The following is a 72,089-nucleotide window of genomic DNA, read 5'->3' on the forward strand; positions in this document are numbered from 1 at the left end:
AGGGGTTTGGAACAGCCTGAAGACAATCTCAGGACAAAAACCAACCCCCCAGGCTGCAAGAGACTTGGGGTGGGTGAATGACCTAAATAAATATTTTAATAGGTTTGATCAAACACCCACCCCTCCCATAGCATCGTCCCCCCTGCTGCATTCTCCTTCATCTTCAGGGACTGCCTGTCCTTCATCTCAGGACTTCACACCTCTCAGCTTCACACCTCCCAACTCATCACACCCACCCCCGGCTTCTGTGGACTCCAACATACACACCCCTCCCCCAAAATCCACTCTTTCTATCTCAGCACTTCAAGTGAGGAATGAGCTTCGCAAGATCAAGGTGCAGAAGGCTGCAGGTCCAGATGGCGTCAGCTCCAGGCTCCTGAGATGCTGCGCAGATGAACTGTGTGACATCCTAGGTTACCTGTTAAACCTGAGCCTGTCACTGGGGAAAGTACCACAGCTGTGGAAGACCTCCTGTGTGGTACCGGTACCAAAGACCTCCCATCCCAAGGACCTCAGCAGCTACCGACCGGTAGCCCTGACATCTCATCTGATGAAGACCCTCGAGAGGTTGGTTCTAAACCATCTGCGCCCTCTGGTGAGGTCTTCATTGGATCCGCTGCAGTTTGCTTACCAGCCTGGCATTGGGGTGGAGGACGCCATCATCTACCTCCTGCACCGAGCTCTGACTCACCTGGAGAAGCCTGGAAGCACTGTGAGGATCATGTTCTTTGATTTCTCCAGTGCTTTCAACACCATCCAGCCACGACTTCTGAGAGACAAGCTGGAGCTATCGGGAGTGGACCACCACATGTCCCAGTGGACTACCTCACAGAACGTCCACAGTATGTGAGGTCACAGGGCTGTGTCTCTGACACGCTGGTCTGCAGTACGGGGGCCCCACAGGGAACTGTGCTGGCACTGTTCCTCTTCACCCTCTACACTGCAGACTTCTCCATCAACTCCCCACGCTGCCACCTACAGAAGTTCTCTGACGACTCTGCCATAGTCGGCCTCATCACAGGTGAGGACGACTCAGAGTACAGACGGTGGACTCCGGACTTTGTTGACTGGTGTCAGCAGAACCACCTGCTGATCAACGCCGGGAAAACGAAGGAGTTGGTGGTGGATTTCCGGAGACGCAGACCCACCACACTGACACCGGTGAACATCCAGGGAGTGGACATTGAGATAGTGGACTCTTAGAGGTACCTGGGTGTTCACCTGAATAATAAACTGGACTGGAGCCACAACACTGATGCTCTTTACAGGAAGGGTCAGAGCAGACTCTACCTGCTGAGGCGGCTGAGGTCATTTGGAGTCCAGGGAGCGCTTTTAAAGACCTTCTATGACTCTGTGGTGGCATCTGTCATTTTTTACAGTGTGGTATGTTGGAGCAGCAGTTTATCGGCAGCTGAGAGGAAGAGGTTGGATAAACTCATCAAGAAGGCCAGCTCTGTTCTGGGATGCACCCTGGACCCAGTACAGGTGGTGGGAGACAGAAGGACTCTGGCCAAAATAACATCTCTGATGGACAGAGTCTCCCACCCCATGCATGTAGATGTTGCTGAACTGCAGAGCTCCTTCAGTGACAGACTGCTGCATCCTCGATGCATGAAGGAGCGTTTCCGCAGGTCCTTCCTCCCTGCAGCTGTCAGACTGTACAATCTGAACTGCTCCCAACAAACATAGATGTTTACATCAATGCTGTAACTGCAATAAGTTAATTAACCGATTCGCACTACAACCTGCTTTGCCTCTTACCTGTAATTATTTTTATTTAATTTAATAACTGTACAGTACTCTCTGTTTATAGTAACCATCGTCCTTAATGTAAATATGTAAGAAAAATTGTGTATGTTTCCGTTCCGTGTCCTGTGTACTGTTTGTTTGTATATTTGTCTTTTTGGCTGCTGTTACAACCAAATTTCCCCTTGTGGGACAATTAAAGGATTATTCTATTCTATTCTATTCTCTTCTATTCTATTCTATTCTATTCTATTCTATCTCCTTCTGGCCTGCAGGGGGTGACTTTCCCCTGCAGGCTCATCTTCTCCAGAATTGTCCTGATCACACACAACAAATAAGAGACGAGAGAAAATTGTACAACCACCAGATGGCGAAAGAGTCCCACTGCAACTTTAAGCCATGAAGGATGTGTCTTGATGTTTGCTTGTGATAAATCTGCTTTATGTGAGTCTTTTTCAGAAAGTAACAGTAATACAAATGTAAAAGGAGACAGTTTTTATTTCTTTATTTTAGATGTACTCACTCAGGATTAGTTTGAAACCATTGGTTGAGACAGTCTGTAGTTTAAATTTAAATATTCACCTGAATGAAATAAATATGAACTCTTTAGAATACTGGCTTCTGATTGTTTGAAAAAAGAGCTTTTGAACTTCAGATAAGATCAAAGATAAGATAAGGCAACTGCTGCATCACAAACACAGACATTAGAATAAATAATCATTAATAAATATTTAAAAAACAAAAAAGAAGAAAAGTTAAACCTGCAAAATTCAAGCACCCAGAAATTGCCCTCTGTACTGTGATGTATTTATTATATGTTTGGGAAGAGGTGCGGTTATTGTTCATCAGCTTTGACGTGATGTTCATTATATGTCTTTAATCAGTAAAGCCTCGCTTTGCTAGAAATAAAAAAAATAATAAAATTGTAAACATGCAGCTGTATGTTAGAAGTCAAAGGGTCCTTAAGTCTTCTGTAAATTGACGGGGATCAAATGAAGGACACAAGTATCTGTTCTTACTCTAATAAATGCTGCTTTAATATCCAACAGACTATTTTCCACTCACACACCACTCAGCATCCGTGGTTCCACGGTAGAGACTGTTACCAGCATCAAGTTCCTGGGAGTTCACATTTCAGACAACCTCACCTGGACCACCAACACCACCCCCATCACCAAAAAAGGCCCATCAGCGCCTCCACTTCCTGAGACGCCTGAAGCGGGCCATCCTCATTCCTCTCATCCTCACCACGTTCTACAGGGAAACTGTTCTGACCAGCTGCATCTCTGTGTGGTTTGGCAACTGCAGTATTGGTGATCTCAGCAAACTACAATGCATTGTAGTTTGCTCATCAGTAAGGCCTCCAGGATCGTCCTGGAGCCCTCTCACCCCTCACATATACTCTTTTCTCTCCTTCCATCCTGCAGACGCTACTGCAGCATCAGGGCCCGATCAGCTGCTACACTGGTCACTTTAAACTCAAACTGTCACGGTTCTGGGTCAGTTTGACCCAGTATTTTGAGTTGTTATGTTTTGGTGTGTTTTTGCATTATGGATTGTTTTCTTATTCTCTTGTAGTGCTGGTGGTGATGATGATGATGATGATGATGATGATGATTATTATTAGAGTTTCATGTTTCTGTTGATCCGTGTTTAAGGATTTGTTGTTTCATGTATTGTTTGAGTTCCATGTGTTGTATTCTGTCTGCGTCTTTGTTTTGTGGTTTCTTGTTTCCTGTTTTATTGTGAAGGTCTGTGTCTCATGTGAGTGTGTTCAGTTCTACTGCTCCCCTGTCTCGTTAGTCCAATTTCTCCCAGCTGTGTCTCCCTCCTGTTGCCCATTCCCTGATTACCACCCTGTGTATATTAGCCCTGTGTTTTCCTGTGCTCAGTGTCGCGTCGTACCCTCAGATTATGCCTGTGTGTTTTTGGTCTCTGATTCCGTGTTTACGTCATGTTTTGTTTTCCTGCCAGCAATAAAGTTGTGGTTTTGAGTTGCATTCTGTCTTCGAGTCCTGCATTTGGATCCTCATCTCCGCCTGCCCGCACACAGAGCACTGACACAAACTGTAAATTCTAATTGAAATGTATTCTGATCACCTTAGACTTAAGCTTTTATTTATTTATTTTTCTCCTTTCTGTATCTATTTATTGCCTTTTTTTTTTTTTTGCACTGATCTAACTGGAGCCCCATAGTCTTGTCTCTGTATATGCTGCACTAGATATAGTAAAGATTACAATAGAGTTTGTTTTGATTTGTATATGACTAATACTGTAGTGAAGAAAGTTGAAAGGTCACAGAGCGACTGCTGAATCTTCTGCTCTAAACATGAACTCTGAACTTTGTGATGCTTCAGGAGGAAAACTGCTTCAGTTATTCTCTCAGATTAGTTTCATATTTTCTGCATCAGATTTGAGTGAGATCCTGGAATGAAGACAGAAGAAAAGACTTTGTTCAAAGTTTGATTTATAGTCAAACCTTCCAGTTTATTCACACAATAAAACATCAACACAATATATGAATTCATTCATTAAAATCACAGTTTTTCCTCATTTGTTTGATGATTTTGACAAAAACAAACACAAACACACACACATGGTCTGCCATACTCATAAAGAGAAATGTGGACATTTTTCAATACAAATATTCCAGAAACATTTAGAGGATAGAGAAGTTTACATTTTCATGTGGAGAAATATTTTAGTAAATCAAAATGATGATGAGCAGTGATAGCCTCCATAAACAGTCACAGGAAAGATCTCCTTTAAAAACTCAGAAACATCAAGAGAACAACTAGAAGATGTGGAGGTACCACCCATAATGTTTGACTGACAGCTGATCTCTGTGCAGAAATGATGGAGAGAAAATTAAATGAAACTAAAATACAGATTTAAACCCACAATATGAAAGACTTCAGTCTATTTCACTTTAATCAACTCAGCTGTGGCTTCATAGTAAAGCAACAGTCCAGCATAGAGCGGCTGAGTGAAATTGGTCTGGACTCTGTGGAGGAGAGTCATGGTTTCAGAGACGCTGTAGAAGGACAAAATACCTGCTCTGTGATCCAGGTACACTCCTACTCTGGAGGAACGAGGACCTGAGACACGAGTTTCAATGTTGTTGTACCAAAATGTATAACTGTTGTTGTTACAATCTAATGACCAAGATTTGTCATTATATCCAAATACACATTCATTACCCTCTCCTTTTCTGCTGATATTCTTGTATGCGACTACTACATAAACTTCTCTCCCTCTCCACTCCACCTCCCAGTAACAACGTCCAGTCAGACTCTCTCTACTCAGGACCTGACACCTCTTAGTGAATCTGTCTGGATGATCAGAATAAGACTGTTGTTGATTCATCCGTGTTACTTTTCTGTTCCCCTCTGATAATAACAGCTTTTTGTGTGCTGTGTTAGGATCCAGTGTGATTTCACATGAATATTTTAAGAATCCAGCTCTGGTCTTTGGCTCTGGTGGATCTGACAGTAAAACATCCACTTCAGTGACTGTCAGTGAGATGTTTGTCCATTCCTCTCTCAGAATGTCCTGTAGTTTATCTCTGACCTCTGACACAGCTGCTGTCACATCCTCAAAGTAGCTCAGAGGACGGATATTGATGCTGGATGAGTCTGTAGACTCACTGAGTGCTGACAGTGAGGGGTAGTTGTGTAGAAACTGGATGTGATCCTCTGTGTGTGAGAGCTGCTTCAGCTCAGCATCTTTCCTCTTCAGCTCAGTGATCTCCTGCTCCAGCTTCTCCTGAAGCTCTTTGACTCGACTCACTTCAGTTTCCTGCTGGGATCTGATCTGCTGCTTCACATCAGAGCTTCTTTTCTGGATGAGATGGATCAGCTCAGTGAAGATCTTCTCACTGTGCTCCACTGTTTGATCAGCAGACTGATTGATGGCCTCCACCTCCTGTTGAAGCAGCTTCACATCTTTCTCTCTGTCCTGGATTCTCTGCTGGATGTTTTGTCGACTCACCTCCAGCTCTCTCTGCCTCTCAGTCCTTTCTGCTGCAGCTGAGACTGTGTCGTGGCCTTTATGTTCATCCACAGAGCAGAGATAACAGATACTCTGCTGATCAGTACGACAGAACATCTTCATCACCTCATCATGACGAGAGCAGATGTTCTCCTGGAGCTTCTTGGAGGGCTCCACCAGCTTGTGGGTTTCAAATGCGGAGGACATAAAATGAGGCTGAAGGTGTTTCTCACAGTAAGAGACCAAACACACCAGACAGGACTTGAAGGCTTTCATTTTTCTTCCAGTGCAGACATCACAGGCCACATCTTCAGGTCCAGCATAGCAGTGATCAGCAGGAGCAGCTTGGAGTCCAGTCTTCTTCAGCTCCTCCACTAAATCTGCTAACATGGTGTTTTTCACCAGGACAGGCCTCGCTGTGAAAGTCTGTCTGCACTGAGGGCAGCTGTAGATTTTCTTGTTTTCCTCTTCATCCCAGAAGCTTTTAATACAGTTCCTGCAGTAGCTGTGTCCACAGGGAATAGCCACCGGATCCTTCAGTAGATCCAAACAGACTGAACAGCAGAATTTTGTTTGATCCATTTGATTCGTGTGCTGTGCCGTTTCACCGTCTCTCAGTGACTGTCAGACAGTTTCACTTCCTCTGAACAGAAACAACCTCTGTGCTCTGAAGGGAAACAGATCTCTGCTCTTTTTCTCCTCCTACAGGAAATGAGGCTCACCAGCAACTGCATTTACACCATGTTGTTTAGACCCATCCTGATACAGACACATCTGTGAAGGGAGGCACTAAAGAAATATTCTTACAGAGCGACCAAGAGCCAATCACATGATGCAGGGTGTGTTATGTTTGGTTACAACATGCAGTAACAAGTCTGACGCAGGCAAACTGGTTTAACTGGTTTAAACTGTTAAAATTAGTTTCAACTGGGTCAGCCCAGTTCAACTTTTCTTGAGTTATGACAGTCAACACTCAGTGAGTTCATTTTATATTTCAGAAAGTTCAGCAAAGTTTATGATGCTGTGATGAAAAAAAATAAATCAAACTTTATATTTTGACATTTTCTAATCTTAGTTCATTCTCACACTTACAGAATGATGCATGGGAACAACTGACTCCACTAAATCAAACAGAAAATTGCAGATTGCTGGATCAAAGATGGCGCCGATGTGTATGTCTTGCCGTCTGTTCCTCCAAATTTCTGTTTTAATGTTTTTATTCTGCTATGATGTAGACTCCCTGCTGCTCTATGATCGCCACGTTTTACTTGATCTTTGACTATCTCCCAATACGCCGGTGTGTCGACTGGGAAATGCACACAAAATACCGCCTCCACTCCTGTCGTTGTTTCCTACTCACCTGCTCCGTGTAGCTGTGCCGTCTCTGCGGAAGCGAGGTCGCCGTCGCGGCAAACGGAGTGGGAGATTACTGAAATTGAAGGCCTGTCTGGCGTTTGGTTTTGCTGTCCCTGGCGTTGCCTGTCGCCCCCCTTTTCCCTGGCATCTTCGTAAGCCATCCTATAGGGCTTTGGAGTGTGATGTCACAGGGGTGGGCGAGGAAAGGATTTTGGCCTGATGCGCCATTTTCCGGGTCCAAACAAAGCGCAAGCGACAAAGGAGCGAAAGCACACACAACAGCCATTGTTCATATTTGCTGTGTGGTCGGCTGCAATGCTCGATCGCACAACCGGCACAGGAATAAGCTTAAAAAGGGTTCGTCTTTTTATTCTTTCCCAACCTGGAAGCAACATGAGGGAGCTCATATGGTGGACCTTACTAAACGAAGGCGCCTGGATAGCAGCCATGAGACGAGCTGATATCCAGTTCGCTTCCATCTCCAGATATCACTTAACTTACCGGACATTTTCATTCTGGTAAGTTCTATATATGTTCATATCACTCTTTATAGCTTAATAATATTATCGTTGATGGTTTGTGAACAAACATCGAATGAAATGACTTTGCAGACATACGTGCTATGTAACGATTCGCTAATTCTTTCGCACAACTGTAGGGAAGCCTGCCTATGAAATGGCTGTAATATCTTGCCTGATTATCAACGTGGTAGTTTGCATCAACTTTACAATTATGGGCACATAATATGACAACGAGATTTTAGCAGCTCATTGATAAATGTATAACATCAACTGTAGTAGGGGGTGAACCATGGCTATTACACTTGATGCACTCCAGCTGACTTACCTTGGTTTGAATGACCACGTACTCACAGTTTGGCGGCTTGAAAATAGCCAAATCTTGCACTCAGCCGTTTGTAAATTGGATGTGCGCCTCCAGTGACTTGTAATTACGAACCTGGTTCGCAGTGTAAGCGCTTACTCCACAAACAAGATATGTGAAGGTAGGGGTAGGACAGTGGCGGTAAGTCGTCGGGGTCTTTACTCCACTGCCGTATTTCATATGGGTCCACATTTGCGATGCACTCAATTTTTTTCAAGTATCGCTGCTTCGCCTCTGGACGCAATAGGTCTCTATACCATCCGTTTTCTTTTGAGCTGCTTTTAAGCATGTCTCTTGTCGTCGTCGTTCCAACACAGTGTGTTTGTTTTGATTTATGAACCCAGAAAATGGCGCCGCGCTCCCACAATACATTGCGGTGTGAGGTCAACTCCAAAGCCCTATATAAGACTTATTTGTAACCTACATCAACAATGATGTTATGATAAATTACGTAATAACTACAACAGAAAACTCGGAAACGTGGCTTAAACAATTTCTCTTCCACAACGTAATCCGATAACAACCGATCTCTTTACCCGTCGGCTTCCCGTGGCTGTCGTGCGACCGGCTACTGCAGTTACTAATACACCAGCTTTTTGCCATTTTTTGTGTTTCTTTTTATCGCTGTGTGACTGTTTTCATGTGAAAGCCTGTGTGCGCTAGTACCGCTTGCCACTCGTTCCCAGAATCCTTCGCGGTTTTGCCCCTGAAAGACATTTTCAATCTCTATAGCCTGTTCTCCGCCTGTACTGTGCACAATAATATACAGGGCCCCAAAATACAGTAAGGACTTTATAAAGGAATTTGCTGCATTTCTAACTGAAGTCACGATAAAATATGACTCCTTTCTTATTGTTGGGGATTTTAATATTCATGTGTGCTGTCCAGATAAGCCCATGCTTTAAGACTTTTTGAATCTTACTGATTCTTTTAATTTAGTTCGATGTGTGTCTGCACCCACGCAACAGTGTGGCCACACTCTCGATCTGGTTGTAGCACACTCATTGCCTGTTTTTAATCTGAAAGTCTCTGATCCTGTTTTCTCTGATCATATGTCGGTTCTGTTTGACATCTCTTTATCTAGAAATGAATTCAGGGGGCATGTCCCTGCTAAGACATTTCGTTTGTTAAATTCTTCCACTGCAGCACGGTTCTCCACCTACTGTAATCAGTTCTCCATTCCTGAGACCAGGGGCGATTCTAGGATCAGAGCTTTGGGGGGGGCTGAGCATCCAGAGAGCTGCCCAGCCAGGCAAGATAAACTTTACTCATCACGATGAGACTTCTTCCCTGTCTCTGTCAGTCCCTGCATCCTTAAATGTCTCCAGTTGTCCTGAGTTCCCTCTGAGTGTCTCCTTGGTGCATTTAAACCCCTGTTCCTCCCTGTCCTCATCGTCTGTTGTCTTCATCTCCGTTATTAGTCATCATAATTTTACCATCTCTGTGCAACTCTGTAAATATCTTTATTAAATCATAAGATTCTTAAATTCATCAAGTCTCTCTGTGCCTGGGTCCTTGTCACAAAACATGACATCACTGTTTTGTACAAGAAAAGCAAAACATTTTTTTAAAGTATGTAACAAAACCATCAAATCAGATAAAGGTTATTTAAATGCTGCAAATGAAGAATGGATTGGAATATTAAAAAATATATATATACTAACGGTAATTACTGGGGGAAAATGATGCTCACAGTAAATGAGAAGTAAACTGAGTGCATTTTTTGGACAGAGGTTCACTTTTAATGTGTATGTATAATACAATACAGATATATAAAACTAGACTCCAAAAATAGAGTCATTGAAATGTACAAATGTACAAAATATTGATAAAAAATTACAATCTATACTTTTGTTGTTAAAATGTTACGTCTCAAACAAGTACAGTACTGTATGCTTTTTATATTTTTAGTAGTGTGTCACAGAAACAGCAAATATTGTCTTTGATTCATTGAAAATGGGCTAAAATTGCCCCTTTTTTTAGTTTTTTAGTTTGTTATATGACAGGTCAGAGCCATTTGTTCTGTAAGTAATGGGATCAATGTTTCAATGAATGGGTCTATTCCTGATCTTCTAATGGCAAACCTGCCATCTAGTGGGTTAATGGGGAAGCGCAGAGTGAGGGGATGAGCAGGAGTTTCTCTCCGAGCGCTCGACAGGGAAGGTCCATTTCTCTGTGTCTCTGAGAGTTCCTGCATCTGTTGCTCTTGAAAAGGCATCATCTGTAAGCATCATCATCTGTAAGTGTTATCATCTGTAAGCGTCATCATCTGTAAGCGTCATCATCTGTAAGCGTCAATCCTCTGTAATCGTCATCATCTGTAAGTGTCATCATCTGTAATCGTCATCATCTGTAATCGTCATCATCTGTTAGTGTCATCATCTGTAAGTGTCATCATCTGTAAGCGTCATCATCTGTAAGCGTCATCATCTGTAAGTGTCATGGGCCTGGGTCTGCCACCCAGGGATCATGTGTTGTTTTTGGGTTCGATGTATATTTATTAGTTTCATTTGTCTTCTGGAATGCTTTTGGTTGTTGGTTGGTGTGATCTGCTCCTGGTCCCTCGTTTCCCTGTGTACGAGTTGGAGTGAGTGTGTGTTTGTGTGTGTGCTGTGGTATGTTGGTTTTGCTGCCACACCAGGCCTGGAGAGTTTCCCGTCTTTGAGCCAGCCACACCTGGGATTAATCACTCACCTGATGCCGATGTGCCTAATCAAGGAGCCCTACTTCAGAGAGCAGTGGACACAGCAGTCTGCGTGGGATTGTTATGCTAGGATCACAGTTAGTTCTTCAGCGCTTTGATCGTGGTTTCTGTTATCTCCTGTGGAATGGTTTAAGTTTTTGTTGGATGGTGGATAGGACTGTATTAAATGTGGCATCTCTCATTCCTAGGTCAAATGCAGAAATGTGTGGAGGGAGCAGCACACTGATACATAGGCACCAAGGAGGACAAAACTTCACCACATATCAAGGAGAGGAATCACGGCCTGAGAATTGGGAACACTGTGGATTGTTGGCACAGTTTCATAGTTCAACACACTCCCAACCCAAAAACACCTGCTGACATCAAAAGTCTCCTTGGCATGGCCAATTACTGCTCAAGGTTCATCAAGGACTTCTCATCGATCTCTGAGCCACTGCGCAGGCTCACACATTGGACATGGGGTTGGGACCAAGAAACTGCGTTGCAGGACTGGGTGCCATTCTCTGTCAAAAAGATGAAAAGGGGATGAAGCACATTACTGCATATGCAAGCAGAGCACTGAGTGATGTGGAAAGGAGATACTTGCAAACTGAGAAAGAAGCACTCACCATTGTGTGGAGTTGCGCACATTTCCATTTGTATGTTTATGGACATCCATTCACACTGGTGACCGATCACAAGGCACTCGAAATCATCTGGAATAACCAAAGATCGAAACCACCTTCCAGAATAGAAAGATGGGGACTGAGACTTCAGCAATACAACTTCAGAGTGGAATTAGGGCTGGGCGATATGGCCTAAAATCCATATCACGGTATAATTTGAAGCATGTGCGGTAACGATATATATGGCGATATATTCTTTTCTTCTGTAAAACTTATTTTACACACTATAAGGCACACTTAAAATCCTTTAATTTTCTCAAAAATCGCCAGTGTGCCTTATGTATGAATTCTGGTTGACCTCAAACTGATTTTATGTAGTACACGGCGTGCAGACACGGAGGCTGGACCAGGCGACGCTGAAGGCAAAGACACGGAGGCTGGACCAGGCGATGCTGAAGGCGAAGACACGGAGGCTGGGCCAGGCGAGGCAGAGGCAGAAGCAGAAGCAGAAGCAGAGGCTGCTGCAGGCGAGGATGATGAGGCTTCTGCAGGCGAGGATGATGAGGTTGCTGCAGGCGAGGATGATGAAGTTGCTGCAGGCGAGGATGATGAGGCTGTTGCAGGCGAGGATGATGAAGCTGCTGCAGGAGAGGATGATAAGGCTGCTGCAGGCGAGGATGATGAGGCTGCTGCAGGAGAGGATGATGAAGTTGCTGCAGGCGAGGATGATGAGGCTGTTGCAGGCGAGGATGATGAAGCTGCTGCAGGAGAGGATGATGAGGCTGCTGCAGGCGAGGATGATGAGGGTGCTGCAGGCGAGGATGAAGACTCTGAGGCTGGACCAGACGAGGCGGAAGACTCTGAGGCTGGACCAGACGAGGCGGAAGACTCTGAGGCTGGACCAGACGAGAATGGCGCTGCAGGCGACGATGTGGAAGCCGGAGACGGTGGCGCTGCGGGCAACGGCGTGGAAGCCGGAGACGGTGGCACTGCGGGCAACGGCGTGGAAGCCGGAAACGGTGGCGGCACTGCAGGCTGGACGGATCCCTTGGACCCTCCAGCAGAGGCTATCGCAAAGCCAGCAGGCACGGCGTCCTCTGGCAGACACAAAGGCAATGGGTGCTGTGATGAGCACTGGCTCTGCCCAGACAGCGCTGACACAGTATAGTTCTCTGGGGGCTGCTTAACCTTCAGGGATCCAGAATCAGCTGGGGACTGAAACCTAGCCTCTGGGGAGGCCCTGGAGTGCATAACTGTGCACAAAGCAGCTAAAACACAAGAAACACCCTGGGTGGAAATTAGATTTTTTTCCCTGCATAGAAGAAACGAGTGAGACTGGGGACAAAACGAGTGACGAAGCTAGCGGTGACACTGGAGCCTGAGCTACGGGTAGCGGGGACACTGGAGTCTGAGTTACGGGTAGCGAGGCTGAAGACTGAACTGCAGGAGAAACTGGAGGCACTGGAGACTGAACTGAAAGTGGCTGCTGGGCATCTAACTGAGCTGAAGGTGGCTGCTGGGCAGCTAGCTGAGCCGAAGGCTGCTGAGCAGGTGAATAGCTGTTCGAATTAGTATCTCCCCCACAAAACACAGCCCCGGAATAAACAGTTCCATAGTCCAAAACAGGAAAAGAGTCCTCATTCACCACAGCCGGCAATTCAGAAGTCCCGGCTGTGGGGTGACACGCCGGGGGCGAGATCATCATTTCCTCCCCGCAGACAGCTCCGACGGGCTGGGCAAAACCACATTCGGCAGGGTTGGGCAGCCATAGCTGGACTGGCCATCGGGCATACCGGGCATTTGCCCGGTGGGCCGCTGGCGATTTTTTGTTTTTATGGGCTGATCGATTTTTGTTTTTGTTTTTTTGGAAGGGTATGAATGAAAGGTGTTGGATTGGCCAGTTGGTCATGATTGACTCTGGGCTGGACCAATTACAGCCGAGGAGGTCGGATGCAACCTCCCCCTTGTTTAGCAATTTTATAGGCCATCCATCGGCTTTGTTACCCCGGAAACATGGCTTAAACAATTTCCACGATGTAATCCGATAACAACCGATCTCTTTACCCGTCGGCTTCCCGTGGCTGTCATGCAACAGATGTTGTGCCAAAAAGTGATTGCCCTGCCAAAAACTGATTTCCAATGTTTGCGTGTATTTTTATGTGTAATATCTATGTTGGTAAATAGACTTCGGTGAACAGCGTTTACAAAGGGGCTATATACGGAATTAAAAAATTATCTGTTTTTTCAAGTATCTTTACAACTCTGTGTTATTGTACTTACATTATACCCAATCCGGTCCTTTATCCCCACTTTAAATATTTTTACAGAACTATTGTAATATTTGAGCCATTTCTGCTGTCCAACTACTTCTTACAAAAGACATTTTTAATGTTAATTAGACTTTTTTTTTAACGGCATAAATAAAGGTTATATAAAAGTCACTGCCAAAGACTGATTGCGGCTTCTACCTTGTTACACTAATGTTGTTTGTAGCTCAATATGACTTTATGTCATCCATGAGGGATGCATTTGACATATGTGTCACATATTATAGCCCAACAAGTGACTTATAGCAATTTAAATACGAGCAATCAGTTTTTGGCAAATACCAGAAATCAGTTTTTGGCAGACAATCACTTTTTGGCACAACACCGGCTATTGCAGTTAATAATACAACAGTTTCTTGCCATTTTTTGTGTTTCTTTTTATCGCTGTGTAACTGAGTTCAATTGAAAGCCTGCATGCGCTAGTACCACTTGCCGCAAGTTCCCAGAATCCTTTGCGGTTTTACCCCTGAATGACGTCACATTTTTGGTGGGTCGGTCTCTAGTCAAAATGCCCGGGCTGATTTTTTGTCCCAGTCCAGCCCTGCGGGCAGCGAGGCAGTAGTGGCTGGGAGAAGGTGTGGTGTGTGCTGGAGAAAGGCCTGCATGGTCGGGGGAAGCAATTCCAATAGCAATGGAAAGCCGGAAAAGAGCCGGCGAAGCTCTTCCGGAGGGCCTTCCAACCACAGGCCACATTGTAGGTAATGTCGTCCCGGAGCTCCTCGGACGGGTTTAATGCCGCTGGGTCCATTCTGGCTGGTTCGTACTGTCACGGGTTGCCGGGGCAAGCCGTGTGAGAATGATTTAGGACCCAGAAAGCAGCAGCTCTGGTGCAAGTGAGTTTAATAAACAGCACCCCACCCCCCGGAAGGGCCCAGCTGGGCCACAGGCGGCAGGCCCCGCCTATCGGCCACGAGGAGTGAATCGGTACATACATGTACCACCAACACACCAACATCTGAGGGCATCAGCCACTGGCAGGGAGTGTGGTGAGGGGAGATAGGACTCCATACCTCGGAGAGCCTGAGATGTTCCCAGAGAGGTGGAGTCAAGTCAATCAGTCAAGTCAATCAGCTTTATTTGCCACATGCAGGTTGCCCTGCAGTGGAATGGACCCGCCCCCCGACCTTACACACACAACACAGACATCACATGGGGATACAGGTCAGAGATCGGTAACATTACAGAAAACCACTGAAATGTACACTACAATGGGAAAGTACAAGAGAAAATAAAGAGACCTCTACTCATGCTGGGCTCCTGGGAGGACAGCATGAGAACAGGAAACAAAAAAAAACTCCCCTGCACAGAAAGCACATAAATGTCAACAGTACAACATTATGGAGCACAAGACAAGCAACAGGGTTGGTTTAGGGGTGAGGAGTAATCCAAAGCAAACACAGCAGCCATCCTGCCACTGCGCCGCCATTCCAGCGCGGGCCCAGACCCGCCGTGTTCTCCAGGAGGGAACAAGCATCGAAGGCGTGACCTGGTCTCCAGTCAGCTTGAGTCTAAGACCCAAGCTGACATATAGACACAAACAAACAGGCGCACGCAGGCACAAACGTGCATTCCCACCCTCATATACACAAACAAATACTTGGCACTCACCCGACGTGGAGACAGACACAAACAGACACTGTACACACATTCACACTCCCCAAACATGCTCTATATCCCAGGTCCGGGTACCCCTGTCCCCAGAGGTACCTGTTGCACAACAATCAATCACAATTATTTTGTGTTTCCCCTACGTTCCCGGCTCGTAACCAGCACCCTCTGCCGTCAAGGGCGAGCATTGGTTTATGGTCATTAAGTGACTGATGCAAGCCACAACCTTTTATTTACTCCACACGCATACAAAACTTAAACATAATAATTTTTTTTAAAAATGCATCAAGAAAAAGGCACTTGTAGCGCTCAAGAGGAAAGGGGCAGGTGCTCAAGCCCCCTCCGACCCACCCCTCTGCACATGCCTGGGTCTTATCATATGGTTTATCTGTTTTTAATTACAAAATTGGGGATTCAGTGTTTTCTCATCATAAACCTGTGCATGAGTTTAAAGCTGGCGCTCCACCCAGGCGCTACCGTATGTTACTAGTCAAAATGGAAACACTTGAAGTGTATAATTATATTTTCTGTGGTGTTAATCACTCTGAACGACTTACCTAGAGTTGTCTTTCATTTATATGTCTATTTGAGCCATCTGTATAGTTTTAGGACTAAAGGAATCTGACTGTTTAGTTCCTTGTTATGCAGCGATGCACATGCAGATGACCCTGATTATCGTGTGTCTCAGTTTCCTTCTCTCGGTAGAGTTTCTCTTACAGAGAAGGTTTTTTTTACTTTTTCAAAATAATGATGATCAATACCTTATTTTTTTAAGCATTCATGCTATGGTTCCATTCCTGTGATATGTGTTTATATATCTCTCCACTATAAACAGAGATTTATGAAACACTTGACTGTCATCCCATTGATTACAAACACCCAGCTGCCATTTCAGTTTTAAACGAACGGTTAATCCTAAAGATTCCCATACTTTTGATCATATTCCTAAATGAATAAATGATCTTAAGTTGCCTTTCATTTATATGTCTATTTGATTTGTCTGTATAGTTTTAAACTGACTGTTTAGTTCCTTGTTATGTAGCAATAGAAAAGCACATGCCAATAATCCTGCTTATCAGGTGTCTCAGTCGCTTTCTTTGTCTCGAGTTTCTGTTCGACAAAGACTGAAGTCACTGCAAGAGCATACTTTAGCTGTGGAGCAATTACACAGGTGTTTTTATTTTGTCTGACAGGTTAGACAGGAATGTGTAGATGTAAACAGAATGAGCATGCATAGTTTTGCTTTTGTTCTAGCTGTGTTTTTGGTTAGCCTTTTTCTTAACACCATTAATTCAGTCTATTTTCATGGTACACACTTTCTCTGAAAGTAAAAAAAAAGTATGACATTAAACTGGGACAGAGCATTCATTAAAGAGAAGGTTCAGATTCTTAAAGTCCATCTTAAATAGTCTTTCTCAGTCAGAAACATCTATGGGCAGATGTTATTGTTCAAAAAGCAGCAAGATAGCAGGTTGAAATGTGAGGCCAGTACGTTCTCTCTAATTACTGGCAGGAGTTCAATCTGCTCTCTAAAAAAGAAAATCTGACTGTATAAAATACACACACTACTGCTCTAAAGGTTTAGACTGCTGGCTACTCCATGTTTTCAAGCTTACTATCAAAATATATGGAGTTATAATAAATAAACTTTGTACTTAATATCACAATATTTTGTAATCTTACTTCCTTCTGACACTTTTGGAATAAGACATGGGAACAACTGTCTCCAATAAATCAGACTAATTACCAAGTAACTTATTCATAATGGAGACTCCAATTTAAGAATTTAAAAGATAACATCATCAAAAACAAACAAACAGTCCATTTAAATTACTAACGTTTTTGTAAGTGTGTAAGAAATCTTCTAAAAAATCCTTTTTGACATATAAATGGAAATATAAGTGCAGACATTTTCTTTGCAAAATGATAAATAAAGTCTGTGTGATAAAGGAAGGTCTGTGAAGTGTAAGAGAAACAACAACACACAAATACATCAAAACAAATCTTTAACAAACATTTCGAGCTCACAGAAGTTTACAGTTTCATGTAAACGTCAGTCGTGGCCTTTATGTTCATCCACAGAGCAGAGATAACTGATACTCTGCTGATCAGTACAGCAGAACATCTTCATCACCTCATCATAACAGGACTTGAAAGCTTCAGTTTTTGTTAAGTGAAATTATTATACGTGTTGAAGCCCTTACTCTTAATGTCACAGGGGGAACTTTGGTTGAGACTTTACGGTACAACTTGTTGTGACATCATTACTATGTTTGTTATGGGCTCTCACCACGATGGTGGGGCGCTGTATGTAGATGAAGATGGACTCTGCTCTTTATGTTAAATAAATATGCCCAAAGGCTAAAGAGTAGTGATGGGCAAAGCGAGGCTTCAAAACAATCTGACACCATCTCCACAGCGACACCTGCTGGACAATTTGGTTATCGCCACATCTTGATGATGCTGTTCTGTGAAACAGTGACACAGACGAGCCGTGCACAATTAAAACAAAGCTACTTATTATATCAGACAGTCAATAACTGCGATCAACACATTATTTTGGAGAAATTCTCACAGAACGAAGGAAAGAAAAATGATGAGACTGTTAAAGACAGCAATCTGTGAATGTAGTGATCAGTGTACTTCAGCAAAGATCTCCATCTGTTAACATTCGTGTTGCTCACAAGAAATCTATTTATAAAGTAACACATACAGAGAAAAGACTGCAGTGTTTACTATAATAACCACACAGGTTTACGGCTGTTTTTGGGCTCAAAGTTTGGATGTGTTTGGTTGACTTTTCAGTTTTCTGGGAGTTCGTGTCTGTCATCAGGTTTTTTCTACACCTGTCAAGCAAAGCTAGAAGCTGGCATAGTGTTAGCTTTGATTTTTAATCAACTTAATATTTATATATTTAAATGAAAAGACTAAATGTGTTGTCTTTCTTTATAAAAAGTTAACATTCATAACATTTTCTGACCAGTCGTAACGCTCCATTTCACACACATCTTTAAATCATCCTCTGCTGAGCAGCCTGTGAAGCATGAAGAAACCTTCCTGAACTTTCCACTGCTGTGGATTTTCCATTTTCTAACATGTTTTGCTGTCAGTCTGGAGCTTTGGTTATAATGAACCTGCATTACTTCAGTTGTTTTTGAGTTATTCACAAAGAAGCATCAGTGAGAAAAAAACAGGAAAAAACTCGTGAAAAGAAGAAACAGATCACGTGTAATTAATGAAAGTGTTTTTCTAGCTTTTCTTTTTTACAGTATAAATATATTCTTCACGGTGACACAGTGAGTAACAGATTATAGTGAGGATGACGTCACTTAATACTGAAAATAACATTTTCTGTTGAAAGTAGAAAAAAGATCGAGTCACAGCTGAAATTCCCGCCTGTTTTATTTTCTCACTGTATCACCCTTCAAGGACCTGCAGCTCAGTAACGCGTCCCTCCGACAGCCACACCCATCTCCTCTCTGCTTGGATAGTTAAATTTGTGATTGACATGACATTGACCAATCAGCTGATAGGAAGAAAAATCGGGTCAAAATTCGTACTTGTAAGTTGAAACTTGAGTGCAGAGTTTCACACGTGTTTTTTTTTTTTTGCTTTGTATCTGTAACCAGAACTTAACAAACAGAATTTGTAACTTGTGTAAATATTTTTACACACACAAAGCTTTTTTTTACGTACACACAAATTCTTATCTACAGATGCAAAAATAGCTCATGGACCTGAAACTTTCCTGTCCATAATGCTCTCCAAGGCACATGATCTCACATGTGAGGTAAACCTAAGCAGCTCCTTAGACTACCATGAGCTGGATGACTGAGAACCTGCACAGACATCTGTGAGGTAAACATATTTTTCTGTGAGCATCATTAAGTCAACTCTAGGTTTCATGTGCTGATTCAGGTGCTTTACATTTATTCTGTTTTAGAGCAGGTGGAGAGGGGGAACCAGATGGGAGCAGGTTCCACTTTGGGTGAGGAAGTGGAATAAGTGATTACCTTTTTGTCTCAGCTCGTCATCACAACTAAATTCATGTTCAAATGAAGCTTTTTACTGTGACACTGATATCTGTATTTGTAATTGTACCTGCCTTGCTTTGTCACTCCAGATTTCAGCACAGTTCTCTGCACTTGTTTATATGACAAAGTTTGACAGCAGCAGGGCTTTATGTTTGTGGGTTGTTTAATAATGTGAGGCCTTCCTCAAACCGCTGCCTCAGTTCATGCTGAAGCCATCTGCCATTATCTACTAGAAATGCTGTCAAACCTAAAGTGAGGATGTGGTCCCAGCTCGCATAATTAGAGAGACTAAACCAAAGTGGTCTTCTCTGCTGAATATGGTGCCATGGTAGAAGCAGCAGACAGATGGATGTCTTCACTGACAGTCATGTTTTCCTGTGGCAGTTACTCTTTGATGATATGCTTTACATTACCTTTGTTTTAGGTAAGTGTGTTATCATTAAGAATCATTAAAGATAATTTAAGGTATGGTTGGCATTGTCTCCAAAAATAAGTTTTTTGATGTGATGGCTGTAAGGAGCCATAATCTTTATTAATCTTAATCTTATTGATATATAAACCCTCTAGTTTCAGCAGCATTCTTCAGGTTTTTAAAAGCTTCTCTGTGGCAGTGCTGCCATTTAAAAAGTAATCAGAAAGATTCCTGACTGACCTGCTCTGTTGTGTGTAACCTAAAGGGTCTGATTCAGGTCTGTGGTGTATATTGAGTCAGAAGCTAAACACACTGCAGAAACACCTGAGGGTGGTCTATGAGGAATACATCCCAGGAATCATGGAGATCATGCTGACAGAGCTTGATAATTGAAGATGATGCAGGACGAGCGGTTCAGGAATCAGTTCTCATGATGACGATGTGCAACTGCATCTCACCATTATTCTCTACAGAGTTGGTAACATTTCCCATATTTAACAGAATAGTAACTTTGATTTGCACTTTCTGTTAACAACAGTCGAGGCAACAGAAGATTCACACTGATGGATGAAGCCCATCAGTGTGAATCTTCTCTTCTGCTACAACGTCACCTGCTGTCTTCAATCCTCCATACCCGACAGTAACAGCTGACTGTTGTGTTGAGCTTCTTTGTGAGATCTGTTAAATGTAAAGTTCATAAATCCACTACACTTTTTGTCAATGTTTGTTTTTCTGTTCTCATTCCTGGAGCTACCAAAAAGCAGAGGTGGCAAAAGTGCAGACGTTCTGTATTTAAGTAGAAGTACAGATACTCGTGTTACTCAACTAAGAGTAAAAAAGTTCAGGCTCTGAAATAAAGCTTCTGTGTGAGTTCAATAAGAAAGATCTATGGTCTCACATCTGTCCAGGTGCTGCCGGCTGAATCTAAGCTTTATCACTTCCACTGTCAAGCTGTTTGTGTCATCACTGGTCTGGTCCAATCACATTCTCCCGGCCTTCTCCAGGCCAATCACCATTCATGCTGCGTACTTTAAATCTCACTGTGCATCTGTCATTCTCCTTCATAGACGCCTTTGTGCAAAGCACCTCCTGCCCAGTTCCACCTCTCATCACTCGAGCTTCATTCAAGTCACCTTCATCTGCATCACCAGCATCTAGGCTCTGGGGGGTCCTGCTCTGATCTGTTTCACAGCTGGAGCTCCGTTCTGCAGAGAGACAGACCACCAAACACCTTTGTACATTCTGTTCATCAATAAATCATCTTCATTCTTTCTGACGATCTCTCCTTATTGAAATGTACTTAAAGTAAAAAAGTAAAAAGTTGCTCCTTAAAGGAAAATTCTGCCATCAATTTATATGTAAAGGTAACTGAACCTGGTGCTATATTAATATTATAATAATTCTTAATTCTTATCATTTTTATAACACAAAATGATCTATGACACAATGCACTTTATGATAAAGGCTTTATTCAGCCTAAAACATGGCAGAATGTAAAACATGTGGACAAACTGAGCTGAGGTGCTTTAACCTCCTCTACATCCCTGTTAGCAGGATGAAGGCGCCCTCTTGTGTTGTGCATCACTTTCAGATTTCACTTGTTAACCTGCAGGAAGACAAAACTTCACTGAGCCTTCAGCAGCTTCAAGAATTTAGATATTTTTTATATTTATATTACATTTTATAGCTGACAGATATTACTAAATAGATAGAATTTACTATATAGCTGGATGAACATGAAAAATATGTCTATAATAACAAATGACCATGAGAGCCAGTAGAATTAATTCAACTGGACACATATGGAATATGTTGAGCAAACCTGGAGAAGCCTCAGCTCAACATATTATTGTCATTGCTGTGGATCTTTAGCTGATACACTGACTTGGTGAGTAAATGTTTACTCTTATTCAAACTGATTTTGTGGCTTCTCTTAGTTTAGCACCAGGATTATAATCTTGCTAGCTAGTTAGTGTTAGCCTAGCGTTGCTGCTGCCGCTGGGCTCATGTTACTTAAAAATTAACACCACAGCCTTAAAAACCTTACATAAAACTATGTCTGTGAAATTTTCTGTTGATTGTTTGAAATAAAAAAGTGAGATAAGAGCCCAGACAAAATTCTTCGGGAGGTGTAGCCGTTAGGGGTAGGGTGGGGTGTGGGGGGTATTTTCAATCCATAGCCATAACTAACTAACTAACTAATTATATATATAATGTTTAACCTGAGTAGCAAAAGAGTGCAGGGGGGTTGAAAACAATAAGCCAGGAGTTAGCTGTGCTCCTGGACTCTATCAAGCCTTGACCTCCCGGTCAGCTATTGCGCTGGTGGATAACAGAGCTCTCCGAAAACGTGGAAGCACTTTTGCAAATATGTGTTATTTTTATAAATTAAGTAGATGTTTGAGCATTACACAGCTACATTCTCGCCTGAAAATATCTTAAAAGGTTATTTTGTGACCCAGAAAGGGTAGTCTGGGGAAAAGGAGGAGGGTGGTCATTAGAGCCTGTGCATACTTGTAAACGCAGCAATGGCAGAGGAGCGCGGCTAAAAAACGTATTACTTTTTCTGGGTCACAAAATAAACTTTTAAGATATTTTCAGGCGAGAATGTAGCTGTGTAAAGTTCAAATATCTGCTCGATTTATCAAGACATCACATATTTGCAAAAATGCTCTGACGTTTTCGGAGACGTCCATTTTTTTTTTTCATGCTTTGTGGCAGCTTTTGAACATCTGTGGCATCTATTAATGTCAAATCTAGCCTTTATTTAACAACATAAGCAATCTCTATGTTACAATAATTGCACAGCCATTAAGGATAAAATCAGTTTCTGAAAACTGTTCTGCTTTTTCTCCCTCTGCTTGCTTCTTACTGTCTTTGAGGATCGGGATCAGCACTCCTGTTGTTGGACAGAAAGACATCAACTCAGTGGTAAGTATTTCGGTTTTCCAATATATTAGCAACTGTCAGTGACATTTATATTAATCAGGCTGAACTTTAATCATACTTTGGATCAGCCTGTTTTACTTATCGTTTTATTTGTGCTTTGGTTTGGGGAAGTTGTTTCTTTACTGATCTTTTCCTGTCTTCTGTTATTAGACTTGAGATATGACTGCACTATGCTGTTGCTGGTGACTCCAGTTAATTCTACAAGACATGCTGTGTAAGTAAACAAACAACAACAGTTTGGTCTGCATTTCTTGAAAGATCACATCCCCCAAACTTAGTTTAGAGGGTCTACACTGTATATAGTGAAGTCTGCAAGTTTTCTAACAGCAAAATTTGTTTTGTTCCCAAATCATTTTGCACATCATTAGAATGAAAGTTATTGGCCATGTTTGCATAGCCCTTTTTAAAATGATGCTTTCATGGCATTATTGTGTGTCGGGTGGGGGTCAGGGCTATCCAGACTGACAATTGGGACATTGAATGTCACCTCTCTGGTGGGGAGGGAGCCTGAGATTGTGTAAATTGGAGTCTGTTTCATACCAAATGCAGAAAAAAATGTTTTAAGAAAGCAATTAAGTTCATGTTCCAAAAAATATGATTGTTTGCTCGCAGGACACCAGGAGAGATGAGTCCTCCGTCACAGATGGTGTGGTCAGTGAAGATGGTCGCCTGCAGGTTCAAGCTCATTGCATCTCCAACCCACATCCACTGCCACTGTACTTAAGGGAAGTTAAAGACCTTCTTCTGCACTTACATTTGGATCACCTCGATCCATGACAGTCATTCGGGCAGTAATGCCTGGACTGGAAACAAGCCATCCTTAAAACATTACAACATTCCAGCTCCTGTGTTGGAATGAAAAACAAATGTGTTGTTTAAATCAGAGACTGCACTTGTGACAGAACAATAAATATTTTATTTTGATTATATAAGTAATGTAAGTACAAAACAAACTTGTGGTAGGCCTAAACTTATTTTCAGAATAATTACATCTGAGACTTTGTTTCATTGTAAGATTATAACAGTGATGGCAATATAATTGTTTGTTGTTCAGCAGAACAGTGTCCAGTATGTTGGCTGTTATACTTTGTTGTGTTTGAAAATAAAAGTTGGGCTGATTTTAACATCATTACAAAAAGTGTTGTTAATTATTTTTAATCATATTCAGGTTACCACAAATAGTTTTTTCATTTAGTTGAACTTGAAATGTTTGTCAGTAGGTAAACAATTAAAATTGTACAGTCAGAAATATCAAGTTATTCTTAATACTGCAGACTTGCAATGTGTAAGTTGTCCTAACAGTCATCTTAAGTAAGCTTTACTTAGTTTTTTTGAGGCAACGAGTTTCCTCAATTTTTTTCGAGTTCTGGGAACTAACAAGGCTGTACAGTGTACTCAAAATGAGCCAGGTACAGCGTGTGGTGGTGGTGCACATGCATAGACCATGGTGTGGTGGCAGGTTGAAAGGTTGTGGTGGTGGATGCATGACTTGTCTTAGCAGTAAAAATCCATCTGCAACTGAACTTGTCTCTCAAGAGTGACTTATAATTTACTGTGATGTTCAGAAGCTGGCCTCTCAGATGACTCCATCATATGCAGAATTCTTTTCTTCATCTGTATGTCCACCTCTGCAACATTACGCAAATGTGTTTCAGTTGAAAGTCTTCTTTTAAGTCTGTCCTGTCTGTAGCCCTTGAGTTTTGCCTTGACAAAAGGTAGAATAATGAAAAAGAAATGAACCACAATAAATGTTAAAAATAAATGAGTGGTGGAATGCCAAGATGAATATTTCCTTAAGTGCTGCACTTAAATATTTTAGGTTAAGTGTTGTCTTTTCCTATACTTTTAAGTGTACAACATTGTTGAGGTAGGGATTGAAGAGCAACACAGTTACACTGCAGATTGAGATGAATATAAATGTGTGATTATGATGACTTGGTATAGGTTAAGCTACACAGTAGTTAAAGAAATGAAGGCGAGCTGTATGATTACTAGGTGAAAGCTAAAGGAAACGCGCCTCCCTGTCCCCCAAGCGAGGGGCCGCGGCAAATGAGTTCGTGAGGGATTCGAACTGGCGGCCCTCTGTACCAGAGACTTCCGCCACATGTCATACGCCAAGCGGCCGGCCGAGAGATCTATTGAAAAAAAGGCCATTTATCTTTTCTTCTTCAGCCAGCTTTTTTTCTCATCGTTTTTACAAAGTACACATTAAGCTTCTTCTGCAATATTCTTACACACTAATTACACATGGAAACCTACACTGTACAATGGAATATTGTGTTTCATTTTAAATATTAAATAGGCTCAACTCAATTTTTAACTATTTCTTATTAGAACTACATTTAAATAACTTACCAGTACTTTTTATGCAAAAATGCTGACAAACTCAATTTATTTCACTTGTCTTAACTTAGAAAAACTAACTAAGCTGGAAGTTTTGCTTCACAGGGCGGAAGGATGAAAGATGTGTTTTGAAAATGCCACGTCACTTCCGTCCTCCTCCCTCTCGGATCAGTCCGCATGTTCACGGTGCCAGCATTTGTTATGGAATATGTTGAGCAAACCTGGAGAAGCCTCAGCTCAACATATTATTGTCATTGCTGTGGATCTTTACCTGATACACTGACTTGGTGAGTAAATGTTTACTCTTATTCAAACTGATTTTGTGGCTTCTCTTAGTTTAGCACCAGGATTATAATCTTGCTAGCTAGTTAGTGTTAGCCTAGCGTTGCTGCTCATGTTACTTAAAAATTAACACCACAGCCTTAAAAACCTTACATAAAACTATGTCTGTGAAATTTTCTGTTGATTGTTTGAAATAAAAAAGTGAGATAAGAGCCCAGACAAAATTCTTCGGGAGGTGTAGCCGTTAGGGGTAGGGTGGGGTGTGGGGGGTATTTTCAATCCATAGCCATAACTAACTAACTAATTATATATATAATGTTTAACCTGAGTAGCAAAAGAGTGCAGGGGGGTTGAAAACAATAAGCCAGGAGTTAGCTGTGCTCCTGGACTCTATCAAGCCTTGACCTCCCGGTCAGCTATTGCGCTGGTGGATAACAGAGCTCTCCGAAAACGTGGAAGCACTTTTGCAAATATGTGATATTTTTATAAATTAAGTAGATATTTGAGCATTACACAGCTACATTCTCGCCTGAAAATATCTTAAAAGGTTATTTTGTGACCCAGAAAGGGTAGTCTGGGGAAAAGGAGGAGGGTGGTCATTAGAGCCTGTGCATACTTGTAAACGCAGCAATGGCAGAGGAGCGCGGCTAAAAAACGTATTACTTTTTCTGGGTCACAAAATAAACTTTTAAGATATTTTCAGGCGAGAATGTAGCTGTGTAAAGTTCAAATATCTGCTCGATTTATCAAGACATCACATATTTGCAAAAATGCTCTGACGTTTTTCGGAGACGTCCATTTTTTTTTTCATGCTTTGTGGCAGCTTTTGAACATCTGTGGCATCTATTAATGTCAAATCTAGCCTTTATTTAACAACATAAGCAATCTCTATGTTACAATAATTGCACAGCCATTAAGGATAAAATCAGTTTCTGAAAACTGTTCTGCTTTTTCTCCCTCTGCTTGCTTCTTACTGTCTTTGAGGATCGGGATCAGCACTCCTGTTGTTGGACAGAAAGACATCAACTCAGTGGTAAGTATTTCGGTTTTCCAATATATTAGCAACTGTCAGTGACATTTATATTAATCAGGCTGAACTTTAATCATACTTTAGATCAGCCTGTTTTACTTATCGTTTTATTCGTGCTTTGGTTTGGGGAAGTTGTTTCTTTACTGATCTTTTCCTGTCTTCTGTTATTAGACTTGAGATATGACTGCACTATGCTGTTGCTGGTGACTCCAGTTAATTCTACAAGACATGCGATGTAAGTAAACAAACAACAACAGTTTGGTCTGCATTTCTTGAAAGATCACATCCCCCAAACTTAGTTTAGAGGGTCTACACTGTATATAGTGAAGTCTGCAAGTTTTCTAACAGCAAGATTTGTTTTGTTCCCAAATCATTTTGCACATCATTAGAATGAAAGTTATTGGCCATGTTTGCATAGCCCTTTTTAAAATGATGCTTTCATGGCATTATTGTGTGTCGGGTGGGGGTCAGGGCTATCCAGTGTGAGATCATTATTCTCCTTATATTTTTAGGTTAAAGAACATGACCATTGTTGTAGTATGTTAGACAAATGTTCCAGTATATCTCTGGGGATTAAAAGAATGTGACCATCCTTTGGGTTCTGTTAGACAAGTGGGTGCCACCATTTATCTGCTGTGAATGTTTTACACTGTTTTCTTGTCATGTCAGACTGCTTAAATCATTTTCTGAGAATGTTGTGTGCAAAAGACCTTGTGCCAATAATAGCAGAAACAGACCACATTCTGTGCCCCCACCCTTGTAGGAGGTAGAAAGACAGGGAGCCAAGGTCATAACTTAGGCGCCACGACAGATAAGAGAGTGTGAATGTTTAGGTTTACGACCAGGTGGGGGCCAGTGAAAAGTATAAGAAGCTGTGTAACACGTCACCATTTGGAGACTTGCTGTGACCCTCTCTGCATCTCTCCCCATCCGGATGGTTTTTATGCTCATTGTGTGAAAATTGTATGGAAATAAAGGATTGTTGATTGAGCATTTATACACCGAGTATTGTCCTTCCTTCAGCCCAAAGATTCAAAGAACTGGGAAAATTCAACAACTTGGTACCGGTGACCCGGATCTTTGGTGTGCTGAGGAGGGGCAGATTTGGCCTGTGGTGAGATCGTGGGGCGAGGCGAACAGAGGACGGTCCAAACATAAAAAGGTAAGCACAGCCTGTTGTATTATAAATACCAAATGTGCATATTGGGCTTTCCAAATTAATCTGTTCGCTGAGTTACACGTATTTTCACATTAAATTGTCGGTGTCTGGTTTTCGGCGCAAGATACTAACAACATAAGTTGAGGCTGAATTCAAGTGTTATAGGAATTTTCTAGCAAGATACTAATCATATTCTACGTTGAGACTAGGGTGCAGCCCACTTTTACCCTACATAATTAATTTTGTCTATGACTGGCTTCTGTTGCAAGAAATGTGGAAAAACTTTCAAAAAGCGGCCAAAGTGTAGAATATGAAATAGAGGTGAAATAGAGTCTGGCTTATGGTGCGCTTGCATTTTCAAAGGTGAGCTCAGAGGTTTCTGTGTGTGTTTCTGCTGATGAGACGCGCTTGCTGTGTTTCTATGTGAAATATGAACATGGTGACAGTGACGGTTGATGTGTAAATGGGAGGACATTAGAGCAAAGACACATTTTAGGATCAAAGGTTGATGCCTAGTGGACCTGTGGAAATTGGTTTTGTTCATGGTGTTGGCAACCCCCCTGCCTGTGGACGCGCAGTCAGGTCCAGCGGCGTCTGGTTTGCTGAGGTGGTGACTTGGGGACTGAGGACTCCTGCATAGCTACAGAATAATATTGAAAACGTTTGTGTAATCACGGGTTTACATTTTATTCTGGATTAGAACATAGAACAAGACACATTTTGCGAACAAAGGTTGAGTTCTAAGTATAGTAAGAGAAAAAGGTTAAATAAGGTTAAAAAGGTTGAAAAGGTTGAAAAGGGTTGTATTCCTCGTTTCAGTGGTTGAAATTGTTGTTTGCCTGTCCCCTGACGAGTGTTAAATTAAATAAAGAGGGTATTTGGAGCCACATAGAGATAGACGGGCTGAATTGGGTATATTACTCTGTGGTGTAAAAAAAAAAAAAAAGGAGAGAGAGAAAGATAGGACGGTGTAGTTTGTGTGAAAGCGCCGTTAGAGTCGGCGTCTCGTCTGAAGTACGGGAGTCAATTAAAGTAACGGGATAATTTGTGTCTAAAAGTGTGTTTGTGTTGTGCAGAAATTGTGGCAGGAGGCCAACAGAATAATTTGTGTCTAAAAGTGTGGTTGTGTTGTGCAGAAATTGCGGCAGGAGGTCGTGTCGTGAATTGTTGCAAATTGTGAAGTCATTTTTGGAGGGTTTAAAGGTGTGTAGTGGTGTGAAAATGTTGGGGTCTAAGTCTAACATAGAAAAAGGGGGTGTGCAGGGTGAGTGGAAAACTTTTGAGAAGCAGAGAGAGGAGTTGTTGAGGGCGCTGCAGGTCATGCGACCTGGGAGTGCGCCAGAGAAAAAATTAGAGGTTGCAGCTGTGGCAAAGGAGAGTAAGGAGTTGTGTGATAAAGAAGGAGTGATTGTAAATATAAGACGTCTTTGTAATATAATAGAGAGTTGAGTGTGAAACGAGGCTGTGTGTGACGACAGCGCGCTGCGAGCTAGTTTAGACGGTGTGTGAACATGCAAATGAGGTGGCTGCTGTGAAGCCCACAGAGGACTTCCTGTTTAGCGTGTTATTGAGTTTTATAAGTATGATTTGCAAACAATGATACATGCCTGTAATTAAAACGCTGATTTTGTTGATTATAATATTATAGATACAGTTTTTGAATGACTACGGTGAATGTTTGATGTTTGGCTGGGTTTTGATATAGGAGAGATGGCTTGGTGGCTGCTGGGGGTGAGTGTCGGTGGCCGGAAATCTGCATGCCCATAAAAGGCAACTGCCTGACTGTGTGAACGATGCACAGAGAGAGAGAGAGTAAAATCTAGGCAGATGAACCAAATGGATGTTTTAAGAAAAATAGTAAATGAATGTTTTAGTCTCTTAATACAGGTGGATTTCTCTCAACCTGGAAACCTGAGTACAGCAGCAAAAGGATAGACTAACAAAATTGGGACGACAGACAGGCCAAGCTCTGGCTCAAAATTTTACAGCTTGACCTCTCACTTCGTCCTCACCCTGAAAAGAAGCTTAAAGGACATCTTCTCCTCCAGTTATCGGTTACCATCACTGGAAATTTTCAGGCAAGTTTTTCACTGAATTGTTTTTGGCACCATGTGTCCCTGAATCTCACAAGCAAGCTCTAATTCCTGGCTGAAGACATGGAATGCTGTTATTTAAGGTGGGAAATCAAAATTTGGGAAACAAAATTAAAAACATACACAATTAGAGAAATGCCTTGTTGGAGAAAAAGTTAAAATAACCCACCCACAAACGCACACACACGCAATGAAGAAACAGCTTACATTCATGAACACGTGAAGATTTTCCAGCAAGGTTAAAGCAGCAAAACTTAACATACACATGTTGTTAAATGATAAAGTTTATCCACTAATAACAAATAAACTCTCTGGGTTGCAGGACAACAACTTGACTTCAAAAAGACAGACACTGGTATGATAAACCAGTGATGAAATAATAAATTTAGTGGTTAAAAGAGTCAAATTGTGACATGTTTTCTTCTGATTGATTAATACAAGAGATTACTGAATGAAAGAAAATTCCTTTTTTGAATTATTAAACATGATCTTAAGAATTTTAACGTGTACCTGTGTTGTCCTGTCAACTTGGTGGGTTAGGAGTTGATTATATAGTGAGAAAAAACAAAAAAAGGGGGGGAGAAGGCTGACACAGGGCCTGGCCCCTCTCTGAATAACACAGCCAAAACAACATCATTTTCCTGTTCGTCTGTTTTTGTTTTGTTTTGTTTTTTCTCTTTATGCTTAATTACAGGCTGCTTTGTCGGAAAGCTGAGGCTGACCTGGACTCCTGCTCTCCCCTCTACCATCTTTGCTCTCCCTTCTACCATCATTGATGTGACCCTGACCAAATGCTACAGCAGCTGGACCCACAACAACAGCCTGAGAATGTCAACAGTGCTGCAGGAAAAAGATCTCATGCAGCGGAGACGGAGAACGTTAAATCCAAGGCCCGTTTCACTATACGGGGGAGATTTCCAGACAGCTTCAGCTGACAGAGCTGTGACGAGACGCCTATTAAGCCCGGATGAAAAGTGAGGCCGAGCAAAAGAATGCTGACCTTAACAACTCTGCATCAAAACTGTGCAGGACAGTGACGGACCAACACGGATGATCGGGCAGCAAAAAGGGCGTGCCAGAGACACGAGGAGTAACTGAGGTCAGGAGGCACCTCAGATTGGACAAAAGCAGCAGAAGAACATAAGCTGAAGGCACAGGTGTCGGGGCTCAGCCAGGAGCTGACCTCTGAGAAGAGCCGAACAGCAGAGCTGCAGAAGGCCGTGGAGCAAAGCAAGGAAAACATCAATAAACTTCAATCTGACGTGTACGGAAAAGACTCTGAGGTTTCTGCCCTCAGTGAGAGCTCGAGACATCAGAGCAGAAACTGAGCATGGCTCAGGAGGAGCTGGACAAGGAGAAGATGCAGGACACTGGAGAAAAGGACTGCCTCAATTGGGGCCAGAACCAGTATGGACAGAACTTTGGGCAGCAGCAGCAAGGGATGCAAACGGACTGGAAAGGGGGAGGCAGGACCCCAGAGCACGCTTCAGGCCCTGGTTTACCCAGAACACCAGAACAGGAAAGTGATGAACACAAACACACACATCTACATACACTGACTCAGAATTAAGAGAAACACACATACGAACACATATGCACTCATTGATTGACTGAGAAATGACACACACACGCACATAAATCGAAATGCTGATTCAATTCACTGAGAAGTGATCCACACACACACACACACACACACACACTCACATACACATGCTGATGCAATGAAGAATGCTTTACTAACAAATGCTATGCTGATACGCAAAATGCTGCACACAAACGTCCAAATACAGAATTTGTTACAACAACAAGAAGCCATTGATTGTTAATTGGTTAAATGCATTTCATGTCACCCAGAGGGCATTTGTGTAGATTTAGGGGACAGGGTCTAAAGCAGTTTGGTTATGAAAACAATGTCTGTGAGTGATGTCTGTTTATGGCTCAAGGCCTCGACTGAATTGTTTACTGTGCTTCACACAGCCTGATAAGGAGCAGTGGTACAGAGTGAAAATGATGAATTAACGGTGTGAGCCTTATTTCGGAGAGTCACATGTTTGTGATTGAGATTTAATTGAAGGAGGAACACACTGAAGAAAAAATAATAATAATAAATAAAGAAAAAAAAAAGAAAAGGGGGCCAGCCCTTGGATTTACGTAAGTATCCCAGGTGTATTTAACACAATTGCCTCAGGCTTTAAAGATTTGTACAAAATTCAACAGGAAATCATAGCTTCCCTGTATTTCCTACATTGTTGGCATGCTGGTGAGTGCTGTTGCTCCACAGTAAGAAGGTCCTGGGTGCAAGTCCACAGTCTGGCTAGTTTGCAGTGGTTTCTCTCTGGGTATTCTGGTTTCCTGCCACAGTGAAAAGTCATGAAGCTATTAGAGTTAGGTTAATTGATGATTCTAAATTATCCGTGAATGTAAGTGTAAATGGTTGTTTGTTTCTAGGTGATAGACTGGTGACCTGTTCGGGGTGCACCCTGCCTCGTAACCTATCACTTTAGAGTTATTTCCCAGCCCTCGTGCAATTAGGATAAAGATAGGAGGATGGTAGTTGTTGTAGACCCATTCAATTTTTATGGTAATCAGAATTTAGACTTTGTTGAACCGTAGGCAATATGAAGACAACATGTAGTATTTAAGGGACCAAGTAGAATTTGGATAAAAGTTAGTGAATAGTGTTGAAAAAATGACAGAATTGTGAAGGATTAAAATATTCCAGGAGCTCAACTTACTCCATCTGAACATGTCTTAATCGTGTAATATGAACTCAAAATGCACAGGTTTACTGAATATGAAAAGGTTGTGTTGATTTAACTCAGTTGTTTAAGTTTCTACCAAAGCAAAACATTTGTGTGCAACTAGTGTCCACTATTGAATCAAATAAGTCCAACATGTTTTTGTCAGTGCAAAAAGAAGTTACGGTACCTGTATGCTTACACAATATTGTCCCGGGACGGAGAAAAACTTTCTGGTGAAGTTTTGGTTGATTTTGGGTTTTGCTTAACACTAGGTTGATTTTATCAGTGAGGTTTGGATTGTTTTCTTTCTCTAAGAGAGAGAAAGATGGTTTTATGCTTGGACATGTTTCCAACGGGCCCCAGTATTTGTTATTATATGAGTATTTTATTGGTTACGTTTGTTTTTGCTTTTGTGTGCACTGAAATAAGAACATCTGAGAGGAGTGATCCACCGGTGGTGATATTTTGGTATTTTGTGAGTTCCTGATTTAACAAATCAGCTCTTTAATCCAGGCCTGAGAGATTGAACTTTAAAGCGCTATAAAACACGATTACTAGAAACAGTCGCAAAGTATTTTTCTCCATAATTATAATGGGCTCTGGAGAAATTCACTTATATGGGACATTGATCACATGAGAAGTCCTGAGCCTAAAAGGATTGCAGCGAGTCAATCCAGTCCAAAAAAACAAGGAACTGTTTTTCCTTTAAAATGATGACGTCATCTTGCTGGTGATGGAGCCTCGAATAGGTTGCGTGTGAGACTCCATTATCAGCAATATCTGGTATGAATGTGTGTGAATGTATGCATGTGACTGGACTGTGATGGACTGACGACTAAATGTTTAAACTGACTTGACACTGAGACAAAAACGATACCGACTTTAGGATTAGTACATGTCTACAAACAATTCACCCAGCTTGTAAAAGAAGGGTGGATGTTTTGTCTCGCTTTGTTTTGTTTTTGCAGGAGTAGGAGGACAGAGACTAGGGGGGGAGGCTGTAGCTTCACATGAGTGTGAACTGCAGATTTAACCCTTTGGTTGCTAATTTTGAGTTACTGATGTTTCCATCAAGAAAATTGTGTTTTATTAGCTGTGTTTCGATTAATGCAGCACATTATATTGTTGGGAATGTTAAATGCTAAAGTGAAGAGAAGCTTTGATTTCACTCATGACTGAACATGTTATTATTAACCATAGCGGGCCACTGTAAAAAGTCAATCAATTTTGATAGAAAAAGCAAGAAAAACTCTATTGATACCTACACAGCAAATCCAGCATGTCCAAATTAACACTGTCAGATTTGATTTCAACACTTTTAAAGTGTCTATATGGGTCCACACCAGAGAGTGTTAATTTGACTCTTTTTGGAGAGTTGGTACGTTAACTCTGATTTAGTGTTAAACACCAAATCTCTCTGGAGTTGATAATTTGGCACTTGGTGTTAAGAGTTTATATATTAACTCTCAAAGAGTATTTTAGTTTAGCTACGTAAGAGTTATCTTCTAATTAATTCTAAAAAGCGGGAATTTTACTGTTCTGAACTTCTAGAAATTTCTTTTGGAAATAAACATTTACTAAAAAGACGCAATGGTTTTTGAAAAACATTTATTCTGAACTGTGCACCACAATTTCAAAACATTTTCTGAAAGATGTAACAGTGTACATGTTCTCACTTTCATTAGAATTTCGTTTATCAAAAGGTCTGACATAGGTGAGCTGGTAAATGCAAATAACAGCATTCTCATCACTTATTTCAATAAATACAAAATACAATATGCATGTCCTTCATTCATCACTTTGTGGAACTTCAACGCACTTCTGCTCTCCCCCATATTCCATCTTCACAAGCATATCCTATGTGGAGATTGAATAAAAATTAGTTGACACTAATTAATGGCACAAATCAATTGCAGCACAGTAAAAAAAAAAAGAATCCTTTTTGAGCCATTACTTGTGTAAAGTATTTTCCCAAAAGACAAGGACACAGACAACAGGTAATACTAAACTAAATGTAAAACCTGAACCTTTTTCATTTTTACCTAAACCGTGTGCACAAAACTCTGGAGGAATCTAAATGCTAACGTAGAACTCAGTCGGGACATCTGCTACTGCTGTTTGCTCGTTTTTTATGGGAGATCGTTTTCAGGCTTCAAGTAGCACCATTATATCAACATTTCACATTCTAGACATTGTTTTAAGTGTATTTGACCAAGAAATTTGACTGAAAATTCACATGCAAGCTTTTTTCAAGGCTGTGGTATTTGCCCGCAAACAATGCCTTTCAGCTAGCTAAAACAGAATATTATGCTATCAGCGAGCAACATGGCTAATGCCTTTCACACAGCTTTGTCTCAACTCCAAAGAGCCACAGAAGTAAAAGCTAATAACAATAATTGAAACAATCTTTGAAAACATGACTTACCAAGCATGGCAAACAACTCAAATATGTAGAGCAAAATGTTTTGAAACGGCTTCACTTCAGCTTCGATTGGAGCCGTGCTGGGGGCGGAGTCTGTGAATTTACTCTATTAGTGTCATAGCCCCTGTAGGAGTTCAGAGTTAAGAGGTCAAGAGTTAATGTTTCCATTGTAACACCTCCAGATTTGAAATAGAAACACTGATTTTTAACACTCGATTTTAACTACTATCATTTTACACCTCAGAGTTATATTAAAAGAATGTGACTCTACTTAGAGTGAAATTAACTGTAAGACTACTAACACCAAAACATTTAACACTTTTGAATTTGCTGTGTATGAATAACAGGGGAATGATAGACTTGTCACATTCAAAATAGAGATATGTAATGACAAACCTTGGTCCACGTCATTTAGGTTCTCCATTGAAATAGTCAATAATTTAGAAAAGTAAGATAGAACCGACAGGGGCATGTGGTGCTGCACAAGAACAAGAGCAAAATAAAGAAAAATTATTGTGTTTAGCTTTGATAAATTAAAATTAAAATGTACCATTACACTCAGAGGATCAATATGAAATTCAATATATGCTAATTTTGTATGAAGTACATGACTGATAACTGTTCTGTCCTGAGCTTTTGTTTTTACAGCGCCCACTTGACCACACCAACAGTTTCTCGCCACCAAAACGGGGTACTTGCAAAGAATAGGGAGGAATATCATGAGAAGTGGGAAAGGTAAGCCCCGATGGGGGTGATAATGTAACACACCCAAAGAAAGATTTTAGGTCTGACCAACCGTCTCAGTCGTGGGCAAAGCGATGACAGTCAATAAAATTCTAAAAGATAATTTAGTGACAAAAAATATCAAGAGATAAAAGATAAAACAGTCCAGTGTCCCATTCATGAATCAAATAAAAACACACAGTCCCAAGGTCAGAGCCAGCTATGCCACACGGCCAGTTGCACTCCACATGTTGCCTTTAACAGGGGTAGAAGTTGTCCTTGGAGACCCACTACCCTGCAAGCATATAGCCAGTGATCACTCCAACCTGTGCAACTATGCTGCCTTTAGGCTGTGGCATATAATAGGCCCTGGCCTGCACAGAGAGACAAAATGACACCTTCAGTATAAAATTCATAGCGCAAAACCCATACATCCCAAACATATCAGATTATCACATTACATACATGCACAGAGAGACAAAATGACACAGCAGTGTTTGTAGTGTGGGCTATAAGTAGACCAGTGTATCAGTGCAATCAAGTACACCTGCCTCTAATTAGTCCAACCCGATTCCAGCCATTGGCTAACCAAAAATGTGACACACGCACAAAAAACCACTCGCCAACCGAGTGCAACTTAACACAATAATATGGAGCTGAATTAACACAGGCACACTAGTCTACCATGTTACAATAACACCATTAATTTCACGTATGGTCAAATTCTTAAAACTTGACCCCAAACATGAAAAATTCTTCAAACATTTAGAGACAGAGTGGAGTTCTAGATAAACATAATGCAACAAATCACATAAGGATGGAGCGTTGGAATCAATAAGATGGTGAAAAAACATGCAGGAAAAATGTTGATCATGTTGATTATGTTTATTCTAGTGTGCAGGGATTGGCTAATCTGACCAGGAAATGTTATAAATGGATTGTCGGAACAATCAGCGTTAAAATCACCTTTGACAGTCCAGACTAAGATGGCGTTGGACATCTTCAGGGCGGAAAAGGGTTGGTGTGACCAAGGTGTGGTTTGGCTTGTTGTATGTATATTTCATAATCATACAGCTCTGGATGGACCAGTTACCAGGGCATGGAAGGAGGACAGACTCATTAGATGAGGAGAAGGAATTTTCTGGGATTGGAGATCCTGTGGGTGAGTGGTTGACTAAAAGCATGCATAAAATAAAAGCTATTTTTTGTCATTGATTGGTAATAGATTGATAATTGGCCACATTGACAGTTGTATTGACTTGTTGTGGACGTAGTCTACTTCATGTTTAAGCACTCTAATTAACAGATTGAAAATAGTGACATTAAAGGAAGAATATGCAGCGCCACCCTGTCAAATGCCAGTGCCGGTGGGGCTCAGTGATGAATCAGGTGAGCTTCATGGCTGAATCAAAACATAGATGCCCCTGTTGTGGTCAGTAAGGGATAAAAAGGGTGTGTTTTACTGTTATTTTAGCATCAGCATTATTGTTACATCAGAATCATATAACAAGCATTGCATTGAACATTTATTGAAGCTATTGACTTATTAACATTTGTATTACAGTGATTGTTATAACCCCATGTTAATCTTCTATCTACAGGTGTCAAAAGTAGTCAACAAGTTCATGTTGAAGTGAAGTTCATAATAATACAGGTTTTGTTTGTAGACAATTGTGAAGACGCAGGCTCTGGGCGGAGCCAGGAGTTGAACAGATCTAACATGACAATTAAATTGATTTCATTCCCTAACACAGAATAACAAGACTGGAGCAACGACACTGGATAGGAGAAAGTCTGATACTTTCTAAGATATGAGGTCACTAACCTTTTCTTTTAATTTTCTAGCTTCATTGAATGGACACATGGTAGAATTAGAAATGGCTAATTTGTTTTTTATGTCTTTTATTAGAATGAGTGGTTTTAATCATTTTTATATATATCTTGCAAATGTGCTTATAATGAGTTGGCACTCGGTCTTTTGAAGGTCATAAGCTTCGTTCGGCGATAGTCCGGACTGATAAAGTGTAGGAAATGCCTTGAGTGCAGCAGGCTAAATGCAAACACGCTTACACACACACACACTAAATTAGGATAAGTCCTTGGGACATTCTGAATATTCTAAACCAATTCTGAACCACCAAAAGATCAGTAGACAGCAACATTAGATTGTTAGAGCTGGGAAGAGAGGTGTTTTGGTTTTCTGTCTCTTACAGAGAAAGGAACAGACACCAGACGAGGTCACAGATATACGAGGATCCTTCGCAGCAGAGACAGACACGGTGACTGCGGAAACATCAACTGGGTTCAAGTGTCATGGCATTTTGGGCTCCAGTTAGTCACCTCAAAAGGATGGATCCCATAAACACAGCAATAATCATGAAGGGGTTGACGGAAATCCAGGAACACCAGACCAACGAGGTTCGAGAGGCTGTTGGTCATAAGGAGAACACCTTTCTGTTCCTTTTCCTGGGGAACACAGCTGTGATCCCAGAATACACAGATCATTGTTTGAAATCGGGGCAGAATAATCCCCTGATCTGTGCAACGACTGAAGGGTTGTCTAACCCCTGAGGTTGAAGGAAACAAGAGCCGAGGATCACCCGACTGGAAGACACTGGTGCCTACAGCAATGAAATAAAGGTTAAAAGCTACTCGGACAGAGGTTCTAGTCTGAGTACGTTTGGAGGGTATAAGGTAGCACCGAAATAAAGCTGTGGGAGAACTGGGGAGTGATGGGAGTATCATCTGTACCTACTGTTGTTGTTGTAATAAAAGTTTTTCTTGCATCTGAACTGCGTAAACACAGAGGTCATCTCACATATGGTTCACCCAACAGGGGGACAAAAGGCCTGAGGAGTAAGGAGAAATGAACCCGGCAACACTGGATTGCAGGGTGTAAGTGAGCTCTTTATGTCTAAAGAGCTCATCAGGGGGAATTGTGGGATTATGATATTATTTTATGCCATGTTAGACCCCTAATTAAAGATTGTGAATTATTATGTAGTTTCAGTTTGCATTATGCTCCTGAACTAGAAGAAGGTGATAATTATTACATTTGGTAAACTGATTTGCATTACATTAGACTGTTGATTTATTGTGAATGAATGATATTGTTTTATGATGCATTATACTGCTGAGTTATAAGAAATACTGTTCACAGAAAGTCATCGTCTCATTTGTCTGATTAGAAGAGAACAGAGCATACTGCCCCATTTCATCAGGAGCAGATAAACAGGGAGCCAAGGTCGTAGCTTAGGCGCTGTGTGAGAAAGAATGTTTAGGCTCTGATGATTAGGTGGGGGCCACTAGAGGCTATAAGAGTTTGATCAAGGCTCCACCATTTTGAGATCTGATGCTGTCTGTGTATGGTGTCCATCTCCCACGCGTGTGTTCATTAAATCATCGTTTGACTTGACCCGGCCGGACCAGTGTTGTTATTTTGGTTTTCCTCCTGTATCCATTCCCAATATTTGAATCCGTAACATTAAACATACATAAGTCACTTAGATAACTTCAAAATGTTATTGTTTGGCTTTTTTTTTTAGTATTTTATTTGTTCCTGAGTAAATCGGTTTGGCTGAGAAATAAAGTTATAGTTTTTACACAGCTGAATAAACATCAAGCAGACAGCTGATTATCAGAAGTGTGAGATGCTCGAGAATATACTCCGGTGTCCTGTTATATTTTAGATAGCAAGGAGTTTATTAAACTTCACCGAAACAATCTGCAAATGTCATTAAAATTTAATAAACTATCATCTTGTCTTTATTTTTAGTTAGCACATACCTTAAACACTTAAAGCTGTAAGCTAATGATAGTTATATAAGAGCAGATGCTGCTGGTGCAATAAGCTGTACGTTTTACATCCAATGGATGATGATCTGATTAGTCGACTAATCGCAAAAATAATGGGTGACTAGTCGACTATCAAAATAATCGTTTGTGGCAGCCCTAGTGGCTACAATGTAGCTTGTCACCACCAGTGTGTGTGAATGGGTGGATGACTGAATGTGTAAAGCGCTATACAAATACAGGCCATTTACCATTGATACTGTGTCTATTCCAGGCGGACGCATTGGATGAGTCGACCCTAATTGACACTCCAGTTGCCCTTCTCACAGTGGTTACCGACGGCCAGTCCAGTCCATTTTACTTCCTCAAGCATGGCTGTTGTGGTGAAAGGCGACTAGGTGATGCGTGATATTCCCAGATTTGCAGATGCATTTGCTTTATTGTTTGGCTTGATCTATGCTCTGCATTTAGACGACCCCAGGAAGCTGGTTCACACATTTGCCTTTGTCCAAAATATCTTCATGGGGCTTGATGATGGCAAACCCCTGCCTACATGCTCTTAAAGAATATAAGGCAATGTTGGTTAGGACATGCACTCTGTTACTGAGCACTTTGTTTGAAGCACTTTATTTAAAGCACTTTAAGTTTACTACAGGCTTTGGGTGGATTTAACCATCAGTTTACCTAATTTTCCTATACTTGGCTGCCTTATCTGGTTATTTGGAAGCTGATCGTCTTTGTACCCATTTAAAAAAAAATGTTTTTCATTTCTATTTAAAAAAAAAAGTGATTAGTATTTGACTTTTTGTTTTGCATTTTTGTGTATTTTGAGAAAGTTGCAATTAGGACTGATGTCGTCCTTTGTGATTTTATAAAAAGATAAATGTTCTACACTGAATTTATAATGCTCACTTTATGGTGCCCATGTCCATGTTAGTGGTTTTATAAAAACATTTGTGATGTTTTTAAATTTTCATGAAAAAAATGCTAAATAAACAAAATGTAAAGTAACTGAATTTCTGTAATTTTTTTTTTGTTAGTAGTCTACACTCAAACATTGAAACATAAATATCTTTTAATTATTAATCATATAATTTGAGTTTAGGTTGTAATATAATTGCATTGTGTTGCATCAAAATAATAAACTATAAGAAACACAAAAATATTGAAATTAAAGTATAAAGTCTTTGAGTAAAGCTCAATTAATAAAATATAAAATATAATTTTAAATTTTTAGGTTAACAATAAATACAAATTTTGAGTACCACCATACTTAGAAGAGATGAGTTTGTGTACTTAAATCTTTGAGTTCAGTCAACTAATTCGGGTTTACAGTTTAGACACAGGAGGAACACGCAGTGATCAGCAGGAGCAGCTTGGAGTCCAGTCTTCTTCACACTGAGGAGGGACATATATGCAGGAACAGTTGTCATAACTGTTACAACCACCAGATGGCGAAAGAGTCCCACTGCAACTTTAAGCCATGAAGGATGTGTCTTGATGTTTGCTTGTGATAAATCTGCTTTATGTGAGTCTTTTTCAGAAAGTAACAGTAATATGTCTGATTATATGTCTTTAATCAGTAAAGTCTCGCTTTGCTAGAAATAAATCAATAATAAAATTGTAAACATGCAGCTGTATGTTAGAAGTCAAAGGGTCCTTAAGTCTTCTGTAAACTGACGGGGATCAAATGAAGGACACAAGTATCTGTTCTTACTCTAATAAATGCTGCTTTAATATCCAACAGACTATTTTCCTTCCTCATCAGCAGTAAACAGCTCGACTGCGTCTGTGCATTTGTGTCCTCCATACTTGTTTACACAGACATCTCAGGCTTGATGCCACAATGCAGTGTAGAAACCTGACAACCCTCTGACTCATGTTCAAATGTTCAAGGACATTTCTCAGGATCATGTATGACCCCTTTTTGACATTTGGACTTTCATTAATAATATTTGTGTTTCTGAGTCATTTTTGTGGAGACTTCTGTCCAACGTAGTGTCCAAATGAAGCCTGAAGCTTTTCTTCACCCTCTTGTCAGATGGTCAGCAACAAAACTCTGTTCCAACCAATGTCTGATAAGAGATGAGACACAGCAGCTGAGCAAATGATCATTTCATGCTGAAGACATCCTCAGACACAATTAAATACATACATAAACACAGCCTGGTGCCAATAACACAGCTAATGACACTGCTGTATAACTGGCTTTACTGATTAAAGACCATATCTGAAGGAAATCTTTGAACACAACAGAAAGTGACCTTTTAAACCTGCGACACTGATGCTGCATTCAAGGACCATTAAAAACATCTGAAAGGACTTAAGAACATGAAGAAAATGTGACTTGTTTCTCTGTAATGAAGCTGTTTTAGTGAAGAAAGTTGAAAGGTCACAGAGCGACTGCTGAATCTTCTGCTCTAAACATGAACTCTGAACTTTGTGATGCTTCAGGAGGAAAACTGCTTCAGTTATTCTCTCAGATTAGTTTCATATTTTCTGCATCAGATTTGAGTGAGATCCTGGAATGAAGACAGAAGAAAAGACTTTGTTCAAAGTTTGATTTATAGTCAAACCTTCCAGTTTATTCACACAATAAAACATCAACACAATGTATGAATTCATTCATTAAAATCAGTTTTTCCTCATTTGTTTGATGATTTTGACAAAAACAAACACAAACACACACACATGGTCTGCCATACTCATAAAGAGAAATGTCGACATTTTTCAATACAAATATTCCAGAAACATTTAGAGGATAGAGAAGTTTACATTTTCATGTGGAGAAATATTTTAGTAAATCAAAATGATGATGAGCAGTGATAGCCTCCATAAACAGTCACAGGAAAGATCTCCTTTAAAAACTCAGAAACATCAAGAGAACAACTAGAAGATGTGGAGGTACCACCCATAATGTTTGACTGACAGCTGATCTCTGTGCAGAAATGATGGAGAGAAAATAAAATGAAACTAAAATACAGATTTAAACCCACAATATGAAAGACTTCAGTCTATTTCACTTTAATCAACTCAGCAGAGTCTCCAATAAAGTAAAACCTCAGTCCAGCATAGAGCGGCTGAGTGAATGTGGTCTGGACTCTGTGGAGGAGAGTCATGGTTTCAGAGACGCTGTAGAAGGACAAAATACCTGCTCTGTGATCCAGGTACACTCCTACTCTGGAGGAACGAGGACCTGAGACACGAGTTTCAATGTTGTTGTACCAAAATGTATAAATGTTGTTGAAATAATATAATGACCAAGATTTGTCATTATATCCAAATCCACATTCTTTACTCCCTCCTTTTCTGCTGATATTCTTGTATGCGACTGCTACATCAACTCCGTTCCCTCTCCACTCCACCTCCCAGTAACAACGTCCAGTAAGACTCTCTCTACTCAGGACCTGAAGCCAGTTAGTGAATCTGTCTGGATGATCAGAATAAGACTGTTGTTGTTTCACTGCTGTTACTTTTCTGTTCCCCTCTGATAATAACAGCTCTTTGTTTGCTGTGTTTGGATCCAGTGTGATTTCACGTGAATATTTTAAGAATCCAGCTCTGGTCTTTGGCTCTGCTGGTGGATCTGACAGTAAAACATCCACTTCAGTGACTGTCAGTGAGATGTTTGTCCATCCCTCTCTCAGAATGTCCTGTAGTTTATCTCTGACCTCTGACACAGCTGCTGTCACATCCTCAAAGTAGCTCAGAGGACGGATATTGATGCTGGATGAGTCTGTAGACTCACTGAGTGCTGACAGTGAGGGGTAGTTGTGTAGAAACTGGATGTGATCCTCTGTGTGTGAGAGCTGCTTCAGCTCAGCATCTTTCCTCTTCAGCTCAGTGATCTCCTGCTCCAGCTTCTCCTGAAGCTCTTTGACTCGACTCACTTCAGTTTCCTGCTGGGATCTGATCTGCTGCTTCACATCAGAGCTTCTTTTCTGGATGAGATGGATCAGCTCAGTGAAGATCTTCTCACTGTGCTCCACTGTTTGATCAGCAGACTGATTGATGGCCTCCACCTCCTGTTGAAGCAGCTTCACATCTTTCTCTCTGTCCTGGATTCTCTGCTGGATGTTTTGTCGACTCACCTCCAGCTCTCTCTGCCTCTCAGTCCTTTCTGCTGCAGCTGAGACTGTGTCGTGGCCTTTATGTTCATCCACAGGGCAGAGATAACAGATACTCTGCTGATCAGTACGGCAGAACATCTTCATCACCTCATCATGACGAGAGCAGATGTTCTCCTGGAGCTTCTTGGAGGGCTCCACCAGCTTGTGTTTGTCAAATGCAGGACATTCATAATGAATCTTAACATGTTTCTCACAGTAAGAGACCAAACACACCAGACAGGACTTGAAGGCTTTCATTTTTCTCCCAGTGCAGACATCACAGGCCACATCTTCAGGTCCAGCATAGCAGTGATCAGCAGGAGCAGCTTGGAGTCCAGTCTTCTTCAGCTCCTCCACTAAATCTGCTAACATGGTGTTTTTCTCCAGGACAGGCCTCGCTGTGAAAGTCTGTCTGCACTGAGGGCAGCTGTAGATTTCCTTCTTTTCCTCTTCATCCCAGAAGCTTTTAATACAGTTCATGCAGTAGCTGTGTCCACAGGGAATAGTCACCGGATCCTTCAGTAGATCCAAACAGACTGAACAGCAGAATTTTGTTTGATCCATTTGATTCATGTGCTGTGCCGTTTCACCGTCTCTCAGTGACTGTCAGACAGTTTCACTTCCTCTGAACAGAAACAACCTCTGTGCTCTGAAGGGAAACAGATCTCTGCTCTTTTTCACCTCCTACAGGAAATGAGGCTCACCAGCAACTGCATTTACACCATGTTGTTTAGACCCATCCTGATACAGACACATCTGTGAAGGGAGGCACTAAAGAAATATTCTTACAGAGCAACCAAGAGCCAATCACATGATGCAGGGTGTGGTATGTTTGGTTACAACATGTAGTAACAAGTCTGACCCAGTAAAAGTTTAATAGTTTAACTTTACTTGGTGCTTTGAAATGTGACAGTCAACACTCAGTGAGTTCATTTTATATTTTAGAAAGTTCAGCAAAGTTTAGGATGCTGTGATGAATAAAAATAAATCACACTTTATATTTTGACATTTTCTAATCTTAGTTCATTCTCACACTTACAGAATGATGCATGGGAACAACTGACTCCACTAAATCAAACCTATGTTCAAATGAAATTACTGTAAAGACAGGCAGCAAGCTTGATTTCTTGATTTTTTTTTTAAATAGTAAAATATATGTAAAACTATTTAAAAAACAAATACAGATAGTGTTCTAATTCTACATTCTTTAGTAATTTTTCCTGTGTACCACCATGGATTTCGAAACAATACATTAATATGTGCTTTAAATGCAGACACTCAAATATAACTCAACATTCACACTGAAGATACACAGTAGACATAAGAATCAGTTTTCATGCCCTTTGTTTATTCTTTCATTTAAAATCTTTGTGGTAAAGATCATCATAATTACACATTAACTTTCATGTACAGCTTAAATGTTTCACTACACTGTTGGCAGCAAAGATTACACAGCAAAGCCGATTAAACTAGAAGCTAAACGACTGTTCAGTCCAAGGGCGTAGATTTGGCATGGACGGAAGGGACCCACCAATATCCAGCGATTATTGAATTGTCCCCACCAATAATTAGAAAGAAAAACAAACCCGATAGAAAGAAAAAAACGATCTGTCAGCGTCTCATTCACCCAGCGGTGCAGAAAGAGTTAAATTACGTTCTCTACTGGAGTCCTACGTCACGTGACAAATATGGCCAATGTGATTGGAGCTCTGTTTAGTTTTAGCAGCGGCAAGCCTGCGCTGCGAGGAGGAGAGGAGGACGGCAGCAACCAGGAAGAATCTGGATATAAGAAAGTATTTTTCAAAGAAACCTGTAAGTCACTTAAAGTCAAGCTCACTCATAAAATGTAGTGATGGTGAGATGAAGCCTCGTGATGAAATGAAGCTTTCCATCCAACTGGTCGACTCATTGTTCGAAGCATTGTGATGATTCATTTGCTCTACTGCGCCATCAAGTGGACGATTCAAGTGAAACGGGCTCAATGATTATAATGATGTGATGTGTAAACCTCTAAACTGAATAAATAAATTGTTTTTATGGTTATTTATCCCGAATATTGTCTCAGTATGTCTGATACAAAAGAGAAAGTGGAAACTATCAGTACAGAGTTTTTGGGATGATTGTGTAACTGTGTAATCATGCTTATGTACATCTCAATAATGACACAAACTAGTGTGTGGCGCTTCAAGTTGAATGAATAAAGAAATTACTTTTGTTCATGACACCAATAACTAAACTCTAAATATTAGTTATATTTAATATTATACTAATTTTATATTATTTTAATTTAATTAATGTTAGTGTATAATAAATTGGCAGCTTAACACAGGAATGTACATGGAAACAAAAAGGGAGGGAGTTGTGATGTGAATGTGGTTGTGACTTTATAACAGTGCTCATGACACTAGGGAAAAGTTTTCATTTGTTTTTATTCAAAAATAGCAGCTTTTCCACAGTGCTGGGCTTAAGACGGTTCCTCTTTTTTGAGAGGATTTCTCCTGCTTTTGAAAATATCCTCTCACAGGGCACAGATGAAGCAGGGGTTGCAAGAAAAACCACAGCAAGTTTATACAAGTTTGGATAAAGAAATTTGTGTCCAGCCCAGTACTCCAGCGGATTCTCCAGTCTGCCCATATTTGGTTCATGGAGGTATTTCTGTACTTCAGCTGTTGCATCAGCAGTAGCATTTGGGGTCTTTGTCTCCAGAACAGTGGTGTCCAAACGATGCCACAGTTTGCTACCTAAAACAAACAGAATGTAAGTAACTAAATACAATATAATAATCGAAATGTGCTCATATACCTTGAGTCACAGGCTGAGAAGCTTTTGATGATGAGGCTGCTGATGAGAAGGCCACGTGCCGCAAAATAGCAGCACATTCAAAAATAAGTCTCTTCTCAGCATCCATTGCTTTATTTGGGCTAAAGAAGCCTATTTTTTTTTAACCTTGGATCCAGCAATGTTGCCAGTGACATGATGCTCATTGACTGCAATGTGTAGAGCTTCTCCTTTAATTGTCTCCTTAGACACTCAACCATGGTGGAGCTCTCTGGAGTTAGGACAACTCCCATTTCCTCTTCATTTAGTGCGTGGTGCAACATTGTTAGAAGTGGAATTACTTTGGATCCAGACACTCGCTTTTCCTCTGACAGCTCAGTGGTGGCATCATTAAATGGGGAGAGTATTTTAAGACATTCTGCCATAAGGTCATACTGTTCAGAGGATAGTGGGCAAATATCAGTGTGCAGGCCAGCTAACGATGCTCCAATAGGTTCCCTGAGTTCATGAACACGTTGAAGCATTTGGAATGTGCTGTTCCAACGTGTATCCACCTCTTGAATTAACTTCAGTGCAGGCCGGCCCATTTGCTCCTGCAACTCTGTCAGCCTCTCCTAGAAAAACAGCCAACACAAACTGATTAATTCAAGCTGTGTTACTGCAGCAGCACCTCAAAGCAGTAATGAAATAATGGAACAAACCTTAGCAGTTGTACTGCTCTTGAAATATCCCACTATCCTCCTACAGGTAGTCCGGATGTCAGACAGCGTCGTGTGTTGATCAAGAGCTTTTTTGACCATTAGGTTTAATGTATGTGCCACACAATTACTGTGACGCAAACGAAGCTCCTTAGCACAAGCACCCATGTTTGCTGCTCCATCAGTCACATAACATGTAACTTTGTCTGTAATGCCCCACTCTGACATGAGTGCTGCTGTTACTTGTGACAAATTGACAGCAGTATGTGCTTGAGGGAAGTGCTGAACACCTAACACTACAGAATGCAATGCAGTGTTAGAGTCAATGAAATGGCAGGTGACGGCTAGGTAAGCCTCTGTGTTAATGGAGGTCCACATATCAGATGTCAAACTAACTGCAGAAACCTTGGCCACAGTCAGTTTTTCTTTTTGTTTGGACTCTTTGTAGCTTTGGTCCACCATAGCTTTCAAAGCCTAAACAAAAGAAGGTACAGTACTTAATATGTAAATAAAGGCAAAATGGAAACATGCTTCATATTTTAAGATACACACCTGCCTTGTGGGGAGAACATAGTTAGGGTTCAAAACGTTAACAAGCTTCCTAAACCCACTGTCCTCCACAATAGTGAAGGGCTGGGAATCCTCTATCACCATGTTGACCAAGGCCTCATCCACATCATTCCTCTCCCCTGATACAACAAAAAAACATTAAGAAATTACATATTTCAGTAAATAGAACCCAAATGTTAATGAATTACATGGGGAATATAAATGTATCAAATGACTGTATCCTTAAAACCTACAAAAACTCACCTGAGCTTGGTCCACCTTGGTTAGTCTCCTTGTTCTCATGCAGGGCTCTGTAATGCCTCAGCATAGATGAGGTGTTGTTGCTGTATCCAAGTTCTTTAGAGCACAGCAAACACTTCACCTTTTAATAAACAAAAAGACAGAAATCTGATTATAGGATCTGTGGTGTGGTTTATTTATATTATGGTACTTATCATTTCTTTATTACAGTGTGTATACCTTATTAGGAGAGATGACATCAAAATGTTGCCAGACAGGGGAAATTTTCTTTTCCTTGCTGGTTCCATCGAGGGAAGAAATGCTCAAGTAACTATGTAACACGTACGTAATCCAATTCCACAACACAATGTGATGGGGGAATCAGCTGTGTTTTGCTGCCCATTTTATTTCGAATTTGGCGCGAACCGGTGAACCAGTTCCCGAATCAGTCACGTGGTACGGACTGCCCGCGAGGCCTCGAACGTCACTGCATACGCAATCAAAGCAAGCCTCGATACGCGCTTCAGAAAAACGCCCCCGAGATTACCCGACGCACGATTCGGAGCTTCGACACAATAACGTTACAGGCTATGCTAGGCTTTGGCCCACATCAGTCTAAAATTGTATGTAACCATGAATAACGTGTTTTGTAAACTAACTGCACAGCAGGCAGCACTATCAGTTCTCTCAGTCTCAGAGCAGCATTTCTAATTTTGATTGAAACTGTCAGAGAAAACGGAGCCTCGAGCGAGCCAGGATATTAGTTTACAGAGGCTGTTAAAATTATATGTCTAACGTTAAAATGTTGGTGACACAATAATTTTATCCTAATGGTACTGACATATTCATAGCGTTAATTTTTGAGACAAAATATCATGAGGTAGTCAGGATTTTGCAAATATTCCACCTTGTAGTGCAGTTTGCACAAATTGTTGTAAAAATGCACTCACACTACAAACATTACTGACGAGTCAAGATCTGCACAAACTGACAGAAACACTGAAGCAGCTCCACATTTTATTCTTATTGTCATGTATGTCCTATTTGTCAGGTGATAGAAAGTAATGGTGACACAAGATCACAGGTGAAATTGGATGATGACTTGATGGTTCATGACTGTATTTGAAGCACATGTGTGACTGCATGTATGTTGAATGTCTCACTGTTATTGATCAGGTGACAGAGGCAGCTCTGCCATGTTGTAGCTCAGACAGAGGTGAAGAGGTGAGGTCACAGGTGACTGACTGATGATTTGGTGCTATAGATTAACTAGTATTTATTATCATGACAGTTGTTAGGCTGCTGATGTAAATTGATTCATTAGTGTATATTTGACAAAGAGTCTGAATTGACATGTCTCACTTTTTATATGGCACGAATCCATGTGTTATTTTATCAGGTGGCAATATGTCCTAGTGCAGTCAGAGGGGAAGAGCCAAAGGTGAGGCACATCAAGCACAGAATAATAATTTTAATCTGAGGATAAAACTCATGTACTGAGGCTGAAAGAAGCTTCAGTGCTCTCAGAAGACTAAAAAGATGGCTAAGGTCAACAATGACTCAAATGAGATTAAACAATGCTGCTGTGTGTCCACCAGGAGATACTGGACAGTATAGATGTAAAACAAATATGCCAGCAGTTTATCTCAGTTAACGAGAGGAGCAGGCATGTGTTTGGCTCCTTCACATAGTGGACATTGAGTTGTTGTGTGGGACACCAGTAGTCCATGTCTGTTGCTGTAACAGTAGTTCATGTTTAGAATAAAACATCCCAGCTCACTGATTTGATCGGGGCAATAGTGCCTAAAATGTTGCATAATTTTGCTGAGAGATCTTTTACTTTGTGGTAATCTTAGACGAGTAGTTTTATGGACAAAACCCACCAGATCATTCAGTGTTCCCTTAGTGCTAATGTATCAGAGATGTTGGTGTAATATAACTGAACTAATGTTGTTAATTTCTTAAAGTCATATTCTTTTATTGTCATGACTGTATTTGAAGCTATTTTTATTTTTGTATGATACCTGATTTATATGGAATATGACTGAAGTAAACTAAAGTCTAAAATACTTAGTCAGTCATTTGTTTAATAGTAATTTAACATTATCTAATTCACATATAAAACTATGAATTGTAATTTTAAGTGGTTTAAAAGCATGTAGAATAGGATATGTAGGCAAGTATATTTCTCCCTTTTTTTTTTAAAATCAAGAAGCAAAGACAAAAAGGACAAAAAAAAAAAAAAAGAAACAAGGCAGGGTTCGATGGTTGAATCATCCGTCCCCACCAATGCCAAAACCAAATCTACGCCCTTGGTTCAGTCCTCTTTTGGAAGCAGTCTTTAAATGGGGACAAGCATTAACTTTTGTCATAAACTGTATAACCACCAGATGGCGATATTAGTTTGTAAGTAATAAAACGGCATCAAAACAAACCTCTAGTCCGACCTGAGACACAGCTCCTGATCGAATGATTATTTCATGGTGAGGAGATCCTCAGACAAAATGAACTTAAATACAGATTAATAACAGTTTGCTAAAGATGGAAACTCACTGCAAGGACAGAGAACTGCGTTTTTTTCACTTTGACATTTTTGTTTTCACATTGAACTTGAACATTTTTCTGTTATTTTGCAAATTCTCCTATTTTATATATTTCAGTAGAAAACTCAGGAGAAATTATTTGGTAAGTTGAACATTTTTTGGCAATAAAACTGTTTCTGAGGGCAAAGCCAAATATTCATCCAGTTTCACCACCTGAGAAACATTCCCCACAGCAAACAGGTTTCACAAATTCTCATTTCTCAAAAATCTCCCAAAAGTCTTTACACGTCTCTTCTGTTAATCAGTGTCTAAAAGTGAATCGACACTTTTAAGGTGTATTGCTACTTTCAAGTGTCAGTGAAATATTTAATCTATTTTTACATGTTTTTGTTTTATGAAAGTATGTTTTGTGACCTTCAGTAACTCCATATTGTGGGCAAAACCTCCACCAACAGCAGGGAACAGTTTCAATAATTTAACACTGTCTTGGTCATGATGTGCTGTGCAGCAGACAGAGGCATAAACCCAATATGCTTTCAAGAGCTCGATTTTCAAGTCTTTGGTGACTGCCTGAAAGTCAGTAACAGCCCCCTCTTTAAAAGCCTGTCTCTTTTTCCTTAAACAGGATTTGATGCATTTGGTGACCCATGGCTTATTGTTAGGGTACATGATTATACCCCTCACGCTTAAGGGGTATAATCATGTCTTTACAAAAAACTGCATATGAGCTAACATCCACCAAAGCATCAAGACTGAATAAAAACTTCCCAATCAGTAAATTTAAAACATTCCTGCAAGGTAAGCGTTCAAAGCAACATATCAGCCCGATATCACACAGAACTGTCACATGACATCAAACACAAGCTGTCAGCTCTGCAGAGTGGGCAATCATAATGAAGCAGTTCATTATAAGCTGCAGACTCAAGCTGCTCTTCATATATTTGTCCACCAGATGTCACCAAAGAGGACTGTGATGAAAGCTTCGAGTAACAACACACACATGTAAAGGAAGCACTCAAAACGTGCGGCTATCCTAAATGGACGTTCTTAAAGTCAGCAAAGAGGCACAGAAAAGAAGATCAGACACCAGCGAGGGAGGATAAGAAGGACAGACGCAACAACATTGTCATCCCCTATGTAGCCGGTGTATCAGAGAAACTCAGGAGGGTTTTCTCCAAGCATGACATCCCGGTGTACTTCAGACCCAGCAACACACTCAGACAAAAACTGGTTCACCCGAAAGACAAAACGCCAAAACACAGACTTAACAATGTGGTGTATGCTGTACAGTGCAGCGAGGAATGCCCAGACCTCTACATTGGAGAGACCAAACAGCCACTTCACAAGCGCATGGCACAACACAGAAGAGCCACCTCCACAGGACAAGACTCAGCTGTCCATCTGCATCTTAAGGATAAAGGACACTCTTTCGAGGATGCCAATGTTCACATTTTGGACAGAGAGGACAGATGGTTTGAAAGAGGAGTGAAAGAAGCCATCTATGTCCACTGTGAGCGACCATCTTTGAACAGAGGCGGTGGTTTACGACACCAACTCTCTGCCATCTATAATCCAGTTTTGAGATCCCTTCCCAGACGCCTTAACGCCCACTCACACCCTGGGCCATCTGACCTCAGGAATTCGCATGATAAGGTGGGGCCAGGTTTCACAACGAACTCACCCGAAACTCTGGCTGATTGGGACCCACACCCAGTTCCACACCTTGGCTCAGGCGATTAGAGGATCATCAGGGGGTCCTTTTGTCCCTCTGTGGGGGGATACTCCCACCAGGTTTATATCTGGGACTCTCCACCATTTGACCTTAGAACTGAAGAAGCCTCTCAGATGAGAGGTGAAACGTCTTCAAGTAACTTAAAGAAGTCCAGACGCTTTTCTTTGCAAGCTCCTTTGAAAGCTTCGAGTAATGAACCGTTTTTCATTACAAGCTTGGCCAACTGACTACAATCTACAATAAACTAATATGGCTTTTCAATCCTCTCTTCAATCACTTGGTACCACCAGGAACCTTTAAATGGGCCTCAAGCTGCCTGGAGACTGTTTTGTCGTGCACATCAGAGAAACCACAGGTAAGACAATCTTATCCAAAAGGTCAGTGTAACAGTATTGTTTTCCACCAGCTTAACCAAACTTCTCACACTAACTGAAATTTCTTTTCCCAGGCAAACATTAAACAGCAGCAGCTGGAAAACTGGAAAACCTAAAGCCAAATAATCAATAAAACATAACAAACTTTTGTATGAGTGAGTATTGATAAACTGAGCATAATTAAACCTCAGTGAAACCACATATAAGTTCTGGTAACTGGCACATATTTATGTTTAATATGTTGTTTTATATTTTGATCAGTTTCAGGTGTTTGTGCGACTGTGTTAACCATCAGTAAAACCACATATAAATCACACTTCTGTGTTTAACAATTACAACACTTGATGCTGTTTTTCTGATTCAGGATTATGTGTGTGATGAGTTGGCCACACAGTTCTTATCTTTCTGCTTCAGACACACACAAAACTGCCGAGGTTGAAGCTGGCTTCAGTCTCTTTCTACCCCAGGTCTCAGCACATTTCCAAAATGTAAACTCTGAGTCTCATAAGAAATGTGGTTCAAAAAGATTTGCTGATCTATGAATGCATCCTTACTGAAAGCTAAAGATGTCCAGCAGACAAAAACAGCAGCTGAATGAACAGTTATCATGAGCGAGTGTACAAACACTATCACAGGAAATAACAGAAATAAACTGTAGTTTCCATTTATACCTGTAGTATTTTTTCAGCTCCATGTCATCTTCCAATATGTCAAAATATGATTTCATTGTATCTTAAACAAATACAAACTTCTTTCTTTTCCCAGAATTTAGACAAATGAACAAAAAATAAATGATTATTTATTTAGGTATTAAAATAGGAAAAATCAGTTTAAATTAGAGTACCATTAAAACAAGAAATTAGCACAGAAATGCCAAAAGACAAAAACAGAACAATAAAGTGTCTTTAAAAATGATTCAAAAACAGTTGTAGGAGCAGTTTTATGAACCATGTTCTGTTAATATACTGACTAACCAGCAGCAACACTCTGACTCAGTGTTTCCATCTGTGTTTATTTCCATCTTTACAGTCAGCAGTGTTGGGAAGGTTACTTTTAATGTATTCCATTACAGAATACAGAATACATGCCCTAAAATGTATTCTGTAACGTATTCCGTTACGTTACTCAATGAGAGTAACGTATTCTGAATACTTTGGATTACTTAATATATTATCATGCTGTTTACAACTACATGAATGTACTATTGCTGTGATTTATTACTGTTACTGAAGGTCCGCGGCTCCGAACGTAGTAAAGGGACCTCTGGCTAATACGGTGGGTTCTGTGTCGGCTCGTAGCCGAAAACTAGCTTTACTTTGTTGTCTGGGTCAACTTTGTTAGCCAGAGACAGAGAGAGGCGTTGAAAGGCTGCTCCAACGGAACTTATTGTTTCAGAGGAAAACACGAACACGGTGTACAGTCGAGTCTTAATAGCTTACTTACAACTGGGCTCGTCAGGCTCTCTTCTTGGCTGCAGTGGTTATTATTATATTTACATGCTTCCAGCTCCCGTTTTTGCTCGATGACAGCTCGTACTTTTCCTTTTTCTCCCTCCCTCGCTCACAGACACATAACGTGTATGGCAGTCCATTCTCCCTGCAGCACGGACTACACTGCCCATGATGCTACATTCTTTAGAGCTATGCCTGTAGCATTCTGCCTATTAGCTTAGCACGACAACAAAAAGGCCTCTCTCACCCAGGAAACACGCAGAGAGAGAGCGTCACCCTGTAACCATGGCAACCGTAACGCTGCAGCCTGGAACAACAGAACGTAGCTGTCAAACAAAACCCAAACAGGCCTGACCCGCCACAATATGAAACAAGGAAGTACCGCCGTGTAATCCATTTATTTCAACAAAGTAACTGTATTCTAAATACCACCTTTTTAAACGGTAACTGTAACGGAATACAGTTACTCATATTTTCTATTTTAAATACGTAACGTCGGTACATGTATTCCGTTACTCCCCAACACTGACAGTCAGGCATGAACATCTCACAGCAGCTGGAAAAAACCAGTGAGCACACTTTAGAGGAAAAAAGTGAAAATTTATGTTCAACTGTAAAATATTCTCTGTAATGTAAATTGTTCTGCTCTCTGACAAACCATCAGAGGTGCAGCACGTGTATCATTTGGTGTTTGAAGCAGAAACAAAAGCAAAGAGTTAAAGGAAGACACATTTGAAGAAGAAGGAAAATGAAAACAAGACGTCACTGAGCAACAACCTGACAGAACGAGAGCCAACAGTTTACTATCAGAACTGAGGCTGATCATTAACAGGGAGCAGCAGGTAACAAGGTCATCAGCAGTGGAGGAAAGTATGGAAGTAATACTCAGCTTCATATTTGAAGATACTCGAGTATTTTAGCTGCAGGTCATATAAGACAATATATCAGATTGAGGCATTATTTTCCTGCAGTGAGTAAATCTACTTTGTACTTTACTCTTTTCTTTTAGGTAAAGGGTCTAAACAGTACTTGTACACTGTGGAAATCCCATAAGAACGTCTCCTGAACTCTGAAAAATAACAAAACAAAGACTAAAAGGAGGTCATGGGTGCTGATGATGATGATGATGATGAGGAGGAGTAGCATGCATTTAAAAAGTGACTGATGTCCTAGAATACAACAGAACAATGTCTCTACAAACTTATGAAAACATGACAGTCTTGCATTAGTTTGTATTCTTATGATTTCAAAAATCGAGGGAAAAATCTCCTTGAAATCCACAATTCCTTTTTGTTATTTCTTAGTGTGTGACGTATTTTATTGGCTTTATGATTGGTGCAAACAGTTTCCTGATTCATAATGGAAATAGATTTTAGACACAGGAGGAACACGCAGTGATCAGCAGGAGCAGCTTGGAGTCCAGTCTTCTTCACACTGAGGAGGGACATATATGCAGGAACAGTTGTCATAACTGTTACAACCACCAGATGGCGAAAGAGTCCCACTGCAACTTTAAGCCATGAAGGATGTGTCTTGATGTTTGCTTGTGATAAATCTGCTTTATGTGAGTCTTTTTCAGAAAGTAACAGTAACATGTCTGATTATATGTCTTTAATCAGTAAAGTCTCGCTTTGCTAGAAATCAATAAATAATAAAATTGTAAACATGCAGCTGTATGTTAGAAGTCAAAGGGTCCTTAAGTCTTCTGTAAATTGACGGGGATCAAATGAAGGACACAAGTATCTGTTCTTACTCTAATAATGCTGCTTTAATATCCAACAGACTATTTTCCTTCCTCATCAGCAGTAAACAGCTCGACTGCGTCTGTGCATTTGTGTCCTCCATACTTGTTTACACAGACATCTCAGGCTTGATGCCACGATGCAGTGTAGAAACCTGACAACCCTCTGACTCATGTTCAAATGTTCAAGGACATTTCTCAGGATCATGTATGACCCCTTTTTGACATTTGGACTTTCATTAATAATATTTGTGTTTCTGAGTCATTTTTGTGGAGACTTCTGTCCAACGTAGTGTCCAAATGAAGCCTGAAGCTTTTCTTCACCCTCTTGTCAGATGGTCAGCAACAAAACTCTGTTCCAACCAATGTCTGATAAGAGATGAGACACAGCAGCTGAGCAAATGATCATTTCATGCTGAAGACATCCTCAGACAGAATTAAATACATACATAAACACAGCCTGGTGCCAATAACACAGCTAATGACACTGCTGTATCACTGGCTTTACTGATTAAAGACCATATCTGAAGGAAATCTTTGAACACAACAGAAAGTGACCTTTTAAACCTGCGACACTGATGCTGCATTCATGGACCATTACAAACATCTGAAAGGACTTAAGAACATCAAGAAAATGTGACTTGTTTCTCTGTAATGAAGCTGTTTTAGTGAAGAAAGTTGAAAGGTCACAGAGCGACTGCTGAATCTTCTGCTCTAAACATGAACTCTGAACTTTGTGATGCTTCAGGAGGAAAACTGCTTCAGTTATTCTCTCAGATTAGTTTCATATTTTCTGCATCAGATTTGAGTGAGATCCTGGAATGAAGACAGAAGAAAAGACTTTGTTCAAAGTTTGATTTATAGTCAAACCTTCCAGTTTATTCACACAATAAACATCAACACAATATATGAATTCATTCATTAAAATCACAGTTTTTCCTCATTTGTTTGATGATTTTGACAAAAACAAACACAAACACACACACATGGTCTGCCATACTCATAAAGAGAAATGTCGACATTTTTCAATACAAATATTCCAGAAACATTTAGAGGATAGAGAAGTTTACATTTCATGTGGAGAAATATTTTAGTAAATCAAAATGATGATGAGCAGTGATAGCCTCCATAAACAGTCACAGGAAAGATCTCCTTTAAAAACTCAGAAACATCAAGAGAACAACTAGAAGATGTGGAGGTACCACCCATAATGTTTGACTGACAGCTGATCTCTGTGCAGAAATGATGGAGAGAAAATAAAATGAAACTAAAATACAGATTTAAACCCACAATATGAAAGACTTCAGTCTATTTCACTTTAATCAACTCAGCTGTGGCTTCATAGTAAACCCTCAGTCCAGCATAGAGCGGCTGAGTGAATGTGGTCTGGACTCTGTGGAGGAGAGTCATGGTTTCAGAGACGCTGTAGAAGGACAAAATACCTGCTCTGTGATCCAGGTACACTCCTACTCTGGAGGAACGAGGACCTGAGACACGAGTTTGGATGTTGTTGTACCAAAATGTATAATTGTTGTTGTTACAATTTAATGCCCAAGATTTGTCGTTATGTCCAAATTTAGATTCATCTCCTTTTTTTTTTCTCCGTTCTGCTGATATTCTTGTATGCAACGGCTACATAAACTCCTCCCCCTCTCCACTCCACCTCCCAGTAACAACGTCCAGTCAGACTCTCTCTACTCAGGACCTGAGACCATACAGTGAATCTGTCTGGATGATCAGAATAAGACTGTTGTTGATCCATCCGTGTTGCTTTTCTGTTCCCCTCTGATAATAACAGCTGTTTGTGTGCTGTGTTTGGATCCAGTGTGATTTCACGTGAATATTTTAAGAATCCAGCTCTGGTCTTTGGCTCTGGTGGATCTGACAGTAAAACATCCACTTCAGTGACTGTCAGTGAGATGTTTGTCCATTCCTCTCTCAGAATGTCCTGTAGTTTATCTCTGAGCTCTGACACAGCTGCTGTCACATCCTCAAAGTAGCTCAGAGGACGGATATTGATGCTGGATGAGTCTGTAGACTCACTGAGTGCTGACAGTGAGGGGTAGTTGTGTAGAAACTGGATGTGATCCTCTGTGTGTGAGAGCTGCTTCAGCTCAGCATCTTTCCTCTTCAGCTCAGTGATCTCCTGCTCCAGCTTCTCCTGAAGCTCTTTGACTCGACTCACTTCAGTTTCCTGCTGGGATCTGATCTGCTGCTTCACATCAGAGCTTCTTTTCTGGATGAGATGGATCAGCTCAGTGAAGATCTTCTCACTGTGCTCCACTGTTTGATCAGCAGACTGATTGATGGCCTCCACCTCCTGTTGAAGCAGCTTCACATCTTTCTCTCTGTCCTGGATTCTCTGCTGGATGTTTTGTCCACTCACCTCCAGCTCTCTCTGCCTCTCAGTCCTTTCTGCTGCAGCTGAGACTGTGTCGTGGCCTTTATGTTCATCCACAGGGCAGAGATAACAGATACTCTGCTGATCAGTACGGCAGAACATCTTCATCACCTCATCATGACGAGAGCAGATGTTCTCCTGGAGCTTCTTGGAGGGCTCCACCAGCTTGTGTTTCTTTAATGGAGCCACATTATAATGAGGCTGAAGGTGTTTCTCACAGTAAGATGTCAAACAGACTAAACAGGACTTCAAGGCTTTCATTTTTCTTCCAGTGCAGACATCACAGGCCACATCTTCAGGTCCAGCATAGCAGTGATCAGCAGGAGCAGCTTGGAGTCCAGTCTTCTTCAGCTGCTCCACTAAATCTGCTAACATGGTGTTTTTCACCAGGACAGGCCTCGGTGTGAAAGTCTGTCTGCACTGAGGGCAGCTGTAGATTTTCTTCTTTTCCTCTCCATCCCAGAAGCTTTTAATACAGTTCCTGCAGTAGCTGTGTCCACAGGGAATAGTCACCGGATCCTTCAGTAGATCCAAACAGATCGAACAAGAGAAGGTTTCTCGGTCCAGCTGAACTCCTTTCTGCGCCATTTCTCCTCTCAGTGTCAGTGACTGTATGAGTTTCACTTCCTTATAACTCAAATCTGGTTACACCTGTAGATCTGGAAACAGGTGGAAAGAGAGGAGGTGCTAAGTTAGATAAGAGGACAAAGAGGAAGAGTTATCAGGTTGTACTTAATACCAGAAAGAGTATGTGTTTAACCCTTTTTACACACTTGTCAGAGTTCTTTTTAAAATATTATTGAGTCTGACCTCCTGATGTTTCTTTTCTTTCTCATTCAAATTGTTCAGATGAACAGAAATGGCAGACAGCTCGTCAGAGATCAATAGATCAAATAGCTGGAAATCTTTTTCTCTACATTTTAAACTTTTTGTCCAGAAAAGTAAAAGACAGAACAAGGAATGGAAGAAATTTCCAAATTTATTTTGGGTATACTAGAAAATTAACCAACACTTATTGACATTTGTAAAAATCTTCCTTTTATGTTAGGAAGACTGGATGCTACCAAATAAATATATAAATAAAATAAATGTAAAATAAAAGTTGGGCTGATTTTAACATCATCACAAAAAGTGTTGTTAATTATTTTTAATCATATTCAGGTTACCACAAATAGTTTTTTCATTTAGTTGAACTTGAAATGTTTGTCAGTAGGTAAACAATTAAAATTGTACAGTCAGAAATATCAAGTTATTCTTAATACTGCAGGACTTGCAATGTGTAAGTTGTCCTAACAGTCATCTTAAGTAAGCTTTACTTAGTTTTTTGAGGCAACGAGTTTCCTCAATTTTTTTCGAGTTCTGGGAACTAACAAGGCTGTACAGTGTACTCAAAATGAGCCAGGTACAGCGTGTGGTGGTGGTGCACATGCATAGACCATGGTGTGGTGGCAGGTTGAAAGGTTGTGGTGGTGGATGCATGACTTGTCTTAGCAGTAAAAATCCATCTGCAACTGAACTTGTCTCTCAAGAGTGACTTATAATTTACTGTGATGTTCAGAAGCTGGCCTCTCAGATGACTCCATCATATCCAGAATTCTTTTCTTCATCTGTATGTCCACCTCTGCAACATTACGCAAATGTGTTTCAGTTGAAAGTCTTCTTTTAAGTCTGTCCTGTCTGTAGCCCTTGAGTTTTGCCTTGACAAAAGGTAGAATAATGAAAAACAAATGAACCACAATAAATGTTCAAAATAAATAGTGGTGGAATGCCAAGATGAATATTTCCTTAAGTGCTCCACTTCAATATTTTAGGTTAAGTGTTGTCTTTTCCTATACTTTTAAGTGTACAACATTGTTGAGGTAGGGATTGAAGAGCAACACAGTTACACTGCAGATTGAGATGAATATAAATGTGTGATTATGATGACTTGGTATAGGTTAAGCTACACAGTAGTTAAAGAAATGAAGCCGAGCTGTATGATTACTAGGTGAAAGCTAAAGGAAACGCGCGTATGCGTGCCTACCCGTCCCCCAAGCGAAGGGCCGTGGCAATGAGTTCGTGAGGGATTCGAACTGGCGGCCCTCTGTACCAGAGACTTCCGCCACATGTCATACGCCAAGCGGCCGGCCGAGAGATCTGATTGAAAAAAAGGCCATTTATCCTTTTCTTCTTCAGCCAGCTTCATTTCTCATCGTTTTTACAAAGTACACATTAAGCTTCTTCTGCAATATTCTTACACACTAATTACACATGGAAACCTACACTGTACAATGGAATATTGTGTTTCATTTAAAATATTAAATAGGCTCAACTCAATTTTTGACAATTTGTTATTAGAACTCCATTTAAATAACTTACCAGTACTTTTTATGCAAAAATGCAGATAAACTCAATTTATTTCACTTGTCTTAACTTAGAAAAACTAACTAAGCTGGAAGTTTTGCTTCACAGGGCGGAAGGATGAAAGATGTGTTTTGAAAATGCCACGTCACTTACCGTCCTCCTCCCTCTCGGATCAGTCCGCATGTTCACGGTGCCAGCATTTGTTATGGAATATGTTGAGCAAACCTGGAGAAGCCTCAGCTCAACATATTATTGTCATTGCTGTGGATCTTTACCTGATACACTGACTTGGTGAGTAAATGTTTACTCTTATTCAAACTGATTTTGTGGCTTCTCTTAGTTTAGCACCAGGATTATAATCTTGCTAGCTAGTTAGTGTTAGCCTAGCGTTGCTGCTCATGTTACTTAAAAATTAACACCACAGCCTTAAAAACCTTACATAAAACTATGTCTGTGAAATTTTCTGTTGATTGTTTGAAATAAAAAGTGAGATAAGAGCCCAGACAAAATTCTTCGGAAGGTGTAGCCGTTAGGGGTAGGGTGGGGTGTGGGGGGTATTTTCAATCCATAGCCATAACTAACTAACTAACTAATTATATATATAATGTTTAACCTGAGTAGCAAAAGAGTGCAGGGGGGTTGAAAACAATAAGCCAGGAGTTAGCTGTGCTCCTGGACTCTATCAAGCCTTGACCTCCCGGTCAGCTATTGCGCTGGTGGATAACAGAGCTCTCCGAAAACGTGGAAGCACTTTTGCAAATATGTGATATTTTTATAAATTAAGTAGATATTTGAGCATTACACAGCTACATTCTCGCCTGAAAATATCTTAAAAGGTTATTTTGTGACCCAGAAAGGGTAGTCTGGGGAAAAGGAGGAGGGTGGTCATTAGAGCCTGTGCATACTTGTAAACGCAGCAATGGCAGAGGAGCGCGGCTAAAAAACGTATTACTTTTTCTGGGTCACAAAATAAACTTTTAAGATATTTTCAGGCGAGAATGTAGCTGTGTAAAGTTCAAATATCTGCTCGATTTATCAAGACATCACATATTTGCAAAAATGCTCTGACGTTTTCGGAGACGTCCATTTTTTTTTTTTCATGCTTTGTGGCAGCTTTTGAACATCTGTGGCATCTATTAATGTCAAATCTAGCCTTTATTTAACAACATAACATAACTTTTCACAGGTGGGGGCCAGTGAAAAGTATAAGAAGCTGTGTAACACGTCACCATTTGGAGACTTGCTGTGACCCTCTCTGCATCTCTCCCCATCCGGATGGTTTTTATGCTCATTGTGTGAAAATTGTATGGAAATAAAGGATTGTTGATTGAGCATTTATACACCGAGTATTGTCCTTCCTTCAGCCCAAAGATTCAAAGAACTGGGAAAATTCAACAACTTGGTGCCGGTGACCCGGATCTTTGGTGTGCTGAGGAGGGGCAGATTTGGCCTGTGGTGAGATCGTGGGGCGAGGCGAACAGAGGACGGTCCAAACATAAAAGGTAAGCACAGCCTGTTGTATTATAAATACCAAATGTGCATATTGGGCTTTCCAAATTAATCTGTTCGCTGAGTTACACGTATTTTCACATTAAATTGTCGGTGTCTGGTTTTCGGCGCAAGATACTAACAACATAAGTTGAGGCTGAATTCAAGTGTTATAGGAATTTTCTAGCAAGATACTAATAATATTCTACGTTGAGATAAGAAATCAAGTGTGTTATAGGAACTGGCTCTAGCAAGATACTAATCATATTCTACGTTGAGACTAGGGTGCAGCCCACTTTTACCCTACATAATTAATTTTGTCTATGACTGGCTTCTGTTGCAAGAAATGTGGAAAAACTTTCAAAAAGCGGCCAAAGTGTAGAATATGAAATAGAGGTGAAATAGAGTCTGGCTTATGGTGCGCTTGCATTTTCAAAGGTGAGCTCAGAGGTTTCTGTGTGTGTTTCTGCTGATGAGACGCGCTTGCTGTGTTTCTGTGTGAAATATGAACATGGTGACAGTGACGGTTGATGTGTAAATGGGAGGACATTAGAGCAAAGACACATTTTAGGATCAAAGGTTGATGCCTAGTGGACCTGTGGAAATTGGTTTTGTTCATGGTGTTGGCAACCCCCCTGCCTGTGGACGCGCAGTCAGGTCCAGCGGCGTCTGGTTTGCTGAGGTGGTGACTTGGGGACTGAGGACTCCCGCATAGCCACAGAATAATATTGAAAACGTTTGTGTAATCACGGGTTTACATTTTATTCTGGATTAGAACATAGAACAAGACACATTTTGCGAACAAAGGTTGAGTTCTAAGTATAGTAAGAGAATAAGGTTAAATAAGGTTAAATAAGGTTAAAAAGGTTGTATTCCTCGTTTCAGTGGTTGAAATTGTTGTTTGCCTGTCCCCTGACGAGTGTTAAATTAAATAAAGAGGGTATTTGGAGCCACATAGAGATAGACGGGCTGAATTGGGTATATTACTCTGTGGTGTAAAAAAAAAAAAAAAAAAAAAAAGGAGAGAGAGAAAGATAGGACGGTGTAGTTTGTGTGAAAGCGCCGTTAGAGTCGGCGTCTCGTCTGAAGTACGGGAGTCAATTAAAGTAACGGGATAATTTGTGTATAAAAGTGTGTTTGTGTTGTGCAGAAATTGTGGCAGGAGGCCAACAGAATAATTTGTGTCTAAAAGTGTGTTTGTGTTGTGCAGAAATTGCGGCAGGAGGTCGTGTCGTGAATTGTTGCAAATTGTGAAGTCATTTTGGAGGGTTTAAAGGTGTGTAGTGGTGTGAAAATGTTGGGGTCTAAGTCTAACATAGAAAAAGGGGGTGTGCAGGGTGAGTGGAAAACTTTTGAGAAGCAGAGAGAGGAGTTGTTGAGGGCGCTGCAGGTCATGCGACCTGGGAGTGCGCCAGAGAAAAAATTAGAGGTTGCAGCTGTGGCAAAGGAGAGTAAGGAGTTGTGTGATAAAGAAGGAGTGATTGTAAATATAAGACGTCTTTGTAATATAATAGAGAGTTGAGTGTGAAACGAGGCTGTGTGTGACGACAGCGCGCTGCGAGCTAGTTTAGACGGTGTGTGAACATGCAAATGAGGTGGCTGCTGTGAAGCCCACAGAGGACTTCCTGTTTAGCGTGTTATTGAGTTTTATAAGTATGATTTGCAAACAATGATACATGCCTGTAATTAAAACGCTGATTTTGTTGATTATAATATTATAGATACAGTTTTTGAATGACTACGGTGAATGTTTGATGTTTGGCTGGGTTTTGATATAGGAGAGATGGCTTGGCGGCTGCTGGGGGTGAGTGTCGGTGGCCGGAAATCTGCATGCCCATAAAAGGCAACTGCCTGACTGTGTGAACGATGCACCAAGAGAGAGAGAGTAAAATCTAGGCAGATGAACCAAATGGATGTTTTAAGAAAAATAGTAAATGAATGTTTTAGTCTCTTAATACAGGTGGATTTCTCTCAACCTGGAAACCTGAGTACAGCGGCAAAAGGATAGACTAACAAAATTGGGACGACAGACAGGCCAAGCTCTGGCTCAAAATTTTACAGCTTGACCTCTCACTTCGTCCTCACCCTGAAAAGAAGCTTAAAGGACATCTTCTCCTCCAGTTATCGGTTACCATCACTGGAAATTTTCAGGCAAGTTTTTCACTGAATTGTTTTTGGCACCATGTGTCCCTGAATCTCACAAGCAAGCTCTAATTCCTGGCTGAAGACATGGAATGCTGTTATTTAAGGTGGGAAATCAAAATTTGGGAAACAAATTAAAAACACACACAATTAGAGAAATGCCTTGTTGGAGAAAAAGTTAAAATAACCCACCCACAAACGCACACACACGCAATGAAGAAACAGCTTACATTCATGAACACGTGAAGATTTTCCAGCAAGGTTAAAGCAGCAAAACTTAACATACACATGTTGTTAAATGATAAAGTTTATCCACTAATAACAAATAAACTCTCTGGGTTGCAGGACAACAACTTGACTTCAAAAAGACAGACACTGGTATGATAAACCAGTGATGAAATAATAAATTTAGTGGTTAAAAGAGTCAAATTGTGACATGTTTTCTTCTGATTGATTAATACAAGTGATTACTGAATGAAAGAAAATTCCTTTTTTGAATTATTAAACATGATCTTAAGAATTTTAACGTGTACCTGTGTTGTCCTGTCAACTTGGTGGGTTAGGAGTTGATTATATAGTGAGAAAAAACAAAAAAAGGGGGGGAGAAGGCTGACACAGGGCCTGGCCCCTCTCTGAATAACACAGCCAAAACAACATCATTTTCCTGTTCGTCTGTTTTTGTTTTGTTTTTGTTTTTTCTCTTTATGCTTAATTACAGGCTGCTTTATCGGCCCGGAAAGCCGAGGCTGACCTGGACTCCTGCTCTCCCCTCTACCATCTTTGCTCTCCCTTCTACCATCATTGATGTGACCCTGACCAAATGCTACAGCAGCTGGACCCACAACAACAGCCTGAGAATGTCAACAGTGCTGCAGGAAAAAGATCTCATGCAGCGGAGACGGAGAACGTTAAATCCAAGGCCCGTTTCACTACACGGGGGAGATTTCCAGACAGCTTCAGCTGACAGAGCTGTGACGAGACGCCTATTAAGCCCGGATGAAAAGTGAGGCCGAGCAAAAGAATGCTGACCTTAACAACTCTGCATTAAAACTGTGCAGGACAGTGATGGACCAACACGGATGATCGGGCAGCAAAAAGGGCGTGCCAGAGACACGAGGAGTAACTGAGGTCAGGAGGCACCTCAGATTGGACAAAAGCAGCAGAAGAACATAAGCTGAAGGCACAGGTGTCGGGGCTCAGCCAGGAGCTGACCTCTGAGAAGAGCCGAACAGCAGAGCTGCAGAAGGCCGTGGAGCAAAGCAAGGAAAACATCAATAAACTTCAATCTGACGTGTACGGAAAAGACTCTGAGGTTTCTGCCCTCAGTGAGAGCTCGAGACATCAGAGCAGAAACTGAGCATGGCTCAGGAGGAGCTGGACAAGGAGAAGATGCAGGACACTGGAGAAAAGGACTGCCTCAATTGGGGCCAGAACCAGTATGGACAGAACTTTGGGCAGCAGCAGCAAGGGATGCAAACGGACTGGAAAGGGGGAGGCAGGACCCCAGAGCACGCTTCAGGCCCTGGTTTACCCAGAACACCAGAACAGGAAAGTGATGAACACAAACACACACACAAACACACACATCTACATACACTGACTCAGAATTAAGAGAAACACACATACGAACACATATGCACTCATTGATTGACTGAGAAATGACACACACACACGCACACAAATCGAAATGCTGATTCAATTCACTGAGAAGTGATCCACACACACACACACACACACACTCACATACACATGCTGATGCAATGAAGAATGCTTTACTAACAAATGCTATGCTGATACGCAAAATGCTGCACACAAACGTCCAAATACAGAATTTGTTACAACAACAAGAAGCCATTGATTGTTAATTGGTTAAATGCATTTCATGTCACCCAGAGGGCATTTGTGTAGATTTAGGGGACAGGGTCTAAAGCAGTTTGGTTATGAAAACAATGTCTGTGAGTGATGTCTGTTTATGGCTCAAGGCCTCGACTGAATTGTTTACTGTGCTTCACACAGCCTGATAAGGAGCAGTGGTACAGAGTGAAAATGATGAATTAACGGTGTGAGCCTTATTTCGGAGCGCCACATTTTTGTGATTGAGATTTAATTGAAGGAGGAACACACTGAAAATAAAAAATAAATTTAAAAAAAAAAAAGAAAAAAAAAGAAAAAGGGGGCCAGCCCTTGGATTTACGTAAGTATCCCAGGTGTATTTAACACAATTGCCTCAGGCTTTAAAGATCTGTACAAAATTCAACAGGAAATCATAGCTTCCCTGTATTTCCTACATTGTTGGCATGGTGGTGAGTGCTGTTGCTCCACAGTAAGAAGGTCCTGGGTGCAAGTCCACAGTCTGGTTAGTTTGCAGTGGTTTCTCTCTGGGTATTCTGGTTTCCTGCCACAGTGAAAAGTCATGCAGCTGTTAGAGCTAGGTTAATTGATGATTCTAAATTAGCCGTGAATGTAAGTGTAAATGGTTGTTTGTTTCTAGGTGATAGACTGGTGACCTGTTCGGGGTGCACCCTGCCTCGTAACATATCACTTTCTGGTGAAGTTTTGGTTGATTTTGGGTTTTGCTGAACACTAGGTTGATTTTATCAGTGAGGTTTGGATTGTTTTCTTTCTCTAAGGGAGAGAAAGGTGGTTTTATGCTTGGACATGGTTCTAACGGGCCCCAGTATTTGTTATTATATGAGTATTTTATTGGTTACGTTTGTTTTTGCTTTTGTGTGCACTGAAATAAGAACATCTGAGAGGAGTGATCCACCGGTGGTGATATTTGGTATTTGTGAGTTCCTGATTTAACAAATCAGCTCTTTAATCCAGGCCTGAGAGAGTGAACTTTAAAGCGCTATAAAACATTCTTACTGAAAACAGTCGCAAAGTATTTTTCTCCACATTAAAATGGGCTCAGGAGAAAGCCACTTATTGGGGACAATTAGAAAATGAGAGTCCCTGCCTAAAAAAGGATTCAGCGAGGTAATCCAACCTAAAGTTCTTCTTTTTCTTTTTGAAATGACGTCATTTTGCTGAGGGTGGAAATCAAATGCGGCGATGGTTTCCACTATCAGCAAAGAAAGAAAGAATGGATGAATGAATGAATGAATGGAAATAAAAACAAACTGACTGACTGGTAAAAGCTGACAAGACTTGACCACGACTCAAAGTTTACCTCCACCTAGACAGGCCAAAAGGGTGGATGAATTTATATGTTTCTTTTTACAGGAGCAGAAAGATGACAGCAACATCCGAGGTTGCGTGATGATTTAACCTTTTAAATGCCACTTTCTGTGTTTGTGAATCTACCAGGGGTGTGTTATTCATGGGCTTGTGTTGCTCACAGAGATTACTGTGAGAAAGTGTGTATACATCTGCGCAGCGCTAACATTTACATTCTCTTTTCTACAGCATTACAGTTCTTCATGTGGTTTGATGATGTGATTTATGACAGAACAATTGGTTGATGTTGGTTTCTCTACTACAGGATTGATGATGCTGTTACACTGTGTTGTTGGGAAAATGTTGAAGGTTACTTTGACGATGTGAATAACGTGAGAAATTTCCTGTGTTGAAACCAGTGTCATTCCTTTTACAGCAGGCTTCATTTTATGGCCTTTTACGGCACCTCTGGAACCTGTCGACCTGCGCCTGACCACCAGGATTGTCTATGTGTGCTCCTAATGTCTGTTTTTTCTAAGAGTGGATGTGGAGGATTCAGCAGAAAACAGACAAGTGACATGAGGAAACAAATAAGATGTAGTGTTTATGGAATAGTTGAATATGAGCTCATAGTGATAAAATGGGTGGAGTGACATTGTTTAAGGGAAGTCACAGATTAAATTGTGGAATAAATTGGGATGATTCATGATTTGGGACAAATTATGGTAATAATAGTGATTTAATGATTAGAGAAAACCTGCACATGATACTTGTCTTTTATGCTGAATACTTTATCACTCTTATGATCTACAGTTGGTTGCAAATGTGAAGTTTGATTTAACAGATTTGTCTTCCAGGATACAGGCTCCAGGTGGAGCTGGGAGGTGAATAAGCTGAACATGTAACTGCTGATTAATGTTTTTACACAGGGTTACAGGTTGGAGTATGGCTGCTCCAAGTGGGAAACCCTGGAGATTGTTTTAGAGAGAATGTGCAACATTCTTGTACATGTCTCATTGAGGAGTTGACACATGGTGGAAGCCATGTGGGGAGAGGAGTGTTATTTTTTAATCTGTAGATGTCGTGAGGTGCCATGACGAGAAGGAGTGGCTGAGAGGATCGTCCACAAGATGGGAGCTGAGGCCAGGAGAGAGGCTTCAGGAGGATCAGAGATCATCTTCAGCACAGCAGACATCCCACAGAGAGCTGTGCTACTGAGCTTCCAGGAGATTGAGAGGAGACTTCCCACAGCATGATTTTAAATATAATGAGAGATTCATCGTTGACATTGAGGAAGACAACTAAGGTGTACGACGTGCTCTGCCTTAAATCTTCAGCAGCGTTGGACGTGACAACTCGAGGGATGGAGAGAGCGTGCCAAGCTCTAAAAGTGACAGCGCAGAGGAAATCCAGCGATGGAATTGTGTTTCTGTGTGAAGCACAAATACTAGGAGACTGGGAAATAGTTGACACCACTTTTCCACCCTAGAATGTATGTTGTAAGTGATCTCTCTAAAGAGAGATCAAAGGGGGAATTGTGAGATCATTATTCTCCTTATATTTTTAGGTTAAAGAACATGACCATTGTTGTAGTATGTTAGACAAATGTTCCAGTATATCTCTGGGGATTAAAAGAATGTGACCATCCTTTGGGTTCTGTTAGACAAGTGGGCGCCACCATTTATCTGCTGTGAATGTTTTACACTGTTTTCTTGTCATGTCAGACTGCTTAAATCATTTTCTGAGAATGTTGTGTGCAAAAGACCTTGTGCCGATAATAGCAGAAACAGACCACATTCTGTGCCCCCACCCTTGTAGGAGGTAGAAAGACAGGGAGCCGAGGTCATAACTTAGGCGCCACGACAGATAAGAGAGTGTGAATGTTTAGGTTTACGACCAGGTGGGGGCCAGTGAAAAGTATAAGAAGCTGTGTAACACGTCACCATTTTGAGACTTGCTGTGACCCTCTTCAGGCATCTCTCCCCATCCGGATGGTTTTTATGCTCATTGTGTGAAAATTGTATGGAAATAAAGGATTGTTGATTGAGCATTTATACACCGAGTATTGTCCTTCCTTCAGCCCAAAGATTCAAAGAACTGGGAGAATTCAACAATAGATAGAATTTACTATATAGCTGGATGAACATGAAAAATATGTCTATAATAACAAATGACCATGAGAGCCAGTAGAATTAATTCAACTGGACACTCAAAAGACGTTTGTTGTTGTTCAGCAGAACAGTGTCCAGTATGTTGGCTGTTATACTTTGTTGTGTTTGAAAATAAAAGTTGGGCTGATTTTAACATCATTACAAAAAGTGTTGTTAATTATTTTTAATCATATTCAGGTTACCACAAATAGTTTTTTCATTTAGTTGAACTTGAAATGTTTGTCAGTAGGTAAACAATTAAAATTGTACAGTCAGAAATATCAAGTTATTCTTAATACTGCAGACTTGCAATGTGTAAGTTGTCCTAACAGTCATCTTAAGTAAGCTTTACTTAGTTTTTTTGAGGCAACGAGTTTCCTCAATTTTTTTCGAGTTCTGGGAACTAACAAGGCTGTACAGTGTACTCAAAATGAGCCAGGTACAGCGTGTGGTGGTGGTGCACATGCATAGACCATGGTGTGGTGGCAGGTTGAAAGGTTGTGGTGGTGGATGCATGACTTGTCTTAGCAGTAAAAATCCATCTGCAACTGAACTTGTCTCTCAAGAGTGACTTATAATTTACTGTGATGTTCAGAAGCTGGCCTCTCAGATGACTCCATCATATCCAGAATTCTTTTCTTCATCTGTATGTCCACCTCTGCAACATTACGCAAATGTGTTTCAGTTGAAAGTCTTCTTTTAAGTCTGTCCTGTCTGTAGCCCTTGAGTTTTGCCTTGACAAAAGGTAGAATAATGAAAAACAAATGAACCACAATAAATGTTAAAAATAAATGAGTGGTGGAATGCCAAGATGAATATTTCCTTAAGTGCTGCACTTCAATATTTTAGGTTAAGTGTTGTCTTTTCCTATACTTTTAAGTGTACAACATTGTTGAGGTAGGGATTGAAGAGCAACACAGTTACACTGCAGATTGAGATGAATATAAATGTGTGATTATGATGAGTTGGTATAGGTTAAGCTACACAGTAGTTAAAGAAATGAAGGCGAGCTGTATGATTACTAGGTGAAAGCTAAAGGAAACGCGCGTACGTGTCTCCCCTGTCCCTCAAGCGAGGGCCGTGGCAAATGAGTTCGTGAGGGATTCGAACTGGCGGCCCTCTGTACCAGAGACTTCCGCCACATGTCATACGCCAAGCGGCCGGCCGAGAGATTGATTGAAAAAAGGGCCATTTATCTTTTCTTCTTCAGCCAGCTTCATTTCTCATCGTTTTTACAAAGTACACATTAAGCTTCTTCTGCAATATTCTTACACACTAATTACACATGGAAACCTACACTGTACAATGGAATATTGGGTTTCATTTTAAATATTAAATAGGCTCAACTCAATTTTTGACAATTTGTTATTAGAACTCCATTTAAATAACTTACCAGTACCTTTTATGCAAAAATGCAGATAAACTCAATTTATTTCACTTGTCTTAACTTAGAAAAACTAACTAAGCTGGAAGTTTTGCTTCAGAGGGCGGAAGGATGAAAGATGTGTTTTGAAAATGCCACGTCACTTCCGTCCTCCTCCCTCTCGGATCAGTCCGCATGTTCACGGTGCCGGCATTTGTTATGGAATATGTTGAGCAAACCTGGAGAAGCCTCAGCTCAACATATTATTGTCATTGCTGTGGATCTTTAGCTGATACACTGACTTGGTGAGTAAATGTTTACTCTTATTCAAACTGATTTTGTGGCGTCTCTTAGTTTAGCACCAGGATTATAATCTTGCTAGCTAGTTAGTGTTAGCCTAGCGTTGCTGCTGCCGCTGGGCTCATGTTACTTAAAAATTAACACCACAGCCTTAAAAACCTTACATAAAACTATGTCTGTGAAATTTTCTGTTGATTGTTTGAAATAAAAAAGTGAGATAAGAGCCCAGACAAAATTCTTCGGGAGGTGTAGCCGTTAGGGGTAGGGTGGGGTGTGGGGGGTATTTTCAATCCATAGCCATAACTAACTAACTAACTAATTATATATATAATGTTTAACCTGAGTAGCAAAAGAGTGCAGGGGGGTTGAAAACAATAAGCCAGGAGTTAGCTGTGCTCCTGGACTCTATCAAGCCTTGACCTCCCGGTCAGCTATTGCGCTGGTGGATAACAGAGCTCTCCGAAAACGTGGAAGCACTTTTGCAAATATGTGATATTTTTATAAATTAAGTAGATGTTTGAGCATTACACAGCTACATTCTCGCCTGAAAATATCTTAAAAGGTTATTTTGTGACCCAGAAAGGGTAGTCTGGGGAAAAGGAGGAGGGTGGTCATTAGAGCCTGTGCATACTTGTAAACGCAGCAATGGCAGAGGAGCGCGGCTAAAAAACGTATTACTTTTTCTGGGTCACAAAATAAACTTTTAAGATATTTTCAGGCGAGAATGTAGCTGTGTAAAGTTCAAATATCTGCTCGATTTATCAAGACATCACATATTTGCAAAAATGCTCTGACGTTTTTTGGAGACGTCCATTTTTTTTTTCATGCTTTGTGGCAGCTTTTGAACATCTGTGGCATCTATTAATGTCAAATCTAGCCTTTATTTAACAACATAAGCAATCTCTATGTTACAATAATTGCACAGCCATTAAGGATAAAATCAGTTTCTGAAAACTGTTCTGCTTTTTCTCCCTCTGCTTGCTTCTTACTGTCTTTGAGGATCGGGATCAGCACTCCTGTTGTTGGACAGAAAGACATCAACTCAGTGGTAAGTATTTCGGTTTTCCAATATATTAGCAACTGTCAGTGACATTTATATTAATCAGGCTGAACTTTAATCATACTTTGGATCAGCCTGTTTTACTTATCGTTTTATTTGTGCTTTGGTTTGGGGAAGTTGTTTCTTTACTGATCTTTTCCTGTCTTCTGTTATTAGACTTGAGATATGACTGCACTATGCTGTTGCTGGTGACTCCAGTTAATTCTACAAGACATGCTGTGTAAGTAAACAAACAACAACAGTTTGGTCTGCATTTCTTGAAAGATCACA

The 72,089-nt window shown here is 40.8% G+C and overlaps 3 protein-coding genes, 2 long non-coding RNA genes and 1 pseudogene across 11 annotated transcripts; 2 read left to right on the forward strand and 4 right to left on the reverse strand.

The window, feature by feature from the left end:
• Window positions 1-3,277: 3,277 nt before the first annotated feature.
• Window positions 3,278-6,574, reverse strand: LOC146497118 (tripartite motif-containing protein 16-like). Of its 2 annotated transcripts, XM_085140788.1 has the most exons (2): window positions 5,536-6,574; window positions 4,757-4,828 (listed from the first exon to the last, which is right to left on the reverse strand). In XM_085140788.1, exons 1-2 carry the CDS (start codon window positions 6,316-6,318, stop codon window positions 4,772-4,774), a joined length of 840 nt encoding a protein of 279 aa, XP_084996914.1. In that variant the 5' UTR covers window positions 6,319-6,574; the 3' UTR covers window positions 4,757-4,771. The 2 variants fall into 2 exon arrangements, with proteins under 2 accessions (XP_084996913.1, XP_084996914.1); XM_085140787.1 differs by having other exon boundaries at window positions 3,278-6,574.
• An 11,863-nt stretch (window positions 6,575-18,437) lies between these two features.
• Window positions 18,438-23,751, forward strand: LOC146497119 (uncharacterized). Of its 5 annotated transcripts, none has more exons than XR_014870712.1 (4): window positions 18,438-20,142; window positions 20,732-22,595; window positions 22,764-22,827; window positions 23,226-23,751. It is a non-coding gene; the product is annotated as an uncharacterized LOC146497119 (long non-coding RNA). The 5 variants fall into 5 exon arrangements; XR_014870711.1 differs by having other exon boundaries at window positions 18,438-20,138; XR_014870713.1 differs by having other exon boundaries at window positions 18,438-19,676; window positions 19,930-22,595.
• Window positions 23,752-24,215: 464 nt separating this feature from the next.
• Window positions 24,216-38,821, forward strand: LOC146497120 (uncharacterized). 2 transcript variants are annotated; one of them, XR_014870707.1, is made up of 3 exons: window positions 24,216-25,243; window positions 26,223-26,271; window positions 26,440-38,821. It is a non-coding gene; the product is annotated as an uncharacterized LOC146497120 (long non-coding RNA). The 2 variants fall into 2 exon arrangements; XR_014870706.1 differs by lacking the exon at window positions 24,216-25,243 and having other exon boundaries at window positions 26,026-26,271.
• Window positions 38,822-42,027: 3,206 nt separating this feature from the next.
• On the reverse strand, window positions 42,028-44,140 carry LOC146497121 (tripartite motif-containing protein 16-like). Its single transcript, XM_085140743.1, has one exon. The coding sequence runs from the start codon at window positions 43,878-43,880 to the stop codon at window positions 42,213-42,215; it is 1,668 nt and encodes a 555-aa protein (XP_084996869.1). The 5' UTR covers window positions 43,881-44,140; the 3' UTR covers window positions 42,028-42,212.
• A 1,578-nt stretch (window positions 44,141-45,718) lies between these two features.
• Window positions 45,719-50,475, reverse strand: LOC146497122 (zinc finger BED domain-containing protein 4-like). The gene is given in 4 exon segments (XM_085140953.1): window positions 45,719-46,048; window positions 46,110-46,248; window positions 46,250-47,472; window positions 47,597-50,475. Coding segments are annotated over 3 exon segments (885 nt in total). The 5' UTR covers window positions 46,673-47,472; window positions 47,597-50,475; the 3' UTR covers window positions 45,719-45,725.
• A 6,061-nt stretch (window positions 50,476-56,536) lies between these two features.
• Window positions 56,537-58,446, reverse strand: LOC146497123 (tripartite motif-containing protein 16-like; annotated as a pseudogene).
• Between the last annotated feature and the right edge of the window lie 13,643 nt (window positions 58,447-72,089).

This window comes from Neolamprologus multifasciatus, chromosome 18 (assembly GCF_963576455.1).
Source record: "Neolamprologus multifasciatus chromosome 18, fNeoMul1.2, whole genome shotgun sequence".
Lineage (NCBI taxonomy): Eukaryota > Metazoa > Chordata > Actinopteri > Cichliformes > Cichlidae > Neolamprologus > Neolamprologus multifasciatus.

Bases quoted from the DNA above. Each gene is read 5' to 3' on its own strand.
- LOC146497121 (XM_085140743.1), bottom strand. From the start codon at position 43,880: ATGAATCAAATGGATCAAACAAAATTCTGCTGTTCAGTCTGTTTGGAT.
- LOC146497118 (XM_085140787.1), bottom strand. From the start codon at position 6,318: ATGGATCAAACAAAATTCTGCTGTTCAGTCTGTTTGGATCTACTGAAG.